Consider the following 51,456-nt stretch of genomic DNA (forward strand, 5'->3'; position numbering starts at 1 on the left):
CAGCCGGGCGTGGTGGCACATGCCTGTAATCCCAGCTAGCGGAAGGCTGAGGCAGGAGAATCACTTGAACCTGGGAGGCAGAGGTTGCAGTGAGCAGAGATCGTGCCACTGCACTCCAGCCTGGGCAACAGAGTGAGACTCTGTCTCAAAACAAAACAAAACAAAAGTGACAGCAACAGGCAGCCTGCAGTCCCAGAGCACCCACACTCTCTGTGACGACTCAGAATTTCTTCCAGACTTCACAGATCACCATTCTGGATAAAACAACAAATCAACTAAACGTGGACACCTTCCCCTCCCTGCTCTGGCTGCCTTGTGGACACACAGGTTCACACCAAGGTCATTACCAAGGTCATTACCAAGGGTTTGCATTCCCCCCCTCAAGCTCTCCCCCCTACCACACCCCTGAGGGTTGGGACATTCTGGAATTGCTTTGTTGATCAGCACTGATGGGGAGGGCTTTGAAGGAGGCGTGTGATCATCTTCAGGTCGAGGCCTGGACGAAGCTGGCCCTGAGGCTGGAAGACATTCCTGGAGAAAACGTAGGGCTCTTGGCCGCTACACGAAGTCCAAATGAAGTGGGCGGTGAAGTGGGCAGTGGGTGTGGGAGTGGGAAGGTGGAGGTGTCACGCCCCTGCCCCTGGTTACGTGACGGAGGTGGAAGGGTGAGTACAAGTCAGAGTACCCAGTGGAGCCCCGCAGGGCTGCTGGCAGGTGCTCCTGGGGCTGCAGAGTGTGTGAAGCCAGGCACTCCCAGGACGTTTTGGCCATGAGCAGGGATCAGGCCCCCATGGGGAAGGGAGAGTGCTGGGGAGGTCTGACCCTGGCAGGGGCAGATCGGGGGAAGCTGACTGTGCAGGGCTGAACAGTGTCCCCAAAATGTTCCACCTGAACCTGTAACCCCAGACTGTTCGTGGAATCAGGTGTCTGGGCGCAGCGGCTCACACCTGTAACCCCAGCACTTTGGGAAATCAAGCTGGGAGGATACTTGGGTCCAGGAGTTCGAGACCAGCCCAGGCAGCATAGAAAGACCCTGGATCTACAAAAAATAAAAACAAGTTAGCTGGTGTCATGCTGCACACTCATCCCAGCTACGCGGGAGGCTGAGGTAGGAGGATTGCTTTGGCCCAGGAGGTCGAGGCTGGAGTGAGCCATGATTATGCCACGGCCCTCCAGCCTGAGCGACAGAGTGAGACCCTATCACAAAAAAAAAACAAATCCAAAGACAAAATAAGGTCCTAGATCCAATGACTGCTGAGAGGAGGAGGGCCGGCCACAGCAGACAAGGCCTCAAGAGGGGGGGACAGTGATGGGAGAGGTACAGCCCCAGCCTCAGAACACCCAGACCTACCGGCACCGCCCGCGGCTGGAAAAGACAGGAAAGAGCCTCCTTCAGCGCCCTTGGAGGAGCGCAACGCTGCAACACCCGGGTCTGGACTCCCAAGTCCAGGCCTCTAGAACTGAGAATGAGCTTCTGATGTCCCCAGTTTGCAGTATTGGGGCATGTCAGGACCTCCCACAGCCGGTGGCCGTTCACAGTGCAGGCCAGACACACTCAGCCTGACCCCACGGTCCACCTTGCTTTCGTCACCCGGAGGTCGGCCCTTCCTATCCAGTTCTTTGAAACTGTTAGGGCTTTTGCTTAACAGAAAGAAGAAAGATGACCCAGTCACGTGCAGTAAAAAAGCTGTCAGCGCAAACTGGTGACTCTGGGTCTTTCAACACCTTCAAAAAAAAAATAAATAAAATAAAAATAAACACCTTCCATGGGGCCACACAGGTGCCCAGTCCCGTGCCGGAACCTTTGGGAATTGCAAACTATGACCAAAATTATGGGGCTCTGGCAAGAGCCTCAGGCCACTCCCTGCCACTTTTTCATCCCCAACCTGGACCTCAAAGGCCCAGCGGAGTGACCATTGTAACTCCAGGACAGAATTGCACAGGGCCCTCCAGGAATGCCGGCCAGCCCCATCCGCCTGGCCGCAGCTGTCTCTGCTGCCAGCGAGCGAGGATGTCCATGGGCTGTGGGCTCACCTGGGGGCTCATCGGTAGCAGGCACACCTGTGGGCTCCCCCGGACAATTTTTTTTTTTTTTTTTTTTTTGAGGCTGAGCCTTGCTCTGTCACCCAGGCTGGAGTATAGTGGCACGATCTCGGCTCACTATAGCCTCCATCTCCCCAGTTCAAGGGATTCTCCTGCCTCAGGCTTCCAAGTAGCTGGGATTACAGGCATGCACCACCACGCCTGGCTAATTTTTGTATTTTTAGTAAAGAGGAGGTTTCACCATGTTAGCCAGGCTGGTCTCGTATTCCTGACCTCAGGTGATCCACCTACCTGTGCCTCCCTCCCAAAGTGCTGGGATTACAGGCGTGAGCCACCGCACCCAGCCTCCCCTGGATACTTGTTCTCATCTTCCTCCAGAGAGAACCCTGGCCGTGCCGCTGCCTCTGAAATGGGGGTCAGGGAAATGGTGGTGTTCAGGAAGCAGCTGAGGTTGTGGTGTCTCTGAGGCTCACTCCAGGGCCATGAAGTGGACCTAACCCACAGGGCTGTGTGTGATGAAAGACCGCACGGGCTCTGCAGAGGGTGGCGGCTGGCACCCACAGAACCTCAAGCAACTCTGACCCACCAGCTGGCACGCCGCAGAGGGAGGTGCACTGGTGTGGGTGGTGTGTGCGCGTCTAACCTCGCCTGCTGTCCCTCCCTCCCTGTCCGTGGGACCCCAAGTGGCCCCTCTCCCCATTCTCCCAGCTCCTTCCCTTCTTCCTCCTCCTTCTCCCCACTGACAGGATTGAGTTGTGGAGCTGGCAGCTTCCCTGGGCCCAGGGAAGGGAGGGAGCAGAGCCGGAGGCCCCGGAACAGAGCAATTGCCCTCACCCTGGTGAATGGGCGGTTCAGAGGCCCACACTCGGGGTTCTCGAGGCTGGACGGCAGTATGGGGCTCCCGCTCAGCTCACGTCCTGCCTCTGCAGCTAGCCGGCGTGAGGGAGCAGAGATATCGGAGGGGGGCCAGGGGACCTGGGCCCACCTCTCCATGACTGTGCCTTGGCCTGGGATTCTGGAAGAGGTGGTCACATCTCCGCCACTCTTTAATGTTTATTGAGACGGTGTCTGCTCTGTAACCTAGGCTGGAGTACAGTGGCATGATCTTGGCTCACTGCAACCTCTGCCTCCTGGGTTCAAGCAATTTTCCTGACTCAGCCTCCTGAATAGCTGGGATTACAGGCGTGTGCCACCACGTCTGGCTAATTTTTTAGTATTTTTAATAGAGAAACGGTTTCACCGTGTTGGCCAGGATGGTCTTGATCTCTTGACCTCGTAATCCGCCTGCTTCGGCCTCCCAAAGTGCTGGGATTACAAGTGTAAGCCACTGTCCTGGCCTATGTATATATTTTTTGAGACAAGGCTTCAGCCTGTTGCCCAGGCAGGAGTGCAGTGGCGTGATCCTCCCAGGCTCAAGCAGTCCTCCCACCTCAGCCTCCTGAGTAGCTGGGACTACAGGCGTCCACCACCACGCTCAGCTAATTTTTGTATTTTTTGTAGAGATGAGGTCTCACCATGTTGCTTGGGCTCCTAACTACTTTTCTGCACACAGGAGAGCTTTATTTCTCATAAGGGATTGCAGCCAGCAAGGCAGCCCTTCTGACAGGCTGGGAAGCGTAGCCTCGGGCCAGAAGCCTGGAACAGACACTTGGAGGGAGGGGCAGAGGGAACAGGAATTTGTGCTGAAGGAGATGGCCAAATACAGATGTTCAACAAGCTTCAGGAGGAGTCATGAATATTCATGAAAGGAGAAGCATGTACACGTGCAGCTGAGTGAATTCTCCATGGACTGCACAGAACCACTCTCTGAGGGGTCTGACCTCTCACCCCGTCATGGCCGAGGACTCGGGTTCAGGGGTTCAGGGTTTCTTGGGAACCCCCTTGGCCAGAAGAAGGTCCATTCATTCAGCGAGGGGGTTCGTCTCAGACAACCTCCCGTCATCATATGGAATGAGACCACCACTTCCCCTGTTGTCCTTCCCAGCTTCTCCCCCACCTCCCCTTTTCCCTAGTTTATAAGACAGGGGAAAAGGGAGAAAGCAAAAAGTTGGAAAGAAACAGAAGGAAGATAAATAGCCAGATGACCTTGGCGTCACCACCTGGCCCCGGTGGTTAAAATAATAATAATAATATTAACCCCTGACCAAAACTACTAGTGTTATCTGTGAATTCCAGACATTATAGGAGAAAGCACTGTAAAACTTCTTGTTCTGTTAGCTGATGGATGTAGCCCCCAGTCACGTTCCTCACGCTTACTTGATCTATTATGACCTTTTCACGTGGACCCCTTAGAGTTGTAAGCCCTTAAAAGGGCTAGGAATTTCTTTCTCGGGGAGCTCGGCTCTTAAGATGCGAGTCTGCCGACACTCCCGGCCGAATAAAAAACCTCTTCCTTCTTTAATCCGGTGTCTGAGGAGTTTTGTCTGTGGCTCGTCCTGCTACAATCACCCCTTGAATGAGACCCAAGCCCTTCACTGCGGCCTTCAAGGTGCCATGGTCCGGTGGGCCCCCTCCTGCTCCTCTGCGTGGCTCTCCCCACCGCCGTGCTCATACTGGCATGCCCAATCTCCTTGAGAAGCCATTTTCTCTACTCTGATGTCTTTTCAGAAGTCACATCCTGTTCAAGGGATGCACCCCTGCTCCTCCAGCCCCACCCGAACTGACTTAATACCCACCACCCTTCCCTGGTCAACCCAAATGCCACATCCCCCAGGAAGCTCTCCCTGATGCTACCCTGGATGGAATGAGTCAGACCTGCTGTTGTTGGGTCCTGGCTGCCCCTAGATAGACTTCTAGAGTCTATACTCGAGTATCCGGATGATCTAGGGTCTATACTCGAGTATCCGGGTGATCACGCTGCTGAGGTTGGCTTCTCCTGATCGGGCATTAACTCTGGGACTGCGTTTTGCCGATTCTGCTCCCTAATGCAGCCACAGGGGCAGCACGCTGCCTGGCACGTCCTGGGGGCTCCTCCATGTTGGGTGCAAACGGCTTCCTGAGAAAGTGCCAAGGAACACAGAGGATGGCGGCGGCATGGAGGGCAGAGGGAAGGCACATGGCGAGGACTGCGTTGGGCCAGCCTGTGGTCTATTTCATGGAAGACAGGGAACAGCAGCGGCCTGCAGTGTGCTCCAGAGGACACTGCGGAAGGGGCCTGGCTGACATCTCGCCACCCGGTCAGCCTGTACCCTTCTTCCTCATTCTTTCTGTGATCATAAAGGATCCCTTGAAACACTTGAGTTTCACACTGTCAACGACCTAGAGCCACCAAACACCTCTCAACAAGCCGCGGTCTCCACCTGACGTCTGGAACAATGCTCCCCGGGTCTGGGAGGACCACACTTCGGAAGGAAAGAGCAGAGGACGCTGGCTCTCATGGCAGGATGGTGTGTGCACAGGAAGCTGTGGGAGAGGAAAACGACCATGCGTGGGTTGGCTGCTCGGAGGAGAAACACGAGCCATGAACACGTCTGCCCCGGCCACCCCCTGGTTCCACGCGTGCTCGTCTTGGGCACCACGAGAACACAGCCATGCAGCCCCCGATCCTGTAGCCACAGCCGTGGCACCGCCTGGTCAGATGCAGCATCTGCTCTGGGCACCTCTTGCTGTCGGTGCAAGGCCTGCCAGGCCAAGCCCCGATTCTCAGGGGTGGCAGGAGGCGGGGCAGGAGGCATATTTGGGCAGATCTTTAAAATGGCACCTTTCGGCCGGGCACGGTGGCTCAAGCCTGTAATCCCAGCACTTTGGGAGGCCAAGATGGGCGGATCACGAGGTCAGGAGATCGAGACCATCCTGACTAACACGGTGAAACCCCGTCTCTACTAAAAAAATACAAAAAACTAGCCGCGTGTGGTGGCAGGTGCCTGTAGTCCCAGCTACTCAGGAGGCTGAGGCAGGAGAATGGCGTGAACCCAGGAGGCGGAGCTTGCAGTGAACTGAGATCCGGCCACTGCACTCCAGCCTGGGCGACACAGCCAGACTCCGTCTCAAAAAAAAAAAAAATGGCACCTTTCACATGGGTCCTTTCGTTTCTCCTTCCCTCAATGAATCAGCTCCCCGTTGGGTGGGACGGGCAGGTGGGGCCAGTAGGGCAAAAGGCTGAGGGCACAGTTTACCGTCTTTCGGGAGGATGACGGCGGCCTTGGAGAGCCCCAGAATGTCACACGCATCCATGAATTCCTTCAGACTCTGGAAGCTCGAAACGTTCTGTCTATCTGAGGTTGAGATCAGGATCACATCAGAGGCTCCAGCTCTGGCCATTTTAGCATCTGCACCCTGGCCCCCATCGCCACCCTGGGAGCTGCTGAAATGTCCTCAGAGCTTAGGTGTGAAGCAGGGATCGGCCACAGGAGGACAGTGGCCTCTGGGTCCCTCCCCACTTACGAGGCAGCTAGGCTTGGGAAGCCAGGGTCACCACGCTGTTGCCTGGGGAGCCCTCTCTGCTTGCAGAATACCCTCCAGCCATCCCCCAGCTGTGCCCCGGCCTGCTGCACCCTGAGCGTGCCCTGCCTCGACTGAGACCCCAGGACCCCACCTCCCCTCGACCCCTTCCAACCGGAGGGCCACTCCTTTCCCTGTACCCCAAGTGGTTGGTGCCTAGAATTGGGTTTGTGGCCCTTAACCCACACCGGGTCACTTCCACACCCCTCCATCCCGGGCAGACTCCTACCTGGGACCCCTCTGGTACCTCCTCATCCCCACTGCATCCCTCACCCAGAACGTCGCACCTGCACCTGCCACCATCCTGGTGGCCTCCACGCCACCTGGGTGGCCCACCCTGCTCTGCAGCCTCTTCCTGACGTCCCCCATCCTTGCTTCAGCGACCTCCAGGACCTGCCTGCTGTGGTCTCGGCTTCCACTGCCCCTGCCCTGACCACCGCCCCAACCCCCACTCTCTCTGCCCACCTCACCCCCGGGTCCTGCCCAGCCCCGTGTGCCCAGCACCCCTCTATGCCTCTCTCTGCACTCCCTCCACCATCCTTTGCCATCCACTGTGCCCGCTCACGGAAAAGCAGCAGGTTCTTGTAGTTTTGGGCTGCGCGCCCCAGGCGGAGGTAGACGAGGCCGTAGCTGTAGTCAGTGGACAGCACGTGGAAGGCCTTCACCCCTTTCACTGAAAGAGATGCCCAGAGATGCCCGCTGGTTCCTGGATGGCGTGGCTGTGCCCACCCAGAGCCCTGACCCCTGGTGTCTGAGGCCTCGGAGCCCCCAGCCGGGTGCAGTGTCCAGAAAGGACTGAGTGCCCTCCTGGGGCCTCCCCTCCCGGGCCAGGCCTGCTCAAGGCACCGAGGGGACAGAGGCGTCCCACGCAGCTCCTCCGGGGCTCAGAGCCCGAGCACACCGCCCTCCCGTCCTTCCCTCAGGCCCACCGCATACGCACAGGTGTTCCTGAACACCGGCTTCTTCCCGTCTTTCCTCAGGATCACCTCCTGGGACTGGCACCCCTTCAACCTGGGGCAAGGCAGGGGCTCAGGCTGCAGACCAGGGAACCCCTCCTCCCCCACTCCGGCCACCGAGTCCCACCGACACATCTCGGTCCCGCCCCTGCTCCCATGGGACCTGGGAAGGTTGGGGCACCAGGTCCCCAGTTTTTTGCTTCACTATCCAACTCTTGTCAATTTGAGGCTCTGTGGTGTGAGGATTTTCCAATTCGGGCCGGGGCCTGTCCCACGGCACGGGAGACACTCCCAACTCCCACCCGTGTGGGGGCCCCAGGGGCTGCAGGCGGCTTCCTTGGAGTTCAGGGGGAGGAAGTTGGGGGACGGTTCTTGTGGAACTTCCAGACAGACAGGCTCCTCCCAGACTCCTTTCCAGCCCCCAGGCAGCTCCCTCCTCCTGGAAGGGGACACCCTTGCCTGGGGGGCGCTGCCCACTCACCGGCTGAAAGCAAGGAGCAGCCGGAGCTGGCCTACTTTGTTCACCTTTATCACGGACGCCCCCAGCTTCCTTTTGTCCCTGGCCGGCAAGAATCCCTGGGCATCAGTGGCCGTGGCCAGAATGTACCAGAACCCTGAAAACTGCGCAGCAGGTGTGTGGGCGGGGACGAGAGCTGCCATCCAGGGGCTGTCCCCACCCCCGAGGTTCCCAGCTAGAGAACCCAGGAGACAAGCGACCCTTCTGTGAACCGGAGTTCCAGCCCCACCTGGGTGCCGCCTCGGTCCCGGCCACTCAAGCCCTGGCCACTGGAGCTGGGCCGCAGAGAACCAGGTGCCCGGAAGGTCAGGGACCCCAGGCAGCACAGGGCTGGGCCGTGGCACCAGCAGGTGGAAGGCCTCCCTACCTCAGAGGCCCCGGCTCCTTTCCACGTGGCCTCCTAGGGGCTGGATACTGCTCGGCCACTTCCCTTCCCTCCGGCCCTCGGCCCCCAACTCTGCCTGCTGCCAACCCCAGTGCCCTGGGCACCACTGTGCCAATGAGTGCTGCTCCCATGGCTCACTCTGCAGGTGCCCGGGCCCTCCCGCTACAGAACATGCCCCACTTGCTCGACACCCACTCTGCCCTCTCGGCGTCTTCCAACCTCCTCGACCACAGCTCTCTGGGCCCCTCCACCCTGACCCTCCTGAACCCCCGACTCCCCTGAACCCCTCGAGGCTCCCTGCCTCTGCCCTGCAGCTTGCGGGGCCCCTGTGCTGGAGGCTGCAGTGGGAGAAGCCAGGTGGGCATCACCTGTGCCTGGAACTCCTGGTAGCCCTGCTCCTGGGCCCCTACCGGGAGACTGTGCAGGAGCCTCCTCCAGCTCCAGGGCCGGTGCCCGGCTCAGGGACCAGCGGCGCATGGCTCACCTTGTTCCAGTTGAGGGTGTGGGACTCCCTGGGGTACCAGTCCTGCACCTGGGACCCTGCAGCCAGCACCAGCACCAGCACCAGCAGCCCCTGCCTCATCCTCCTCCTCCTCCCTCAGCCACCAAGGCCAGTGTTTAAACCTCCCCGGAGCCACCAGCCTGGGTCGGGAGGGGAGGGACGCAGCAGGTGTGGCCTTGGGCTCTGCTACCCTCTCCCCGCCCAGGGACCACCCCCAGACACTCAGACGCAGCCCGCACAGCTCCGCCCCGTGGTCACTGCTGGCCTGGGCCGCCCCGGCAGACAGAGGCCGCTCTGAGGCCCCAGGACCCTCCTGCCCTCAGTGCCCAGCCTGCAGTCACTGTTTGTGCCCCTGAGACTCATTAAGCCCTGGTCCTCATCCCAGGCCTCCCAGGTGACAGGCAAAGGGCTGGTCGTAGCCCTTCTGGGGCATATGTGGACGTGGGGAGCACCATGCGGCAGCCACACACACTGCCCCTGCCACCTTCTTGAGGGCCTGGCACCACAGCACCTGAGCAGGCACCGAAGGGTGGGCCGGGGCTGTGTGCCCGCGCCCGTGAGTGTGTGTGTGTGCATGTGTGGGTATGTGCTCATATGTGCACGTGTGTGCATACCCAGCCTTGCAGGTCAAAGCATCTGTGTGCGCCTCACCTCACCCCAGCATGAGCCTCGAACAGTCCCCAGCCCCGCATCTAGCCCCCAGGCCCCCACGGCCTGTGCTTCTCCCAGCACGGCAGGCAGCCCCCCACACCCCAACAGAACACAGGAGGACCTGCAGGCTCGGGCATCTGGGGTCCCCGTCCCTGCCCAGGCAAGAGCCACAACCCCAGCCCAGAGAAGCCTGAGCCTGGGGGGTCAGGGGCCCCTCTGAGCCCCACCAGCCTCCGCGCTCTTGTCCTAGGCAATCTGTGGAGCCTGTGGCATCCCAGCCGTGGTCCTGGTGGACGTCATTGCTGGCTTCCTCCCAGGCTGTGTCCCCCGACCAGCCCCCACCTCCAAGCCGGGACCTGAATTTGGGTGTCTGAAGACCCAGAGGGACTCTGGCAAGGGACTGGGTTGGGCACACGTCTTCTCTGCAGCTGGCTCTATGGTTCTGTGGCTTGGCCCTTGGTGACGACCCCTGCCATCCTCCCCGCAATCCCCGGCTGGCCCCCAGTCAAGAGCACTCCTGGTTTGCTGTGGAATTGCTTTATTCTGAGCTGGAGCTGAGCCCTGGGAGCCGCTGAGCGAAATGGGCGGACCCTGGCCGGGTCACAGGACCCTGCGGGCGCTGTCCCTGCTGGGGACGCAGCACTCACTGAAAATCAAGACAAGTGTGAGGGGCCCAGCCCACCACGGAGGCGCCCTCCACACCCTCAGCCACCTTAGAGGCAGTGGAGCCATGAACCCGTGGGCTTGGGCAGAGGGTCCTCCCGCCCACTGTGCGTAGGGTGGCCTCCCCCACCCCAACCCCCAGGGGAGCCCAGGGTGAGGCTCAGGACGGCGGCTTACCGAGAGGATCTTGTGAGCACAGGTGACTAGAAGGGGAGGCAAGACTGGCTGTGAAAAAGGACTGAGCCCCCCAGGGCCCCACCCACAGGACTCGTCTGTTGTGGGGGCCAGCCCCCAGGCCTGACTGTGGGCAGGGGCAGGTGAAGACCCTGAGAGTGACTGAGTCAGGCAGAAGCCAGAATCAGCCCCAGGGTCTGTGCCACCCCATCATGCCCTGTGGGCACCAGAACTTGCCCCAAGCCTCCCCTATGGCATCTCCGGTGGGCACTCACGGTCCTTCTGCAGCTGGGCCTGCTGCTGTGACAGGAAGCCCAGGCCCCTGCTCCACTTGGTGAAGAGTCCCATGGCCTCCTGGCTGGCTGCCTCCCTCCGACCTAAGGGCACCAGGGCAGTGCAGGAGGGAGCAACCTCTGAGAGCCGGGGAGGGGCCGGGGAGGAGCCGGGGAGGGGCTGGGGGGAGCTGGGGAGGGGCTGGGGCGGGGCCAAGGAGGAGCCAGGGCAGGGCCAGGGCGGAGCTGGGGAGGGGCCAGGGAGGAGAGGGGGAGTGACCAGGGGGGAGCTGGGGAGGGGCCAGGGAGGAGCTGGGGAGGGGCCAGGGAGGAGCTGGGGCGGGGCCAAGGAGGAGCCAGGGAGGGGCCGGGGAGGGGTCAGGGAGGGACCAGGGAGGGGCTGGGAAGGGTCAGGGAGGAGACCGCCTACCCTGGGATGCTGGCCATGGCCCTTCCAAGGCCACCTCCAGTGCAAGTTCCTCCCCCTCAAGGTGGGGGAACTTGGCCTGCATGAGGCCCCGAGTGGCCCACCCACCACACAGCTCCCCGCGTGGCCCCCGCACGGCGCACTCACTGTACAGCTCCACCGTGTTGAAGGGCTCGTCCCCAAACTCCAGCTGAGTGAAGATGATGGCATAGTCTCTGAAGTTGGTGGCCAGCACCCGGAGCTCCAGCACGCCTATTGCTGGGAAACAAATCCCCCGCCGTGGGGGAGGGCAGCTGCTGTATCCGTCCAGGGGCTACTGAGCTGGTGCTGGCCACAGGGACGGAGGGTCCAATTCAAGTGAGAGCCCCCAACCCCAGGAGACCCCTCGAAGCACACCCAGAGCCCCCAAGCTTTGTCCCCCGACCCCGACCCCACCTGGTGCCAGTATCAAGGGGTTTTCAGAGACTGATGGACAGACAGACAGACAGACAGACGAGCACTGCCCAGCCTGTCCCGGGTGTGAACGAGGAGTGGCTGGGTCACACTGGCCCAGCCCTGTCCCTATGGACAGCCACTGGACAGGCCCCTTGCCCTCTGCACCTATGGGGACCTTGGCTGGACTCCACTGGCATATGAGCCTGCTGGGAGCAAGGTTCCAGTTCTCCGTCCAGGGGCCTCTCTTCACCCTCAGGATGGGCACCAATCCTAAGACCAGAACCTGTAGCCTCCTGGCATTCGGGAGTGGAGTCAGCCCTCCGTCCCTGGCCGCAGGGGGCCTGGGGATGCTGCAGGGAAGAACGGCCTGGGTGAGGCCGTGGTGGTCAGACTCACAGGGATTCTCAAACACCCATCCGGAGTTTCGCTTCAACAGCTCCGTGACACTCTGGCTGCACCCCTGCAGCCTGGAAAAGAAGAGGCCCATCACCCACTCAGGATCAAGACCCCGGGGCCCGGTGAGAGGAGACGGAGCTCAGGAGTCGAGTCCAGGCCAGGCCAGCCGGCAGCGAGGCCAGAGCTTCCATCTTCTGCCAGATGCCCCGATACCCGGAAACCTGCTCTCAGAGAGTGGACGGCGTGGGAGTCCTAAGAGGGGCGGACACTCCCATTCACCTCCTGAGAGATCCTCAGTGCCAGATCTCCACCAGGAACGCTGAATGCTGCTGAGGACGCAACAGGAGACTCAACAGACGGGAGGTTCGCCCGCAACTCAGGGGAAGAGGCCGCTGCTCCCTAAGTGGTCAGTCCCCAGAGTGAGAAAAACCCAGCAAAGGTGCAATGACATTCGCCAACGAAGGAAGCTGAGGCTGAATTCCACGCGGGAGAACAGCAAGAAGAACTAGGAAAGCCGTGTGTGAGGTGCCACCTCAGCCTGGAGGCCCTTGGTCCCAGCTCACCCTGAGGCCAGGCCTGGCCTTGGGGGGGGGTGCAGCAGGGCCCCTGCCCATAGCCTCCAGGCACAGGTGCAGGGGGAGGGCATGCTGGGTAGGAGGGCAGGTTCTCCTCTCTGGGCTCTCTGTCTGGCTCAGTGGTTCAGGCCTGGGCTCTGCCACCAGCTTGCCGGGGGTAGACGCCCACCACGCCACCCAGCAGGCCACTCTTCTGCGAAGGGAGGCAGGCACTGACTCCTGCCCCAGCATGGCTACCCCTACAGCCTGGCTGCCCTATAGGTGTCCTCTACATAGCACGACCTCAGGGGCCGGCCCCTCCTTTAAGGCCACACAGCTTCTGGGTCCCCCAGGGCCAGCCCATACCAGCATGGGCAGTGGGGGATGAGTTGGGCCAGCCCTTGGGGGGGTCCCAAAGGCAGGAGCCTCAGGGCAGGAGGGGTGGAGGCTGGAGGGTTGGAGGCTGGAGGCCTGGAGGGTTGGAGGCTGGAAGGTTGGAGAATTGAAGGCTGGACACCCATCCCTGCACACTGCCACCAGCCGTGCGTGTGGTCAGGTGCACTGGCCTGAGGCCACAAGGCCAGTCTGGCTGACAGCCTGCATGACCATATTGTTTGGGGATTTATATTATAAAAGAACCAGTGGTTCTTAGGCCCAAATGCATTACCCTCCTTTAAACAGATTTCCCAGAAAAGCCTGCCGAGAGGACCGGCTTCCCCAGCTCTGACCCCAGCCTGCAGCCAGATGGCCCAGGACAGGGATGCATCAAGGGGCGTGGTCAGAGCGGTGCCCGGCCGTGGTATTGAAGGTGGGAGTCCCACCCGGAGGCCCCAGGGACACAGATGTGAGTAGCTGGGCAGAGGGCTGGTGGCTCTGCGCAAAGCCCAGCGGGAAAAGTGAGGGGAGTGCAGGGGGGCCGTGGGAACCCCCAGGCCATGGTGCCCGGGAGCAGATGTGCAAAGGACGTGATGTGCCTGAGCCACAGGCCTGCGTGCGGGAAGGCCTGGCAGGACCCACCCCACTCACCCGTGCTGAGAGGACAGCAGCCGCAGGTTATTTTCTGGAGTGAGGGTCACCACCACCCCCGCGACGTTCTTCACGTCCTTCTCCACTGCAAAGCTCTTTTCCCGGGAGGCCACCGCAAGCACGTACCAGGGCCCAAGAAGCTGCATTGAGGCCGCTCCTGTGAGGGCCGCCAGCCCTGCAGCCTCCAGCCTCCACCCTCCAACCCTCCAGCCTTGCAGCCTCTAGCCTCCAGCCCTCCAGCCTTCCACCCCTCTACCCTCCAGCCTCCAGCTCTCCAGCCCTCCAGCCTCCAGCCCTTCAGTCTCCAGCCTCCAGTTCTACAGCCCCCAGCCTTCCACCCTTCTAGCCTCCAGCCTCAGCCTCCAGCCTCCAACCCTCCAGCCTCCAACCTTCCAGCCTTGCAACCTCTAGCCTCCAGCCCTCCAGGCTTCCACTCCTCTAGCCTCCAACCTCTAGCCCTCCAGCCACCAGCTCTCCAGCCCTCCAGCCTCCAGCCCTGCAGCCTCCAGCCTCCACCCTCCAACCATCCAGCCCTCCAGCTTCCAGCCTCCAACCTTCCCACCCTCCAGCTTCCAGCCTTCCAGCCCTGTAGCCTCTAGCCTCCAGCCCTCCAGCCTTCCACCCCTCTAGCCTCCAGCCTCTAGCCCTCCAGCCACCAGCTCTCCAGCCCTGCAACCTCCAGTCTCCAGCTCCAATCCTCCAGCCTCCAACCCTCCAGCATTCACCCCTCCTGCCTTTGGGACCCAAGGGCTGGCCCAACTCATTCCCCACTGCCCATGCTGGTCTGGGCTGGCCCTGGGGGACCCAGAAGCTGTGTGACTTTAAAGGAGGGGCCGGCCCCTGAGGACCAGCTTTCTCCACCCCAGGAGGACTGTACCTGCTTAGGGTCCAGTCTTCCCAACCACACGGCCTGGGCCCTGGGCACCGCGACCAAAGCCAGAAGAGCAGCCAGCAGTAGGCCACCCATCCTCCCAGGTCCACACCACGCCTCAGGCCCAAGATGTGCAGTCCCTCTAGGCCCTGGAGACCCATTTATACAGCTCTGAATTTCTCCGTGTGGGCGGCACTAACTGCCAGGAACCCTCCTGGCCTCCTGCAAAATTATCCAGGGGGGCACTGAGCAGTGGCAGCCTCTGAGCCCAGATCAGACAGCTGCACAGCCGGGAGAGGGTCTGGAGTGTGTGCATCCACCACACTGTACTGATCTCTGCTTCCTTCCACCAGAAGGTTCCAGAATGGGCATCCTAAAGCCAGCTGCATCACCTCCCCGCTTCCTGGGGACCCACGCTCTCCCTCACCCGGTTTGGGAAGCAGGGACCCTGCTGTCCGCTGCCAGGCCCGGCGGGAGGCCAGGGTCAAGCCCTAGGAGAGGTACAAGCAGGGTAAGAACAAGCGGTTCTTAGGAACTGCGGTTTTGGATATCTTTTGTTTCAATCATTAAATATAAAAAGTCCCTGAAAGCCTTTTGATTAAAGCTCCCACCCCCTCCTGGCCCACACACCATTCTGCTTTGTGGCCTGGCCTCCTGTCCCCCACAGCCAGCACCCCCAGACCGGACTGTCCTGTTCCTTTCACCCCTGCACCGCACCGTCCGGCCCTGCTGCCTCCTGCCTCCCCTCCCTGGGACCCTGGCCTGCTTGTGCCTCCCAAGGACCCTTGAGAGCTCTCTGCAGCCCCTGTCCAGGAGCAGAGGACAGAGGTGCTCGTCAGGGTCTATCTGAGCCCCTGAAGCCCACTGGGAGGCAGCCGGGAGGGTCCTCCCCCAGTGCCGTGGCCTGAACCCTCCGGGATTCACTCCCACACACCTTCACTCATTCGTCAACAGAGGTGCAAGGAGCATGTCCATGCAACAAGGCTGCAGTGCCCAGGGCCGCCTGCACTCACAGAGCTTACACTGCAGCCCTGGCCGCCTGCCCTGTACCCACGCAGCAGGGCCTGTGACCACCAGAATGCAAGAAGAAGGCAGAAACCACGCAGCTACTGGGGGCCGAGCCTGTGAAGACTGAACGGGCAGTGGGGCCATGGAAGTGTCAGCCAAAGCCATGGCAAGCAGGATTTGCCCAGGGGCTGAGCCACAGAACAAGGGGGCGGGACACTTAGGCCTGGAGCCTTCAGGAGGGAGCCATGGCCAGGCGTGGTGGCTCACACCTGTAATCCCAGCACTTTGGGAGGCTGACGCGGGAGGATCACTTGAGTCTAGGAGTTCGAGACCAGTCTGGGCAACGTAGCCAGACCTCGTCTCTACAAACAAATTTAAAACTTAGCTGGACATGGTGGCGTGCTCCTTTGGTCCCAGCTACTTGGAGGCTGAGGTGGGAGGATCATTTGAGCCCAGGAGGTTGATGCTGCAGTGAGCTGTGATAGTGCCACTCCACTCCAGCCTGGGCGACACAGCAAGACCCCATCTCTAAAATAAAAATACAAAAAGGAGGAAGTCAAGCAGCTGGACCAGGCCTCTGACAAGGAAACACCTGCTAGCCCCACAGTGTCCTTCAGGGCGGCGGGAGGCTGGTTTTCGAGGTAGCCACAAAACAGCACACAGCATCAGTCGGGCATGGTGGCTCACGCCTGTAATCCCAACACTTTGGGAGGCCGAGGCCGGCAGATCACCTGGGGTCAGGAGTTCGAGACCAGCCTGGCCAACATAGTGAAACCCCGTCTCTACTAAAATTACAAAAATTAGCCAGGCGTGGTGGCACATGCCTGTAATCCCAGCTACTCGGGAGGCTGAGGCAGGAGAATCGCTTGAACCTGGGAGGCGGAGGTTGCAGTGAGCCGAGATTGCGCCACTGCACTCCAGCCTGGGTGACAGAGTGAGTAAGATTCTGTCTCAAAAAACAACAAACAAACAAACAAAAACAAAAAGCATAGGATAAACCTCAGAGTCTAACGAGACTAGTTCCTTGCCAGGGCTGGGAGCTGGAACAGAGTTGGGGGAGGAATTTAGACTTTTTTGAGTAAATCTTTTTGTATAGTTTTGACTTTGGAATCAAAGTAATTTGGTATACTATACCGTTATACTCAAAAGTAAAATAAACAAATTCCAAACATGGGATACAGTTGTATTATAGATAAATGACAGCCACACTAAAGGGGAAAGGACTGCCTCCCGGTAACTTCTGAACAGTAGTTTTTCTCTGTATTCTCGGGCTAATGGCAGAAGGAGCTACAAACACATCCTAAGCTGTCGTCGACAGGCTCATGGTTCACGGTGGTTTGGACGAGCAATTCTGTTTTGTTTTGTTTTGTTTTGAGATGTGGGTCTCACTCCGTCATCTGGGCTGGAGTACAGTGGTGCAATCTCGGCTCACTGCAATCTTCACCTCCCCGGTTCAAGTGATTCTTCTGCTTCAGTCTCCTGAGAGCTGGGATTACAGACACGCGCCATCATGTCCAGCTAATTTTTGTATTTTTAGTAGAGACGGGGTTTCACCATGTTGGTCAGGCTGGTCTCGAACTCCTGACCTCGGGATCTGCCTGCCTCAGCCTCTCCAAATGCTGGGATTACAGGCATGAACCACTGCGCCCGGCCTGGGTGAGCAATTCTGATACACTTTCCATGCACTCTAGAAGGGACCTAATGAGTAAATATATTAAGGATAATGGGTTTATCTGTGTTGGAAAAGAGAATTATAAATGTAGACATATAGAAAGGGGAGAGATCAAAGTGAACCCTGTGGCGTTGGGCTGGAATTGGAAGTATCCATGTGAACTCCGATTTTGGTAGACAGATAAGGAGAGGCAGGGAGGGAAGGAGAGAGGGAGGAGGAAAGGAAGGAAGGAGGGAAGGGAGGGATGGAAAGCCGGCGGGGGGAGGAAGGAGGGAGAAATGGGAGGGGAAGGGAAGAAGGAGAGAGAGAGAGGGAGGCAGGGGACGGGAAGAAGAAGGAGGGAGGAAGGGGATGAAGGAAAGTCCTGGCTCTGTCTGCTGAGAAGGTTTAGATACAATCAGACCCAGTAAAAGTAAAAGCAAGCACGCCAAACACTCAGAGCTTGGTTTCTCAACACCGTTCTATACGAAAAGGTGAATTATTCAAAGCCTGTATACAGAAAACATAAGAGGAACTTGGAATGTTTTTTGTGCCAAAAAGCAAAAATGTGCCCAAGGAATCGGGGAATGTGCCAACAATATTCTGAAGCCACTTCGAAGGCACTCCCATTGGGTAGAAACGATATTCATCAGTTGTAACCTATGGAAGAAAACAGGAACTACTGAGTTCATGCTGACATAATTAAGTAACCAAATGGAGGACAAGGAATGCAGGTTCCAATGGACTCACTTGGTCCCCGTTTGTCACACGGATCTTCTTCCTGCAGACCTGAGTGGCCATCCAGAGTCATTTCCCCTCTGCCTGAGGAATATCCTTGGCATTTATTTATTGTACTGAAGCTGTGTTAGAGATAAATTCCCTCCACTTCCATTTGTCTCAAAGTATGTTTATTTGACCCTCAGTTTTGAAGGATATCTGTCCTAGATATAGAGATCTGCTTTGATTTTTTTTTTCAGCAATGTAACGATTCCCTATCGTCATCTCCTGGTTTCCATTTGCCATGAGAAGACAGCCATTGTGTCCCCCCAGTTATGCCCTGTATTAGTCCATTCTCACATTGCTATAAAGAACTACCTGAGACTGGGTAATTTATGAAAAAAAGAAGTTTAACTGGCTCATGGTTCCACAGGCTGTACAGGAAGCACGGCTGTGGAGGCCTGAGAAAACTTCCTTTGTTTTTTTTTTTTGCCCAAACTGGAGTGCAATGATGCAATCTCGGTTCACTGCAACCTCTGCCTCCTGGGTTCAAGCGATTCTCCTGCCTCAGCCTCCCAAGTACCTGGGATTACAGGTGCACACCACGACACCTGGCTAATTTTTTGTATTTTTAGTAGAAACGGGGTTTCACCATGTTAGCCAGGCTGGTCTCAAACTCCTGACCTCAGGTAATCCTCCTGCCTCAGTCTCCCAAAGTGCTGGGATTACAGGCGTGAGCCACTGCACCCAGCCAGGAAACTTTCAATCATAGTTGAAAGTGAAAGGGAAGCAGGTAAGTCTTTACATGGCCAGCAGGAGAGAGAATGAAAGGGGAAGTGCTACACACTTTTAAACAAGCAGATCTCCTGAGAACTCACTCACGATCACAAGAACAAGGGTAAATCCATCCCCGTGATCCAATCACCTCCAACCAAGCCCTACCTCCAACACTGGGCATTACAATAATGCCACATGAGATCTGGGTGGGGACACAGAGCCAAACTATATCATGCCCTGTCTTTTTCTGTTTCTTTGTTTGTTTTGAGATGGAGTCTCACTGTGTCGCCCAGGCAGGAGTGCAGTGGTGCGATCTCGGCTCACTGCAAGCTCTGCCTCCCGGGTTCATGCCATTCTCCTGCCTCAGCCTCCCCAGCAGCTGGGACTACAGGCGCCCGCCACCACACTCGGCTAATTTTTTAAATTTTAGTAGGGACGAGGTTTCACCGTGCTAGCCAGGATGGTCTCGATCTCCTGACCTCGTGATCCACCCGCCTCGGCCTCCCAAAGTGCTGGGATTACAGGCATGAGCCACCGCACCTGGCTTGTTTGTTTTTATTTTTTTATTTTTATTTATTTATTTATTTTTTTTTTCTTGAGATGGAGTTTCGCTCTTTTTGCCCAGGCTGGAGTGCAGTGGCGCGATCTCAGCTCACCGCAACCTCCACCTCCCGGGTTCAAGTGATTCTCCTGCCTCAGCCTCCCGAGTAGCTGGGATTACAGGCATGTGCCACCATGCCTGGCTAATTTTGTATTTTTAGTAGAGACGGGGTTTCTCCATGTTGGTCAGGCTGGTCTTGAACTGCCGACCTCAGGTGATCCACCCGCCTCGGCCTCCCAAAGTGCTGGGATTACAGGCGTGAGCCACCGCGCCCGGCCTGTTTGTTTGTTTTTTTTTTTGTTTTTTTTGTTTTTTTTTTTTGAGACGGAGTCTCGCTCTGTCGCCCAGGCTGGAGTGCAGTGGCCGGATCTCAGCTCACTGCAAGCTCTGCCTCCCGGGTTCACGCCATTCTCCTGCCTCAGCCTCCCGAGTAGCTGGGACTACAGGCGGCCGCCACCGCGCCCTGCTAGTTTTTTGTATTTTTTAATAGAGACAGGGTTTCACCGTGTTAGCCAGGAAGGTCTCGATCTCCTGACCTTGTGATCCACCCGTCTCGGCCTCCCAAAGTGCTGGGATTACAGGCTTGAGCCACCGCGCCCGGCCTGTTTGTTTGTTTTTAAAGAGAGATGAAGACTCACTATGTTGCCCAGGCTGGTCTCAAACTCCTGACCTCAAGTGATCCTCCCACCTCGGCCTCCCAAAGTGCTGGGATTACTGGTGTGAGCCACCAAGCCTGGCTGTGTCCTGTGTTTTACCCACAGATCCTCTTAAATTTTTATCCAAATCATTGGTTGGCAGTGCTTTGACTATAATGTCCCTAGGTGTGATTTTTGTGAGGCTTTTTTTTCATCCCGCCTGGGTTTCTCTGAGCCTCTGGGCTATCTAAGTTGATGTTTTCATCAAGTTTGGGTTATTCTGGCCACATTTCTTCATATATTCTCACTCTCTTTTCTTTCTCAGGCTAGTTTACATTTTTTATCTTGCCCCACAGATCTTTGAGGTGCTATCAACCATTTTCTTCTCTGTTCCTCAGATTGGATAATTTACATTGATTTGTGCTCAAATTCATGGACCTTATTTTTGCCATGGCCAATCTATTCCTTCCAGTAAATTTTTCACTTACTGCACCTTTCAGTTCCATAATTTTTTCTTTTTTATAATTTCCATTTTGCTGTTGATTTCCTGATCTGATCTCCTACATTCACTCCTTAATTCTTTCTTTATCAATTAGTCCTTTAATACTATCATGTCACTATTTCTTTCCTTAGAGTATATCTTGCTTTTTTTTTTTTTTTTTTTTGAGACGGGAGTCTCGCTCTGTCCCCCCAGGCTGGAGTGCAGTGGCACGATCTTGGCTCACTGCAAGCTCCGCCTCCCGGGTTCCTGCCTCAGCCTCCCAAGTAGCTGGGACTACAGGCGCCCGCCACCGCGCCCGGCTAATTTTTTGTATTTTTAGTAGAGACGGGGTTTCACCATGGTCTCAATCTCCTGACCTTGTGATCCACCCACCTCGGCCTCCCAGAGTGCTGGGATTACAGGCGTGAGCCACCGCGCCCGGCCTATCTTGCTTTTTTAAAACTACTTATAATGGCTGCTTTAGACCTTTATCTTCTGAATACAACTTTGGGTCTACTCAGTGTCAGTTTTTAGTAACTTTCTTTTCTTCTTCTTCTTTTTTTTTTTTTTTTAACATAGGTCATATTTTTCTGTGTCTTTGGACGTCCAGTGACTTTTGGGCAGGACATTGTTGATGATGGCAGCCCTGCATCTACTGTCACCGTCTAAACTGACTGTTGTTCTGGGATGAATTGTGCCTTCCCAAAATTCCTGCGTTGAAGCCCTGGATCCCACGGTCACTGTTTCAGGAGACAGGACTCTTAGGAGGCGATCGAGATTAAGTGAGGTCAAAGGGTGTGGCCCTAAGTTAACAGGGCTGGTGTCCTTATTAGGGGAGAAAGAGGCACCCAGAGAGCACTCCCCCCCAGGGGAGGACGCAGCAAGGGGCTGCCTTCCGCGAGTGGGCAGGAACCCCTCACCAGAAACTGCATTTTCCGGCACCTTAATCTTGGACTTCCACCCTCCAGAACGGTGAGGAAATACTCTTCTGTTGTTTAAGGTGCCGATCTGAGGTGTTTTGTTACAGGAGCCTGAGCAGACAGCGAGAGTGACAGCAGGAAATCCAAGTCCAGGCTAAGCTCGTTGAACCTGTGGGCCTCAGCCCGGCACAGCTGCGCAAAGTCACGGCTGTTTCCCAGGAGCCCCTAACTTGTCAGAATGCAGCCTCTACATGTCCCTCCTGTGGCTCTCAGGGGGCACGATTCTGGATTTGAGGCGCATCTAGGGTGCAGTCCTTGTTCCTAGAAGGGCCTTTCTGGTGTCCCAGTCGAGGCTGGGGGCTGGCGAGGTCCCCCGACTTGGGCGGTTCCCCCCACGGCCCCCAGGACCACTCAACCTCAGGTATCACTTTCCGCCGCTGCCCCGAGGCAGCCACCCTCGTAAGCCCTGGGTTGTCTCACCTGCATATATGGGGGACCGGCTGATCCCCAGGGGCCTGGGCACAGAACCTCTGGTATGACACCTGCCACTTTCCTCGCCCTTCCCGTGTCCCAGTTCAGGTGGGAAGAGAAAGTGATGCCGTCGGCTGGCGGCAGCCCAGGCCACGGGGTGAGAGCCCACCGTGGAACCGGACACTGAGCAGGGCTGGGCAGCTGGGGATCCAGGGAGGCCGGAAGCAAGACCCATCAGGTAGGGCCTTGGGCACGGGCCGTGAGCCTGGAGCCCTGGGCAGTGGGGAGCCATGGAGGATGCAGGCAGGAGGGGTGTGGCCTCCATGCATTTGAGACACCTGCTGAGACTCCACCAGGAGCCCTGTTTCTGTCTCTGGTCTGCACCCTGGGGCAGCCTGACCACGACCCTGGCAGGGCAGGAGGGCAGGGCTGCTGCCTTGTACGTGAGCCATGCTGCCTTGTCCAGTAGCCACAGAAAACACACCTCCTATTGCCAGACCTGGGGCAGGCACGTCCCCCCACACCTGTCACCCATTGGCTCTCCAGAAAGACACACCAGGCAGCGGCTAGACATCACAGTTTATTCAGAGCAGGTGCAGGTGACCCGGTGGGCAGGGTGCCCAGGAGGGGCCGGGGTGGGTGGGGGCTCTGAGCCTCGTGGTCTGAGGCAGAAACTCCATTAAATCAGCTCCTGCGACACAAAAGTGTGGGGGCTCAGGCCCGTATGGTCTCTGGAGGCCCCATGGGGCAGTGATGAGGGCCACATGTCCGGGGCTTCTGTCCTAGCTGCCTGGCTTTGGGCAAAGCACTCAGCTCCCTGAATGCCTTCTCAATCTGCAAAGTGGGGTGACAGTCCCAACCTCTAGGGCCAAGACAAAGCAAGGTGAGGGAGACTCTGGGTTCTTGCAGTGCCCGACAGAGGACCCTGAGGCAGTCCCCGCAGGACCTGTGCCCAGCCCCCGACAGGACCTTCAGGGACAGAAGCAGCCAGCAGTCGTGCACGGAACACCAAAGAAAAGGCGCCATTTCTGCTCACCTGCCCAACCCAGCTCTGCACCCCATGACCCCAGCCTCCCAGCGTCCCTGCCTAGCAGCCTAGGGTCACCACCCTGGAGGCTCCAGCTCTTTCCAAATCAGGAGACAGACTCATCTCTGGGGCTGCCCACCAGTGGTGTTCAGGCTCCTGTTCACAGGAAGGGGTGAACAGGCCCCACCCCAGGGCTGGGAGGTGGAGCCACGGGGGGCTCCTGACAGGGCCAGGGACTGGGCTGGGGGCCCGGGGACTTCAGTACAGGCCAGGGTCGGGGGTCAGGCTCACCTCCTTCAGAAGCTTGGCACACCGCCCTGCGTGATAAGGCCAGCGTGAGGAGCTGCAGAGCCAACCCACAGGGCCCAGCCCAGCCTCCACCCCAAGGACCCTGGGCTCACCAGGCCGGGCCGCCAGGTAGAGACCAGTGTCTGCTGTCAGCTCCCGAAACCTCCAGAACCCCAGCCGGTCCTCATCCTCCAGGCTCCGAGCTGTGGGGCACAGGGGGGCTGGGTGGGCAGTCCCTGGACGGGCGGCAGCTGGGCAGAGCCCCCCAAGGCCAAGCTTACTGAAGTACTTGAGGACGTGAAAGTTCCTGCCCCGCCACATCAGGGACACCCGCAGGATGGCATAGCCCTCGTAGTCGGTGTCCAGCACGTGGATCTCTCTGTGGCCTTCAGGAGCCGGCCATGGCGTTGGGGGAGACCTCTGAGGGGGATGGACCTCGAAGGCCAGGGTCTGCAGGGTCTAACTCCATCCAGCCCCCACCCAGTCCCAGCACTTGAGTCGTTGGGGACACTACAGAAGCTTTTGAAGGATGATCCAGTGTGTTGGTCGGAGAATGGGAAGGTCTGGGGCATGAAATGTGCAGGGAACAGCATGGGGAACAGTGCAGGGAACAGCATGGGGAATAGTACAGGGAAACAGCACAGAGCACAGTGCAGGGAACAGCATGGGGAACAGCACAGCACAGGGAACAGTGCAGGGAACAGCAAGGGGAACAATAAGGCCTAGCTGTGTGCACAGCCAGGCTCCACTTGCCATGACAGGGCAACTGCACTTACCAGGAAAAGCAAATTTTCCCGTAGTGTCTATTTCTGAGCCCACAATCCTCTCTATCTCACAGCTTCCTGAGCTGAAAGGCAGCAAAGTGCCCATCAGGAAAATGCCAGCCTGTGTCCCACCTGCTAGGCTCCTTCCCGGAATGGGGCCTAGTCTTTAGGAAGGGCACAGGCAGCACTGTGAAGCATCCCAGGGCCTGGAGCAGGATGAGGTGGGGAATGTGCCGGGTGGGGGCTGCACCGGCCTTCCTCTGGGGGCTCTGTTCCCTCCAGCCAGCCACCTGCCCCATGCCCCTTTTCCTTCCTTATGAGTTCACGGGACTTCATTAAAACACTATGCTTACCTTTGGGAGAAAATTCAGATCCAGGAGCCTGGGAGTCGAGGGCCCAGGCAGGTGGGCAAAGGGAGGGCTGGCTCACCGGCAGGATGGCACTCAACCCAGACCCCATGCTGCAGTGCGTGCAGCGGCCCACGCCCAGTCTCTGGCCGTGCATGCCTCTTCCTCTCCAGCAGGCCCCAGGCCTCTTACCTGTTATATGCGACCTTCACGGTCAGGTTACTCCCGTTCAAAGTGAGGAACAAGCCCTCCACCCGCTTTGGGGCCATCAGCACCAGACTTTGATAGGAGGCCACACCGACTTCCCGCCAGAATCCTCCAATCTAGAGAGATGCGGAGCCCGGCCATGAGCTGGGCAGTGGGTCTGAGACGCCCAGGGGCATTCCACCAACCCCCGGGCAGGGGCCTGCTGGGCTCTGACAGGTCAGCAGATGGCCGTGAGGCTCGACGGTAAAGCAGCAGGACATCTGTGAGCCCAGCTGTCCCCAGGTGTGTGTCCTTCCAAGCCCAACTGTCCCCAGGTGTGTGTCCTTCCAAGCCCAACTGTCCCCAGGTGTGTGTCCTTCCAAGGGGTCCCTTCAAGCCATCAGACAGCAACACCGAGAGGGCGGCTCCTCCCCACCGGGCCATCTAGAGCTGCTGAACAGGCCCCGGGGCTTCCGGGGCATTTGGGGAGGAACCACAGGCCCTGCCTGATCTCGGGGGCAGGACCCAGGAGCAGGGGCCTGGAAAAGAAAGCCTGCAGGGTGCGGCGGAGTGAGAAACGGCAGGGAACGGGGTGGCTCGGGCAGCGAAGCTCACCAGCCTGCCAACCACGCCAGGGGAGGGGCCTCCTGCCCTCAGCAACCTGCCCACAGCCGGGACTTCCACTGAGACTTTTAAAAACCCGATCATTTGGCCGGGCGCGGTGGCTCACGCCTGTAATCCCAGCACTTTGGGAGGCCGAGGCGGGCGGATCACAAGGTCAGGAGATCGAGACCATCCTGGCCAACATGGTGAAACCCCCTCTCTACTAAAACTACAGAAAAATTAGCCGGGCGTGGTGGCAGAGGCGCCTGTAGTCCCAGCTACTCGGGAGGCTGAGGCAGAAGAATGGCGTGAACCCAGGAGATGGAGCTTGCAGTGAGCTGAGATTGCGCCACTGCACTCCAGCCTGGGCGACAGAGCGAGACTCCGTCTCAAAAAAAAAAAAAAAAAAAAAAACCCGGTCATTTTCGGGAGGAAAGAATCTTTGTCTCCAGCATCTACCTTCTTTGGGCCTGCCAATGTGTGCCTGGCCCAGCAGCCGACACAGACTCAGCAGAAAAGAAAATGCCACTAATAGGAAGTGTCTAGCCGGGCACCAGCGTCCCCACAAGCTCCCCACACCAGGAGAGGCCTCCTTCCCTGAGCCTGTGGGGCTGGGGGTGTAGGAGGAGCCCCACCAACGAAAAAGGAGAAGCCACCTTCTGCTGGTCCAGCTCCACCATGGCTGCTGCCACCTGCGCCCAGAGCACCACGAGGACACCCAGGATGGTGCACGGCAGCCTGGCCTCCATGGCGGGGTCCGGGCTCCCGGCTCCTCTGCTGCACAGCCTGGGCCGACTATATACAGACAGCAGAGGCTCGTGCGCTCACCCAGGAACGTCATCAGGACAGCCTAGCTGCTGGCTGCTCAGATTTGGGTTTCTGCACAAGCGTCATCCGGCCCTAGTGACACCCACGCCCACCGCAGAGGTTAGCCTGGCCTAGACAGCAGCCTGCCCGGCCACCCTCCTGGTGTGTGGACAGCAGTGGATGCTGCTGGGGCCGTCTGGGGGCCTGAGAGTTGGAGGAGCTCCACCCACACCACCTGGGGCTCGGTGACCCCCCCCCCCACCCCACAGGACACTTGTTTGGGCTCGTTCTGGCCTGCCCTGCAAGGGCCGTGGGCACTGATGGGCAATGGACCAGAGCCCCCAGCACCTTCCTGTGCCACCCCACACCCGGCCCTTTGAAATGTGCGCCAGACACAGTGGGTAGTCAGAGCTCCGGAGGCCAGAGGCACAGTGCCAGTGACCAGAGTGGCAGTGGGGAGGGCCTCTGCTGCGCCAGACATCACCCAGGGCCAGTGCGGAGCCTGGCCCTGGAGCCTGCTCACCCAGGCTTGCAGCCAGTCTGGCCTCTTCCGGGCTGTGCAGCCTTGGGTAAGTTACCCAACCCTTCTGTGCCTCGGTTTCTTGATCTTTTTTTTTTTTTTTTGAGACAGAGTCTAGCCCCCAGGCTGGAGTGCAGTGGTGTGATCTCGGCTCACTGCAACCTCTGCCTCCTGGGTTCAAGCAATTCTCCCTGCCTCAGCCTCCTGAGTAGCTGGGATTACAGGCGTGCACCACCACACCCAGCTGTCTTGTATTTTTAGTAGAGACAGGGTTTTGCCATGTTGGCCAGGCTGGTCTGGCACTTCTAACCTCAGGTGATTCGTCCGCCTCAGCCTCCCAGAGTGCTGGGATTATAGGCGTGAGCCACCGCGCTGGGCCAGTTTCTTGATCTTTGAAACAAGGAGCATACAGGGTAGCTACCTATATCTATGAGGTTGGCTGTGGAGCACCCAGGCTGGCTGGCAATCCCCTGGCCACAACTGTGACCCATTTCCAGGGGTATAAACCAGGTGCCCACAATCACATCAGTGCGGGGGGCGGCGCAAAACCCAAATGGGCCTAACTCCCCAGCCTCCTGCAGCTCTCCCATCTCCTGCACCCAGAGCCTGTGTGCCCAGCAGAGCCCCAGCAGCTGGACCTTCTTCACAGGGTGCCCAGGTCCCCACAGCACTGCAGACCCATAGAGACTGGGCCAGGATGCTCCATTCTTCCTGTGGGTTCAGCCCCCCACAGGCCAAGAGTGGCTGCTGCCTCCTGCCCCTCCCCAGGGTCCTCACCCCTGTCCCCTGCCTCTTCACCCAGGGCCCCTCACCCCTGCCCCCTCACACAGGGCCCCTCACCCCTGCCTCCTGCCTCTCCCCAGGGCCCCTCACCCCTGCCCCCTGCCCCTTCACCCCTGCCCCGTGCCCCCTCACCCAGGGCCCTTCACCCCTTCCTCCTGCCCCTCACCCAGGGCCCCTCACCCCTTCCTCCTGCCCCTTACCCAGGGCCCCTCACTCCTGCCCCTGCCCCCTCACCCAGGGCCCCTCACCCCTTCCTCCTGCCCCTCACCCAGGGCCTCTCACTCCTGCCCCCTGCCCCCTCACCCAGGATCCCTCACCCCTGCCCCCTACCCCTCCCTAGGGCCCCTCACCCCTGCCTTCTGCCCCTCCCCAGGACCCCTCACCCCTGCCCCCTGCCCCCTCACCCAGGGCCTCTCACCCCTGTCCCCTGCCCCTCCCCAGGGCCTCTCACCCCTTCCTCCTGCCCTCTCACCCCTGCCTCCTGCTCCCTCGGCCAGGGCCCTCTTACACTTGCCTCCCTGCCTCAGTCTCCCCAGCAGTGCTGGGGTCAGGCAGGGGCCCGCTGTGCCCTCCCCCAGGGCATTTCCAAAGAGGTGAGGGCTGTGAGGCTGCAGCATCTGTTTATTGAATAGAAAGAGGCGTCTCACAAGCCATCCCACAGGCGGGGGTCGGAGGATGGAGAGGCTCCAGGTGGTCCCCGAGGGCTGTGGGTCTCGACTCCAGGGGCGAAGGCGCCTGCTGCCTTGGCTCCACCTGCATGGAAAACGCACAGCGACTCCATCACCCACTTGCGTGACAAACGCCCTTCCTGCTCCCCACAAGCCGGGCATCACTCTTCCAAAGCCACCACCAACAGGCCAGGGAGAGCTCACTCTGCTCCCAAAACTCCTGCAAACCTGGAAACACACACCAGCTACCACCGCTGCCCCACAGGCCCCAGATGAGAGGCCGACCCTGGCTCCAACACTTCCCCACCTTCCCCGGGGATGGGGGACCCAGCTCCATGCCCAGCCCCTGGCTGAGTGGCAGCGAGCCACGGCCTCTGCCTGGTCCTTGGTGAAGGGACCAGCATGGCGAGAAAGCCCCGGAATGTCCATGAAGCCACCACAGAACCCACAGCCTCCATGGTCACCCGTGGTGGCCCGGGGGGGGCACTCTACCCCGGGGGGGGCACTCTTCAAGATCATGGGGGGATGGGACCACATGTTCTGCTCACAGAACCTTCTGGAGGAGGGCGGTTTGGTGTTGACCCCCATGTTTCCCAACCCAGCGGGTGTGTGCAGGGAGACTTTGGTGCAGACTTGTGCTAAGCTGGACAGCCCCAGTGTCCCCAGGCAGGACGGCGAGTCTCCAGGAAGAGGACCCTGGGAGTGGAGGCGAAGCTCATGGAGAGGAGCAGAGACGCAGGAAGTGCAGCGGCAGCACGGTGGAAACGAAGGGGAAACAGCCCCGCCTCAGAGCCCCCCACCTCCTCCCGCCATGCCAGGAAGGGCCAGTGTCCCTCCAGACGCCGGTGACTATCACGTCAGACACGTGATGTGTGGTTGCGCCCAAATTCTTGGTGGTGAACCTGGGCGAGGGACCCAGCGGTCTTCCAGCGTCTGGCTGAGGGGGAGATCTCCCCAAGACCCCACCCGCATGTGGCTCCTGTGATGGGCACTGCGCGTGAAGACTGTGGTCTGCCCTCCTGGGCCCTGGGGGAGAAGACAAGGCCCCCACAATTCCAAAGCAGGACCCTGCCCGGGGCAGGGAGCCAGGGGCTGTGTGGACGCAGCGGGGACACAGAGCCGTGGATTGAATTGTGTCCCCAAAACTTCAGGCCCACCTGGAACCTCCGAACGTGGTCGTATTTGGAAATGGTCTTTGCAGATACCATTAGTTTAGAATCTGGAGATGAGATCATCCTGCATTTACAGCGGGCCCTAAATCCGAGGACAGGTATCCTCATAAGAAGAGGGCCGGCCGGGCGCAGTGGCTCAAGCCTGTAATCCCAGCACTTTGGGAGGCCGAGACGGGCGGATCACGAGGTCAGGAGATCGAGGCCATCCTGGCTGACACAGTGAAACCCCGTCTCTACTAAAAAATACAAAAAACTAGCCGGGCGACGTGGCGGGCACCTGTAGTCCCAGCTACTCGGGAGGCTGAGGCAGGAGAATGGCGTGAACCCAGGAGGCGGAGCTTGCAGTGAGCCAAGATCACGCCACTGCACTCCAGCCTGGGCGGCAGAGCAAGACTCTGTCTCAAAAAAAAAAAAAAAAAAAAGAAGAGGGCCGTGGGGCACTCGCTTCGGCAACACAGATACTAGGAGGGAAGTTTGGACACTGACGCACAGGAGGAAGGTGGCCGTGGGAGGACGGAGGCAGAGACAGGGCTGATGCTTCCGCAGGCCAACAAACGCCCAGGACAGCGCCCAGCCGTGGGAGCTGGGGGGCGGTGAGTGAGGGAGTCTCCCTCAGAGCCTCCAGAGGAACCAACCCTGTGGACACCTTGATTTTGGACTTCTGGCCTCCAGAACTGGGAGAGAGAAACTTCTGCTGTTTTTTTGTTTGTTTGTTTTGTTTTGTTTTGTTTTTTTGAGACGGAGTTTCTCTCTTGTCACCCAGGCTGGACTGCAATGGCGCGATCTTGGCTTACCGCAACCTCCGCCTCCCAGGTTCAAGCGATTCTCTTGCCTCAGCTTCACAAGTAGCTGGGATTACAGGCATGTGCACCACCGCGCCCAGCTAAGTTCTGTATTTTTAGTAGAGACAGGGTTTCTTCATGTTGGTCAGGCTGGTCTCGAACTCCCAACCTCAGGTGATCCGCCTGCCTCGGCCTCCCAAAGTGCTGGGATGACAGGTGTGAGCCACCGCACCCAGCCAAACTTCTGCTGTTTCACGTCGCCCCATTTGTGGTACTCTGTGATGGGTACCTTAGGAAGTCAAGGGCGGCTTCCTGGGACAGGTGATGTCTAAGGGGAGGCCTGAAGCATGGGGTCGCCAGGCAAAACAGCGGGGCGGGCACGGGGCAGACACAAGCAGATGTCAAGCTGCGACAGGGAGGGGAGAGGCAACCAGGGCAGCCCCTGCAGCACCTGGAGAACCCAGCTGGGAAGGGCCGGGCGGGGCTCCAGAGGTGTCAGGGTGCCTCCTTGCTCTCAGGGCTGCAGGCGTCTGTGGGGAGGAAGACATCCGTGAGATGCTGATGGCCAGGACTGCCCTCGCTTCCTGCAGCCCCCAACCCCTGGGTGCCAAGCGCCACTGGACAGCTCCACCACCCCCAGAGAGTGGGGCCCAGAGCCTCCCTCCCAGGGCTGCCCAAAACCTCTCCGGTAGTCGTGCTGGGGGAGGTGGGGGAGTGGCTGCAGGGGCTGCCAGCCCACCCCTAGAAGAGAAGAGCCCCTGCTGCCCGCACACTGCCTGTGCTGTGAGGGGAAGGAAAGGTGGGCTCATGGGAGGGGAGGGCCAGACGGGGTGGCATGGGAGGGGCAGGGCTTGCCAGGGCACCTGACTTGGGCAGCATGACCATCATGTCATCGGAGAGCCCCAGGGTCGGGTAGAAGTCCTGGAAGGCCTTCAGAGCCTGGGGACTCACGTCCTGGGTCCGGCCTGGGGGGAGCAGAGGTCACTGTGAACCCAGCAGCTTACAGGAGTGCAGCAGGGCATCTCCTGGCCTTACTCCACTTCCCTGAGGGCTGACAGCAAGGCCGCCACCCTGGGTTGGGCAGGTTGTGCGCTGCATAAAGCCCCTGCCGGGCCGAAGGAAACCTGGGGCCTCCTTCCCCAGTCCACACCAAGGTGTCCGGGAGGTCGGGGTGGTCTGGCTGTCCTCATGGGCCCCACTCCCCCTTGAGCATCTTTCCCTGCAGCCCGGAGGCCTCCACCTCCAGCCTAACCCCGTCCGCTCTACCCTGGGAGTCTGCAGGAGTTAAAGAACCTCAGCCCCAGCCCCGGAACTCAGGCAGCGAGGCCAGGCAGGGAAGGGCTGGGCACCGCTCTCAGGAGGCCAGAGAGGAGCACGCACCGCGGGACGCCCCGCAGCCAACCTCCTCCACATCCAAAGCACTGCACGCGTCCAGCTCCCACCCCACCTGGTCCTGGCAAGGCCAGGAGTGTGTGAGGTCACAGCAGGAGAGGGCATGGGGCAGCACCAGAAGGGGAGGGCCCGGGGATGAGGAGGCGGGGCCTAAAAGGGGGGGACCCCCGGAGGAGGTGAGGGTGGGGCCTGTGAGAAGGGGCGGGGCCGGCAGGCGGCAGGGGGTGGGGCAGAACGGATGGGGGCGGGGCTTGTGAGGAGTCGGGGAGGGGCCAGTGGGGGGAGGTGGACAGGCACTCACTGTAGAGCTGCACCATGGTGCTGAGGGCCCCCTCCAGCTCCTTGTAGATGTAAAGGACTGCGAAGGAGCTGTAGTCTGTGTCCACGATGCGCACGTCCAGGTAGCCCAAGGCTGCGGAGAGGCAGGCGGCCGATCAGGCTGGAGAAGTGGATGGGCCCGGGCACCGACCCTACCCATGCCTGCCCCTGCTGCTAGGCTGTGAGAGTGTTCCCCCAGGACAGAGGAGGAGCGGGGAGGGGCGGGCAGGGGTTGGTGACTGGGATGGACAGCTGGAGCCCTGGTGGAAAGTCAGCCCCACGTCACCCCCAGAGAAGCGGCATCCAGCACCCCTGAAGGCAGATGAGGCAGGACCTACCTGGGACTCTGAAGTGTCCCTTGGAGCCCACCTTCAGGTACTCGGCATCCACCTGGTTACAGCCGTCTGCCCTGGGGGTGCACAGCTGGCTCACTCATGGCACCCAGCTACCTCGGCCCCCCAGCCCAGCCCAGGCAGCCCAGCCCAAGTAACTCACCCCGGGAACTCCATGTGGACGTGGAGGCCGCCCTCCTCTGTGGGCCTGATGGCCCTGGTGGACATAGACAGGTGGTCCTTCTTGCCCAGGAAGACCTTGCAGTCAGATGCCATGGAGACCACGTACCAGAGGCCTGAGAACTGCCGGGGACTTAGTCACCGCAGGCCAGGACAGCCAGCAGCAGGGCCCTCCTTGCCCAGGGACCCAGGGTCCCAGGGGACAACCCAGAAGTCACACGGCAAGGGGCCTCGGAGTGGCCATCTCTCGGGTGTGAGCTGAGCCCAGGTGGATGGGAATTCATCTCGGGCAGGTCACAGTGCAGCTGTGAGCCTCAGTTCCCCAGCTGTGAAGTGGGTGCAGTAATGATCCATTCACGGGTTGGTTTAGGATTAAGTGCAGAGCGGGTCTACAGCACGTGCCTGGCCGGGCACAGAGCAAGCGCCCCAGGAAAGGCAGTTGTCACAATTATCACGTTGTCTCTGGCGGGGGCTCAGCTCCCACCCACCGCAGGACAGCAGAGGCCCCTGGTACCTTTTCAGCATTGAAGTCAGGCTGCAGCAGAACCTCAGCCTGTGCCGTGGGCACCCAGAGCAGGGCCAGGATTGCGCCGAGCAGGAACAACGTCATCGCCTCACCTGCCCTCCAGCCCCTGGTGCTGAGTCCCCAAGCCCCAGGGGGCCAGCTTTATAGCCCAGGCCACCCCCTGGGTGCACCTGCTCCTGGGCGGAGCAGATGGAAGTGGAAGGCACTTCGGCTCTGAGACTCCAGCCCTCTTGTCCATTGTTTGGTACAATCACTCGGGTGTCCCCCAGCCCCGGGGGACATTTCCTAGAGGGCTCCAGACAGCCAGGCTCTGGCCTGACGCACCAGGGCTGAGGATTTGTCCCCTAGGCCTGCCAGACATGTCACCAATCACGGAGTCACTGCCAAGCCACAGCAGAGACTTGTCCTGGCTTGCCTGGACTCATGCCCAAGCCCCTCTGTCCACACCCTGCCTGGCTGGGCTGAGCCAGGGCCCTTGGGGTGCAGCTGCAGGCAGCTGGGCTGGGGTTGCTCTGGCTAGGCCCCTCTCCTGGGGTCTGGCCACCCAGAAAGCCCCCTTCTCTCACCACCAACATGTGGGTAGGGTCACACTGGCAGAGTGTCCAGGGCAGAGCTTGTGCCCCCACACTGTGAGAGAGGCCTGGCCACCCCTCACCCCAGACCCCCACCACCCCCGATGCAGCCCCCAGCTGGGCTTCCAGCAAGCAGGCCAGGGACCAGACGGGACCAGATGGGGCTGGGCCGGCCCTGGGGAGGATTATGGCATTGGATACTACCTTATCACTGGTTGTGTAAGCATGCGGGGGGCAATGACGCCAGGAAGGCGCCGCGGGCTGGCAGAGGCCGGAACCTCCCAAGTGACCTCTCTGTGTTCCCACAGAGCACCCAGGGACACTGGGCAAGGAGCAGCAGGTGGCCTCAGAGCATACCACCCAGAAACCTCTGGTCAGGGTTGGGGGTCCTGCCAGGGAGGCCAGCACTGCCAGTCCTCTGGAGTGAGTGAGAGTGAGGCAGGAGAAGAGGACCTGGAGACAGCAGGGAGCCTAAGGATATCCTGGAGCCAAATCAAATGGAAACACCAATGATGATGGAAACGTGAATGGCTTTGTACCTTCACTCCATCCTCTCCATTCGCATAGGGTTTACATAGGGTTTAGATAGGACTCATACCAAGTACATGACTTTGGGTTTTTTTGTTTTGTTTTTTTTTTTTTTCGAGACAGAGTTTCATTATTGTTGCCCAGGCTGGAGTGCAGTGGCACGATCTTGGCTCTCTGCAGCCTCTGCCTCCCAGGTTTAAGCGATTTGCCTGCCTCAGCCTCCTGACTATCTGGGATCACAGGCACCCACCACCACACCTAGCTAATTTTGTATTTTTAGTAGAGACGGGGTTTCTCCATGTTAGCCAGGCTGGTCCTGAACTCCCGATCTCAGGTGATCCACCCGCCTCAGCCTCCCAAAGTGCTGGGATTATAGGCGTGAGACACCGTGTTCAGCCAAGAAATTTACTTTGACTTCATCCTCTTCATTTACACAGGGCATACACCAAGTAACCAACGGTAAACCTGTAGAGGATATTAAAACCCCAGAACATTCTGTAACTGGGGCCCTTGAGCTGCTTGCTCCGCCTGCTCCCATCCTATAGAGAGTGCTTTCATTTTCAATAAATCTCTGCTTTTGTTGCTTCATTCTTTCCTTGCTTTGTGTGTTTTGTCCAATTCTTTGTTCAAAATGCCAAGAACCTGGACACCCTCCACTGGTGACATAAGGGGGGACAGGGTCAGAGAAAGACCCTCGGCCCCCAGCATCGGGGAAGGGAAGGAGCCTAGGGCTTCTGCTTGCGGCCTCTGCTGGGCTTCAGGGGGTTCCAGTTCCCAGCCACGCCCCTGCCAAGTTCACCTGCATCAGTAGTTAGAATGCAGCAGGAAAACATTTACAAAATGCACCTGATATGAGATTGAAATCCAGCATCCATGAGGAACTCCCAAGACCCAGTAAAAAGAAAACAAGCCACTCCATTAAAAATAAAAGAGGCCAGGAGCAGTGGCTCATGCCTGTAATCCCTGCACTTTGGGAGGCCGAGGCGGGCGGATCATGAGGTCAGGAGATCGAGACCATCCTGGCTAACACGGTGAAACCCCGTCTCTACTAAAATACAAAAAAATTAGCCGGGCACGGTGGCGGGTGCCTGTAGTCCCAGCTACTCGGGAGGCTGAGGCAGGAGAATGGCGTAAACCCGGGAGGCGGAGCTTGCAGTGAGCCGAGATCGCGCCACTGCACTCCAGCCTGGGCAACAGAGTGAAGACTCCACCTCAAAAGAAAAAAAAAAAAAAGGGAGGCCGGGAGCGGTGGCTCATGCCTGTAATCCTCACAATTTGGGAGGCCGAGGCAGGTGGATCACCTGAGGTCAGGAGTTCGAGACCAGCCTGGCCAACATGGTGAAACCCTGTCTCCTCTAAAAATACAAGAATTAGCTGGCTGTGGTGGCGGGTGCCTGTAGTCCCAGCTACTCGGGAGGCTGAGGCAGGAGACTTGCTTGAACCTGAAGCGAGGTGGGTGCAGGGAGGTTGCAGTGAGCCGAGATGGCACCATTGCACTCCAACCTGGGCGAAAGAGCAAAACTCCGTCTCAAAAAATAAATAAAAAGACAGGCAAGAGATCTGAAAAGATACTTCACCAAAGAAAACATCCGGACGGGAGATGAGAACACACTGAGCATCAGTCGGTGGGAAGCCGCAACCTGGAAACTTTTGGAAACCGCTGTGCACACCCGGAGACCGTGGAAGGCGTTCCACAGAAACACGCGCAATCCCTAGAGCCTGTGAGGGCCAGGAGTCAGTGGAACTCTCATCCTCTGTGGGACGAACAAGACAGGACCACACTGGAAAACTTCCTGGCAGAGTCTCACACAGCGAAACATTTCATGACCCTACCTACTTATGGAGTTCTCTACCCAGGAGAAATGAAAACTGTGTTTACAGCGAACTTGAACATGTCTGTTTATAGGGACTTCATTCACCGTCACTGAGAACTCAGAACAAGGAAACGCCTTTCCGTGGGGGCACGCCCTTCCAGGCAGCCGGGCAGCACGTGATGGACACTCAGGGGTAAAAGGAACGAAGGTGGCTGAATCCCAGGTGCACCCTGCAGAGGGACAGAAGCCAGGCAGAAAAGGATGCAATCTACGACTCCTTTTATAAGATGTTCTAGGACAGGCGAGCCCACAGGGCAAGGGGCTTCCCAGTGGCTCCCGGGGCTGAGGTGCGGGCAGTGATTGGCCACAAGGGACCTCGAGGAAGCTTTTTGGGCACCGGAGCTGCTCCGTTGTGCCTGCAGTGGTTCCATGACCATTTGCATTTGTCTAAACTCACACAACTGTGTGCCCCTATTTATTTGTTTTGTTTTGTTTTTTTGAAACAGGGTCTCGCTCTGTCACTCAGGCTGGAGTACAGTGGTGCAGTCTCAGCTCACTGCAACCTCCGCCTCCCGGGTTCAAGCGATTCTCCTGCCTAAGCCTCAGGAGTATCTGAGATAACAGTAGCCCCGACGCCCATCTAAGTGTTTTTTTTTTTTTTTTTTTTGCATTTTTATTTTTATTCTTATTTATTTTATTTATTTATTTATTTTTTGAGACAGAGTCTCGCTCTGTCGACCGGGCTGGGGTGCAGTGGCCGGATCTCAGCTAGCTGCAAGCTCCGCCTCCCAGGTTTATGCCATTCTCCTGCCTCAGCCTCCGGAGTAGCTGGGACTACAGGCGCCCGCCACCTCGCCCGGCTAGTTTTTTGTATTTTTTAGTGGAGACGGGGTTTCACCGTGTTAGCCAGGATGGTCTCGATCTCCTGACCTCGTGATCCGCCCGTCTCGGCCTCCCAAAGTGCTGGGATTACAGGCGTGAGCCACCGCGCCCGGCCTTTTTTTGCATTTTTAGTAAAGACAGGATTTCCCCATGTTGGTCAGGCTGGTCTCAAACTCCTGACTTCAGGTGATCTGCCCGCCTTGACCTCCCAAAGTGCTGGGATTACAGGCGTGAACCACCGCTCCCTGCCTTGTTTTCCTTTTTGACATAGTGAACTGGGGTCCTTCACAGAGCTCAGTCCTCTCCCACCCCAGCCCCCACGCACTGCCCCCCGCCACCCAAGGTTCAGACCTCTTCCCCTTGAGTTCTTTTTTTTTTTTTTTTTTTTTGAGACGGAGTCTCGCTCTGTCGCCCAGGCTGGAGTGCAGTGACCGGATCTCAGCTCACTGCAAGCTCCGCCTCCCGGGTCTACGCCATTCTCCTGCCTCAGCCTCCCGAGTAGCTGGGACTAAAGGTGCCGCCACCTCGCCTGGCTAATTTTTGTATTTTTAGTAGAGACGGGGTTTCACCGTGTTCGCCAGGCTGGTCTCGATCTCCTGACCTCATGATCCGCCCGTCTCGGCCTCCCAAAGTGCTGGGATTACAGGCCTGAGCCACCGCGCCCGGACCCCCCCTTGAGCTCTTGCTGGTCTCCTGGCTCCTGCCCTGAGAGCCGCTCCAGTCCCCACCTACTTGTTTCTCCAGCCTCCGCTAATCCTCTGAGCTCAGATATTCTTCCAATAAATTCCCAATGGCTTCGGTAGCCAGGGCTGCCGTCCATCTGTCTCCCCCAGGCCAGGCCTGGTCCCCACGCCCCAGGCCCCTGCCACTGCACCCTGTCCCTGCACCCGGCCCCTAAGAGCACTTCCTAACCCAACACCTCTGCCCTCAGAGGAGGAGGAAAAACCTCCTCTCTCTCTTTGCCCTGCTGAGGGGGCCTGACCTGCAGGACACCACCAGGGCCCCGCACCCCATCCCCTTCTCTGCGCAGCCTCATCTCTCAGGCGGCCTCATTGGCCTGGCTCCCCTCCGCATGCTGGTGGCGTTCCTCCATCCTTCCACCAGGGGGCAGTCTGCCCTGCTCTCTGCGCCCGGGCTCCCCGCACCCCGCCCGCCTCTGGGTACCTCGTTTCTTCGGGAAGGAGCTGGTCCCTTCTGAAAGTGTGTCAGCGCTGAGCCAGGATTGGAAAAAGAGATCGTCAACGTTTTATTCTGGTGATAATCCTTAAAATAAAATCATTAGGAAGTCACGAATTCTGAATCATCATCTATAAATTTTTTTATCTTTATTTATTTATTTTGTGTTTTTTTTTTTTTGAGACGGGGTCTCGCTGTGTTGCCCAGGCTGGAGTGCAGTGGCGCGATCTTGCCTCACTGCAAGCTCCGCCTCCCGGGTTCAGGCCATTCTCCTGCCTCAGCCTCCTGAGTAGCTGGGACCACAGGCGTCTGCCACCACGCCCGGGTAATTTTTTGTATTTTTTAGTAGAGACGGGGTTTCACCATGTTAGCAGGATGGTCTCAACCTCTTGACCTCGTGATCCGCCCGTCTCGGCCTCCCAAAGTGCTGGGATTACAGGCGTGAGCCACCGCGCCTGGCTATTTATTTTTTTAATTTTTTTTGGAGACTGAATCTCACTCTGTCGCCCAGGCTGGAGTGCAGTGGTTTGATCTCGGCTCACTGTAACCTCCGCCTCCTCGGTTCAAGGGATTCTCCTGCTTCTGCCTCCTGAGTAGCTGGGATTACAGGCGCCTGCCACCCTGCTAATTTTTGATTTTTTAGTAGAGACAGGGTTTCACCATGTTGCCCAGGCTGGTCTCGAACTCCTGACCTTAAGTGATCTGCCTGCCTCGGCCTCCCAAAGTGCTGAGACTACAGGCATGAGCCACCGCACCGAGCGTATTTCTTTACTTTCTTAATAAACTTGCTTTCACTTTATAGACTTGCCCCAACTTCTTTCTTGCACAAGGTCCAAGAACCCTCTCCTAGCGTCTGGATCAGGACCCCAAGAATGACAGAATGGGCATGCGCAGGGCATCCGCCAGGACTGTCCGGGAGCGTGTTTGCCTGTCTCCAGGTGGGCCCCATCGGAAGCTGAGTCAAAATGAAAGGCAGCTGCTAGTTACTACCCACGCCCTGGCCACGGGGGCGATTGCTCCAGGCTTGCTGTGGGCTTCCCACTGGCTGCTGGAATGAGAGCTCTGTCCTGATAGGGTCTGCTCACTGCCCATTTGCATATTCCCATCTCTTACCATCTAGAAAACAATGTAACAGGAAGGGCACAGTGGCTCAGGCCTGTAATCCCAGCGCTTTGGGAGACCAAGGTGGGCAGATCACCGGAGGTCAGAAGTTCGAGACCAGCCTGACCAACATGGAGAAATCCTGTCTCTACTAAAAAGATACAAAAAAAATTAACCAGGTGTGGTGGCTCATGCCTGTAATCCCAGCACTTTGGGATCAGGAGTTTGAGACCAGCCTGACCAACATGGTGAAACCCCATCTCTACTAAAAACACACAAAAGCATTAGCCGGGCATAGTAGTGGGCGCCTGTAATCCCAACTACTCGGGAGGCTGAGGCACGAGAATCACTTGAACGCGGGCGGCAGAGGTTGCAGTGAGCCAAGATAGTGTCACTGCACTCCAGTCTGGGTGACAGAGCGAGACTCCGTCTCCAAAAAAAAAGAAAAAGAAAAAAAACAGTGTAGCAGGCAAAGGGTTGATTTCCACACCGAAGCCTAACTCTGAGAATGTGGTTTTTGTCCAGATTCTCTCTAAATACTAATTTCAGGGAAGACAGACCCATTCCCATGTTCCTGGAAATTTTTCTCAACACAGATCTTGAGTGTGTGGTCCCTCCCAGGGTCCTCCCCACCAGCCCTCTGCTGTAGGTCTCGGGCTGCTCTGCCACCTCCCCTCCCCATCTGCCTGCTCAGGGACTGGCCCGTTTGTTGTCTCGGATGGAAGGGGCAGTCCTGAGCTCTCTTCTTCAATGTGACAGTTTAATTCTCCACCCCTTAAATCTTGGTGTGAGGGACACCTTGTGACTGCTTTTGTAACCGAACACACGTTCAGCTGCTCGAAAGCCAAAACTCAAGAGACAGGAGTTGGTGGGAAGAAAGCAATTTACTCAGACAGCCAGCAAACCAAGAAGATGGTAGACTGGAGTCCTAATGTGCCATCTCAAGTGGGTACAAATTTCAGGCTCTTTTTATGTTAAGGGCAGAGGAAGAGAAGGTGGTTGGAATCAAGAAGTGATCTATGGTTGGGCGTGGCGGCTCACGCCTGTAATCCCAGCACTCCCGCTTTGGGAAGCCGAGGCGGGCGGATCACCTGAGGTCGGGAGTTCGAGACCAGCCTGACCAACATGGAGAAACCCCGTCTCTACTAAAAATATAAAATTAGCCAGGCATAGTGGCGTATGCCTGTATTCCCAGCTACTCTGGAGGCTGAGGTAGGAGTATCGCTTGAACCCAGGAGGCAGAGGTTACAGTGAGCTGAGATGGTGCCATTGCACTCCAGCCTGGGCGATAGAGTGAGACTGTCTCAAAAAAAAAAAAAAAAAAAAAAAAAGGAGGGGAGTGACCTACGTCTGAGTGTGGTGGCTCAAACGTGTAATCCCAGCACTATGGGAGGCCACGGCAGGCGGACCACTTGAACTCATGAGTTCGAGACCAGCCTGGGCAACATGGTGAAACCCTGTCTCTACAAAAAATACAAAAATTAGCCTAGCATGGTCGTGGGTACCTGTAGTCCCAGCTAGTCAGAAGACTGAGGTGGGAGGATGAATTGAGGCCAGGAGGTGGAGGCTGCAGTGAGCCGAGATGGCACCACTGCACTTCAGCCTGGGTGATAGACCTTGTCAAAAAAAAAAGGCCACAGACATCTGGGCACCAGCAAGAGTCTGAGGAGGTTGGGAACTTCTTTGTCCTTGGTCAGGTTGCAATGCTCCTATGCATATTTAATAAGATATTGTTAATTGTTTTTAAAACTACATGATTACTGTTTTTGCATATTGTCCCAGTGCTCCGAAATTATCCTAGCCTGCTTGCAGGATGGGTAAAGGCCTCTTGAACACAAATAGAGTGAGTTATGTTAGTTCTTCTCTGTTTCACTGTTATACTTTGGCCAATTGAATGCAGTGGAAGGGATGCTGTGCCAGTTCAGGGAGTGGCCTGGAAACTGCTGGAAACTGCTACTTCCTATGTCTTCGAAGTCCACTGGCACATAAGAAGTACAACTGCTCAGAGGCAGCCATGTTGAAAGGAAGCCCAAGCAGCTACGTGGACACCCTGGTTTACAGGCCAGCAGATCCCCCAGCAACAGCCATCATTAGCTGCCAGCTACTTCCTGCAACAATGTGATCCTAGATTCAGCAAAACAAAACAAATCCTGTTGCTGGTTTCTCCTGCTCAGGCCTGGAGTCATCCAGACCTCACCAGAACAGACACACAATATAGTGGAACTGATGTGTAGACCCAGTCAACACACAAGAACAACCATCACCCAGGGAGGCAACCCTGACCCCAGGGCTGGGGAGACCAGCAACTCTCTCCCATGTCCTCTCTCCCCTTGGCCTCAGGAGTGACCCATGTGGGCACTGGCATTCAGGATGAAGACTACACTTCCCAGCATCCCTTGCAGCAATCAGTGGCCGTGTGACCAGGCTGTGGCCAATGGGGAGGTGAGGCCCGTGCACAGCAGCTGCCTTTAGAGGAAAGAAGGTTTGTGCCCTCTTGTCCCCTTCTCCTCTCCCTGTCGGCTGACAGGAGACAGTATGGACTCTCGGGGCGGAGGGGAAGCTACACCCTAAGGAAGTCAGAGCAGCAAGATGGAAGGAGGCTAAGAACCTGAAAACTGCAGAGAAGAATCACCTGACTGGCTTGGACTTTCATGTGAAAGGAATGAACCTGTCTTAGTTAAGCCACTGTGATTCAGGGTCCTTAACCGAGACTGTAACCTAATTGGTAGAAAGAACAGGAGCGGGGGTGGGGAGATGGAGTTGGAGAGGCAGGCAGAGGTCAGATCACATCGGGTCTGCAGGTCAAGATGGAGGAAGAAACAGGCGACATAGGACTCATGGACCATACCTGCTCCCAGGCGAAGGGAGTTTGCCGTGGGTGCCCCTCCCTGTCTGCTAAGAAAGCTGATTTGACCCACTTCTCTTTAGGACTTTGCAAGAGGCACATCACAGTCACAGGTACTTGTCTCCTAAGAGTCCTTTCAGGGGAGCTGCTCCTCCCACAATTAATCCAGCCTCAGGTATCCCTTTATTAATAGCAACGCAGATGGACTGACACATATCTTTAGTGTCAAGAGACTGTGACAAGAGCAGGAAAGAACCCTTGTGTGCATCTCTCCGAGCGCTGGGAGCTGTTGTTGTATTGGCTGCTGTTACTCATCCTGACTGATACACAGACACCACCAGTAGCCCTCTCTCCTGGAGACGTCATGTAAGTTAGGTGAGGCATGACCCAGGAACGCTCTCAAGCTGATTTCCCTCCTACCCCCAGGGCCGCTGAGCAGGGCCCTCATTATCTAAGATCAGTTGGACACCTGTACACCGGCCATGGCCTGGAGCAGGTGCCAGGCACTGTGGATGATGAATGTGAGAACAGCATCATCCCAGCCCTCCTGCAGGTGACTGTCTGGGCAGACCGTGGGATTCCTCCACAACCACCTCCTCACACACGGCTGACTCATGCCAAGCAGCAGGTGGAGCTTGGGATCGCCTGACCCGCTCCCCTCACCTGGGAGCAGCTTATATAGAAGCGCCTGTAGTTCACACAGGGCTGGTGGTTCCAGCTTGCAAGATGCCCCGAGGCCTCCTTGGCTGCTTGGTGATCAGACCAGGTATGTGCAAAGAGGCATGACTCTTTATTTTCACTTAATTGAAAAAAACCACATCAGCAAAGAGAGCATCCAAGCTCAGTGGCCCTTTCTCCCCACAACAGTGACCATGAACCTTTCAAAAGATGCCTTACAGGTCATTTGCCAAACCTCCTGCTTCATGCCGAGGTGTGATGAGTCTCACAAATAGGCCAGACCTGGGAGGGGACACATTCAAGAAACAGCACCAATGAGAGGCCGGGGAGAGCAGGTCTCGGGACTGCCCAGCCGTGTGTGCACCAAACGTGGATGTGTCAGTGGCCACGCCAGGAGTTAAGCCCTCACCAGGGGCCTCTGGGTGGCCAAGGCCAAGTCTTCTTCAAGAGGTGAGTTCAAATGAGCCAACCATGGCAGAAATACGTGAGGGAGATCCCATGGCTCCCCTGGTTAGAATCCCCTGCTAATCCCGCCTGGCTCAGAGGAGAAGTTCTCACAGCAGCCTGCAGTCCCCCCCCGGTTCAGCCTCCTCTTGGCTCGGATTCTCCATGCCCCTCTACCCCTCTCTGTCTCCTCTCCCACCACAGAGAGGGGATCCTGCAGGTTCATCCTGGTGGATTCAAACCCATCTTTGCCACACAGATAGTCATCAGAATGAATGGGCATAATCTATAAAGAGTCCTCTTGAAAAAGAAAAAGGCAGGCCAGGTGCGGTGGCACACGTCTGTAATCCCAGCACTTTGGGAAGCCGAGGCAGGCAGGTCACCTGAGGTCAGGAGTTCGAGACCAGCCTGGCCAACATGGTGAAACCCTGTCTCTACTAAAAATACAAAAACTAGCTGGGCATGGTGGCTCACGCCTGTAATCCCAGCTACTCTGGAGGCTGAGACAGGAGAATCACTTGAACCTGGAAGGCGGAGGCCGCAGTGAGCGGAGATCACGCCGCTGCACTCCAGCCTGGGTGACAGAATGAGACTCTGTCTCAAATAATAATAATAATAAAAGAAAAAAAGAAAAATTCAGACAACTAAATGGAAACTGGACAAAAGAGTTGAACCAGCCCCAGCCGGGCATGGTGACTCGTGCGTGTAATCCCAGCACTTTGGGAGGTCGAGGCGGGTGGATCACGAGGTTAAGAGTTTGAGACCAGCCTGGCCAACATGGTGAAACCCTGTCTCTACTAAAAATACAAAAAATTAGCCGGATGTGGTGGTGCGTGCCCGTAGTCCTAGCTACTCAGGAGGCTGAGGCAGAAGAATTGCTTGAACCCCGGAGGCGGAGGTTGCAGTGAGCCGAGATTGTGCCACTATACTCCAGTCTTGGTGACAGAGTGAGACTCCATCTCAAAAAAAAAAAAAAAGTGGGGGAGTTGAGCCAGCCCTTCACAGAAAAGGAAATGTGAAGGAAAGGGTAATGGAACCGTGAATAGGGTCTCAGCTAACAGGATGAGGTATCACGTGTCGCCCACCAGACAGGCAAAAATCCCACAACCCAATCAATGCAAGGGTTGGGAAGAATGGAGAGCAACAAGCACACTCAGCCACTGCTAAGAATGATCGTGAAATTTTCTTGGTATCCTTGTATATGAAAGGGTGTGTTTTGTGGGTTATGGGGAAAATCACATTTCTTACCTGGGATGAAATTGTAAAAACTGAAAGCTACTCACTGGCCAGAAGAAACGTGCACTTGTGTACAAAAGATATGCCTGAGAATGTTCCTAGCAATGGAACTAGGACCCCAGCCTGGCCAAACCCTCATCCACAGGAAGGTGAAGACATTTCCCATGCTCCCCTCAGAGGACAGGAGATCACACAGCAAGGAAACTGAATCATGTCAACGTGGGTGGGTCTCAGGAAGAGAATGGAGATGGGAGATCACGCAGCAATGAAAATGAACCATGTCAGTGTGGGTGGATCTCGGGGGAGAATGGAGGACAAAAATAGACCTCGAGCAGATGCTCAGAGCCATGCAACGTAGGAGCAACCGCACAGGAGAATTTCCTCACATCAAAGTTCAAAACTACAGTTGAGGCAACAGAGCAAGACCCTGTCTCCAAAAGACAACAGAAAGTTCCAAAACTAAACGGCATATTGTTTAGGGATGCACACATACGCGGTGAAAGAAACGTACTGTGAAGAAAAGTACGGGAATAATAAAAGACAGAAAGCAGGAAGTGAGTCCCTCTGTAGGAGAAGGGAAGGGACTGGGACTCAGGCAGGGCCTCCAGGGAGCATCCAAAGTTCTGTCTCTTCAGATTCTATTCCCTAAACTTGGTGGAGGTCCTGGTGTCCAATGTGTCGATGTTCTTTATCCCTTACCCATGTTGTACAAATGCTTTTTTCTATTCAGTATTTAGAAGACAGTTATAGGCCGGGCACGGTGGCTCAAGCCTGTAATCCCAGCACTTTGGGAGGCCGAGACAGGTGGATCACGAGGTCAGGAGATCGAGACTATCCTGGCTAACACGGTGAAACCCCGTCTCTACTAAAAAATACAAAAAACTAGCCGGGCGAGGTGGCGGCGCCTGTAGTCCCAGCTACTTGGGAGGCTGAGGCAGGAGAATGGCGTGAACCCGGGAGGCGGAGCTTGCAGTGAGCTGAGATCCGGCCACTGCACTCCAGCCTGGGCGACAGAGCGAGACTCCGTCTTAAAAAAAAAAAAAAAAAACATAGAAGACAGTTATAAACAAGATGCATTAAATAGCAAGATGGCCGATGAACATCAGAAAGGAACATCAGAACATCCGTGAGATTCCATCCACGGAGTCCTCACCATGGAAACCCTTGTGCTCATGGGCCTGGTCTCCTCTCAAGACACAGTCAGTTGCTGGGGGTCAGAGGCCACACTCATCATAGCAGAGACGCAGGACCAGCTTGGAGAGGACCCTTCCATGACACCTACGGCATCACCGGGCTGTGTGGAGGGGCTCAGCCGCCAGAACTCACGGGATATAATTCTGCACCGAAACCCCACAGGAAAAATGGTAAGTTCTCAGTTTCTCCATTAATGGCACCTCTCAGGTTAATCTCTGTCCTCCACCAATTATCCATGAAACAACTTTTTGTAGCTTGGCTGAAGTCTATTTTTTTCAATTTATTTTTTATTTTACTAGCTGATTGAAAAGATATATATTGTGTGTGTGTGTTTTGTCTCTGTCAGTCAGGATACTTGTGCTTTCAGTCCCATTATTATGATTACCAACATCATTTCGTTTTTTTAAGCTTTTCAATTCCTAAGGGTATTAATCAGGGTCTTTCTGTCTCATGAGACAGAAAGCAAATCCAAACTGAGTAAGAGGGAAAAGGATGCATTAATCACTAGACGTGAGAAGTTCCCAAGCTTAGCTTGCTTGGGGTACAGCTACATCTACAGTTTCCAGTGGCATCCTGTGACTCTCTCTCTACTTCTTCTCTCTACTACTACTTCTCTCTACTACTTCTCCAACTTTGGCTCCATGTTTAGCCAGACTTAAACAGCAGCACCGGCTCCTCCCAATATCTCCAACTTCCCAGCTCCCTGACCCTCAAGCTTCAACTGCAGCACGAGCTCCTCCCCGGTCTCCAGCTCCACGATCCTCAAACTACAACAGCAGCACCAGCTCCCCACTGGATCTCCAGCTCAATGACTCTCGGACTTGACAGGCAGCACCGGCTCCCCGCAAAGACTCTAAGCTCCACTATCCTCAACCTAGAACAGCAGCACCAGCTCCTCCCCGGTCTTCAGCTCCACGATCCTCAACCTAGAACAGCAGCACCAGCTCCTCCCTGGATCTCCAGCTCAATGACTCTCTGACTTGAAAGGCAGCACCAGCTCGTCACAAAGCCTCCAGCTCCAAGACCCTCAAACTAGAACAAGTCTGAGGGTCGTGGAGCTGCAGACCCAGGGAGGAGTCAGTGCTGCTTTTCTAGTCTGAGGGTCCTGGATCTAGAGACCCAGGGTGGAGCTGGTGCTGCTGTTCTGGTTTGAAGGTCGTGGAGCTGGAGACCCAGGGAGGAACCATTTGAACAGCAGCACTGGCTCCTCCCCGGGTCTCAGGCTCCACAATCCTCAAACTACAACAGCAGCACCGGCTCCCCACTGGTTCTCCAGCTCAATGACTCAGACTTGACAGGCAGCACCGGCTCCCCTCAAAGGCTCTAAGCTCCACGATCCTCAACCTAGAACAGCAGCACTGGCTCCTCCCCGATCTTCAGCTCCACGATCCTCAGACTTTAGAAGCTGTAATACCAGCTTCTCCCTGGGTTTCCAGCTATGTAACCCTCAGACATGAACCGCAGCAGCACCGGCTCCTCCCCATCTCCAGTTCCACGAGCCTCAAAATAGAACACCATCACCAGCTCCTCCCTGGATCTCCAGCTTCCAAACCCTCAAACTTCAAATGAAGCACCGGATCCTCCCCACGGTTGAACAGCAGCACGGGCTCCTCCCCCAAAGCTCCAGGTCCACAGCCCTCTGACTTAAATGGGAGTAGCACCGGCTCCTCCCTAGGTCTCCAGCTCCACAACCCTCACACTAGAACACCAGAACTCGCCCCTCCCCGCTCTCCAGCTCCACGACCCTCACACTAGAACACCAGAACTTGCCCCTCCCCACTCTCCAGCTCCACAACCCTCAGACTTGAACAGCAGCAGTGGCTCCTCGCTAGGTCTCCAGCTCCATGACTCCCAACATGAAACAGCAGCACCAGCTCCTCTGCACAACCCGAACCCCACGACCCTCAGACTCGGACCACAGCAGCACCAGCTCCCCAGCAAGTCTCCAGCTCCACAACCCTCAGCCTTAAACAACAGCATCACCAGCTCCTCCCTGGGTCTTGAGCTCCACAACACTCAAGCTAGAACAACGCTTTTCCCTGGGTCTTCAGCTCCATGATCCTCACAGTTGAACAAAAGAACCGGCTCCTCCCCGAGACTTCAGCTCCACAGGCCTCAAACTAAAACAGCAGCACCAGCTCCTCCCTGGGTCTCCAGCTCCACTGCCTCACACTAGGACAGCAGCACTGCCTCGTCCCTGGTTCTCCAGTTCCATAACCCTCAAATTTAAACAGTAGCAACACTGACTCCTCCTAAGTCTCCAGCTCCATGACCCTCAAACTAAAACAATAACGGTCCTGCCTGGGTCTCCACTCCACGAACCTCACACTGGAACAGCAGCAAAAACTCATCCCTGAGTCTCCAGCTCCACAACCCTGAAACTAGAACACCACCGGCTCCTCCATGGGTCTCCAGCTCAATGACTCTCAAACTACAACACCGGCTCCTCCCTGGGTCTCCAGCTCCATGACCCTCAAACTAGAAAAGCACCTGCTCCTGCTCGGATCTCCAGCTCCACGACCCTCAAACTGCGTCAACACTGGCTCCTCCTCGGGTCTCCAGCTCCACGACCCTCAGGTGAGGGATGACTTTCCCTCAGCTCCTCTCCTAACATCCATCTCCTGGTGACCTGGAAAGGCTCATACCTGGCAGTGACCACAGCTGTCCAGTCTTGGGCCTCTCTGCAGAGCTGACACAGGGCTGGCAATCTCACTCCCTGACGTCTGGGGCCTGGGGCTCTGGGGGCATCCACAGCCTTGGGAGGGTCACAAAGTCCTTCCCTCTGCCTTTCCCTCAGCTCAGTTGGGAGGGACATCCCGGGTGGCAGGCGACAGCTTGGACAATGCGTCTTTCAGGGTCGAGGAGTCAGCAGACTGCACAGGGAAAGTTACGATTTTTTTCTTTCTTTTTCTTTTTTTTTTTTGAGACAGAGTCTCGCTCTGTCGCCCAGGCTGGAGTGCAGTGGCACAATCTCGGCTCACTGCAAGCTCCGCCTCCTGGGTTCACGCCATTCTCCTGCCTCAGCCTCCTGAGTAGCTGGGACTACAGGCGCCCGCCACCTCGCCCGGCTAGTTTTTTGTATTTTTTAGTAGAGACGGGGTTTCACCGTGTTAGCCAGGATGGTCTCCATCTCCTGACCTCGTGATCCACCCGCCTAGGCCTCCCAAAGTGCTGGGATTAGAGGTGTGAGCCACCATGCCTGGATGGAAAAATTAAGATTTAATGTTGGCTGGGCGTGGTGGCTCACACCTGTAATTCCAGCACTTTGGGAGGCCGAGGCAGGTGGATCACTGGAGCCCAGGAGTTCAAGACCATCCTGGGCAACGTGGTGAGACCCAATCTCTACAAAATATTAAAAAATAAGCCAAATGTGGTGGTGCACACTTATAGTCCCAGCTACTCGAGAGGCTGAGGTGGGAGGATCACTTGAGCTTGGGAAGTTGAGGTTGCAGTGAGCTGAGATCGTGCCACTGCACTCCAGATACGTTGGACAGTGGCTCATGCTTGTAATTCCAACACTTTGGGAGGGCAGACTTTTTTTTTTTTTTTTTTTTTTTTTTTTGAGACGGAGTCTCGCTCTGCTGCCCAGGCTGGAGTGCAATGGCCGGATCTCAGCTCACTGCAAGCTCCGCCTCCCGGGTTCACGCCATTCTCCTGCCTCAGCCTCCCGAGTAGCTGGGACTACAGGCGCCCGCCACCTCGCCCGGCTAATTTTTTGTATTTTTAGTAGAGACGGGGTTTCACCGTGTTAGCCAGGATGGTCTCGATCTCCTGACCTCGTGATCCGCCCGTCTCGGCCTCCCAAAGTGCTGGGATTACAGGCTTGAGCCACCGCGCCCGGCCGGGAGGGCAGACTTTTTGAGCCCAGGAGTTAGAGACCAGCCTGGGCAATATGGTGAAATCCCATCTTTTCAGAAAATACAAAAAATAGCTGGGTGTGGTGATGCATGCCTGTAGTCCCAGCCACTTAGGAAACTAAGGCAGGAGGATTGCTTAAACCCAGGAGGTCCAGGCTGCAGTGAGCCATGATTGTGCCTCTGCACTCCAGTGTATGAAACAGAGAGAGACCCTGTCTCAAAAAACAAAAACAAACAAACAAACAAAACGCCGGGCACGGTGACTCACGCCTGTAATCCCAGCACTTTGGGAGGCCGAGGTGGGCAAATCACAAGGTTAGGAGATCGAGACCATCCTAACTCAATGAAACCCCGTCTCTACTAAAAATACAAAAAATTAGCCGGGCTTGTTGGTGGGCGCCTGTACGCCCAGCTACTCGGGAGGCGCTACTCGGGAGGCTGAGGCAGGAGAATGGTGTGAATCTGGGAGGTGGAGCTTGCAGTGAGCCGAGATTGTGCCACTGCACTCCAGCCTGGGCGACAGAGCAAGACTCCGTCTCAAAAAAAAAAAAAAAAGTAGTAAATGGGGATTAAATGGGGTAAAGAAGATAGTAAAAAATAGAGAAACAGGGCTGGACACGGGGGCTCACACCTGTAATCCCAGCATTTTGGGAGGCCGAGGTGGGTGGATCACCTGAGGTCAGGAGTTCGAGACCAGCCTGACCAACATGGAGAAACCCCATCTGCATTAAAAATACAAAATTAGCCAGGCGTGGTGGCGGGTGCCTGTAATCCCAGCTACTCAGGAGGCTGAGGCAGGAGAATCACTTGAACTTGGAGGCAGAGGTTGCGGTGAGCCGAGATTGCACCACTGCACTCCATCCTGGCAACTGAGCGAGACTCCGTCTCAAACCAAACGGTGGGTGTGGGGAGCAGCTGCTGCCTCTAGGGCTGAGAGAAAACACCCAAGGAAAGAACAGACTGGGGAGGGCTCTGCCCAAGGTGGGGCCCAGGTCTTGCTGGAGAGGATGTGGCTGCGGACCCCGGAACGGCAGGGAAGCTTGCTGGGCACCCCAGTGATGGCAGCGAGGGTCATCTACTGCGGCCCCTGCAGGGAGGGTGCAGGGAGGAGATGGACAGCCACCAGCCGCCATGGGGGCCACTGCGATGGGGCCGGGCAGGGTCGCCCGCAGGAGAGGGAGCAGCACTGTCGGGCAGAAAGGGGTCCTGATGCAGAGCTGGGGCCGCGCTTCAGGGCCCAAGGTGGGAAGTGGGAGTGGTGCCTGCTTCAGGTACCCGGCTGGTGGCACAGTCACTACGCCCACCTCGCCGAGCGTACCAGGTTCCTGGGCCTCAGGAGGAGGCTCTGCTTGGGCTGCCCGAGGACTCATCCCCAGGGTCCGCCTGGCATTGAGGTGACCGTAGAGCCTGTCACTCCCAACAGCCAGGCCCAGGGCTGTGATTAGCTCTGCCCCAGGCCACTCCTGAGCGCCAGGGCAATGGGGGCAGCTTGTGGCGACGTTGCCTCTGCCCCAGATCCTAGCTGGGGCCCAGTGAGGATCAGGAGCCCCCACCCCAGGCTGGGAAGGGGTGTAGCCAGGGCTGCGTGTTCCATGGAGCTGGTGGGAGCCAGGAACAGGCAGGAGCCCCCATCAGGCACAGCTGCAGCCGCCCAAGTAGGGGCTGTAGACCCCGGCTTCCCTGTACTCTTGGGGGCCTAGGAAGGACCCCCTCCTTGCCTTTGCAGGCTTGGAGGTGCCTCATCCCACTGCCTGGCCTTTCCCCACTCCTGGTACACCCTCTGATCTCGGAGTGGGGTTGGAGCCAAGCCCGGCACTGTGACTGCCCGACTGAGTACCTGCATACTCAGGCCCTGCCACCTCAGCCCCCTCCGGACTTCGGGTGCAGATATGGGGGCTGCTGAGCGCAGCTCAGCACTGGGCTGCAGGTGTCCCTTGGCAAGAACGGCCTGGATGTCATGGACAGCAGTGGGAGGCAGACAGGCTCCTAGGTGGAAAAGGGCAGGTCCTCAGTACGGCCCCACCTTCCGGCCAGGGAGGGCAGTTCCTCCCCTCTGAGGTCCATAAAAACCTGCGGGATCAGCCAGAGCAGGGGAGAGAACAGAGAGACGGGAGGACCAGCTGCAGAGAGGAGCTACCCTGTCTGCTGAGAGCTGAACACTCCGTGGGGATAACCTGCCTACAGAGAGGAGCTGCCCCCAACGGTCTCCTCTGAGCTGTTCTAACACTCAATAAAGCTCCTCTTCGTCTTGCTCAGCCTCCACTTGTCTGTGTACCTCATTCTTCCTAAACACAGGACAAGAACTCAGGCAACGGTGCCAGCAGCCACAGAGGTTGCCAGCCAGAAAAGCAACACCCCAAGCATCTCGTAATGCCAGGAGTGGCTGGGGTGCCAGCCGGACATGTTCAGGACCCACTCATGGGTGCCACCCAGTGCCACCCACTGGAGTGCAGGAGAAACTCGCTGGAGGGTGTGCACCAAGGGTCACCTGCACACCAAGGGTGAAGGATGGACCCAGAGCTGGAAGGAAAACCCTAGATAGAACGTTGTCCGCTTCCTCCTCAGTGCGCTCTGCTGACAAGGCCTAACATTGATCTCCTTGCAGAAAAGAAATGTGCACAGGGCACAGCCCCAGGCACAGGCAGGGAGCTCGGCCTCCTCCCACAGCCCTCCTCCCTCCTCCTTTCTCTGTGTCACCCCTCGCCCTCCTATTCCTCTTACCTTCTCATTCTCTCTGCCTTACAACACTGTTCATCATTTCTCATGGATAAGTAAATAGCAGGGTATTTTGGCCATTTCACAATTGTGGCACTTACTAGCATGGTGGGAATTCTCTGACACATCTCCTTCCAGAGGTGAGG

The 51,456-nt window shown here is 57.2% G+C and overlaps 4 protein-coding genes across 6 annotated transcripts; all 4 read right to left on the reverse strand.

Annotated features, from left to right (window-relative positions):
• Positions 1-5,416: 5,416 nt before the first annotated feature.
• LOC105471944 (lipocalin 10) lies at positions 5,417-8,924 on the reverse strand. Its single transcript, XM_071077426.1, has 6 exons — positions 8,826-8,924; positions 7,921-8,060; positions 7,424-7,494; positions 7,049-7,156; positions 6,159-6,257; positions 5,417-5,445 (listed from the first exon to the last, which is right to left on the reverse strand). The coding sequence occupies exons 1-6, from the start codon at positions 8,922-8,924 to the stop codon at positions 5,417-5,419; spliced, it is 546 nt and encodes a 181-aa protein (XP_070933527.1).
• A 1,213-nt stretch (positions 8,925-10,137) lies between these two features.
• Positions 10,138-14,408, reverse strand: LOC105472049 (lipocalin 6). The gene is made up of 7 exons (XM_071077427.1): positions 14,319-14,408; positions 13,442-13,581; positions 11,862-11,932; positions 11,178-11,288; positions 10,607-10,708; positions 10,335-10,360; positions 10,138-10,206 (listed from the first exon to the last, which is right to left on the reverse strand). The coding sequence occupies exons 1-7, from the start codon at positions 14,406-14,408 to the stop codon at positions 10,138-10,140; spliced, it is 609 nt and encodes a 202-aa protein (XP_070933528.1).
• A 7,734-nt stretch (positions 14,409-22,142) lies between these two features.
• LOC105471945 (lipocalin 8) lies at positions 22,143-26,076 on the reverse strand. Of its 2 annotated transcripts, none has more exons than XM_071078889.1 (7): positions 25,990-26,076; positions 24,192-24,322; positions 23,665-23,735; positions 23,170-23,274; positions 23,002-23,091; positions 22,892-22,917; positions 22,143-22,264 (listed from the first exon to the last, which is right to left on the reverse strand). In XM_071078889.1, exons 1-7 carry the CDS (start codon positions 26,074-26,076, stop codon positions 22,253-22,255), a joined length of 522 nt encoding a protein of 173 aa, XP_070934990.1. In that variant the 3' UTR covers positions 22,143-22,252. The 2 variants fall into 2 exon arrangements, with proteins under 2 accessions (XP_070934990.1, XP_011723105.2); XM_011724803.2 differs by lacking the exon at positions 25,990-26,076 and adding an exon at positions 25,445-25,895.
• Positions 26,077-27,516: 1,440 nt separating this feature from the next.
• Positions 27,517-37,286, reverse strand: LOC105471946 (lipocalin 15). 2 transcript variants are annotated; one of them, XM_071078642.1, is made up of 7 exons: positions 37,229-37,286; positions 31,726-31,865; positions 31,569-31,639; positions 31,214-31,324; positions 30,384-30,485; positions 29,972-30,050; positions 27,517-27,651 (listed from the first exon to the last, which is right to left on the reverse strand). In XM_071078642.1, the coding sequence occupies exons 2-6, from the start codon at positions 31,836-31,838 to the stop codon at positions 30,016-30,018; spliced, it is 432 nt and encodes a 143-aa protein (XP_070934743.1). In that variant the 5' UTR covers positions 31,839-31,865; positions 37,229-37,286; the 3' UTR covers positions 27,517-27,651; positions 29,972-30,015. The 2 variants fall into 2 exon arrangements, with proteins under 2 accessions (XP_070934743.1, XP_011723106.2); XM_011724804.3 differs by lacking the exon at positions 37,229-37,286 and adding an exon at positions 32,257-35,750.
• Between the last annotated feature and the right edge of the window lie 14,170 nt (positions 37,287-51,456).

This window comes from Macaca nemestrina, chromosome 14 (genome assembly GCF_043159975.1).
Source record: "Macaca nemestrina isolate mMacNem1 chromosome 14, mMacNem.hap1, whole genome shotgun sequence".
In the NCBI taxonomy this organism is placed as follows: domain Eukaryota; kingdom Metazoa; phylum Chordata; class Mammalia; order Primates; family Cercopithecidae; genus Macaca; species Macaca nemestrina.

Excerpts from the sequence above, each read along its gene's own strand:
- LOC105471945 (XM_011724803.2), bottom strand. The coding sequence starts at position 25,537 with ATGGAGGCCAGGCTGCCGTGCACCATCCTGGGTGTCCTCGTGGTGCTC. Across the intron at positions 23,736-24,191 it reads GTGAAGGTCGCATATAACAG|CTCAGGAAGCTGTGAGATAG; the intron begins GTAAGAGGCCTG and ends GCTGCCTTTCAG. Across the intron at positions 23,275-23,664 it reads GGGAAAATTTGCTTTTCCTG|GCCACAGAGAGATCCACGTG; the intron begins GTAAGTGCAGTT and ends CGGCTCCTGAAG.
- LOC105471944 (XM_071077426.1), bottom strand. The coding sequence starts at position 8,924 with ATGAGGCAGGGGCTGCTGGTGCTGGTGCTGGTGCTGGCTGCAGGGTCC. Across the intron at positions 7,495-7,920 it reads CTGCTCCTTGCTTTCAGCCG|GTTGAAGGGGTGCCAGTCCC; the intron begins GTGAGTGGGCAG and ends GCCTTGCCCCAG. Across the intron at positions 5,446-6,158 it reads CGTCATCCTCCCGAAAGACG|CTTCCTGTGCACACACCATC; the intron begins GTAAACTGTGCC and ends CCTCTCCCACAG.
- LOC105472049 (XM_071077427.1), bottom strand. The coding sequence starts at position 14,408 with ATGGGTGGCCTACTGCTGGCTGCTCTTCTGGCTTTGGTCGCGGTGCCC. Across the intron at positions 11,289-11,861 it reads ATGGGTGTTTGAGAATCCCT|CAATAGGCGTGCTGGAGCTC; the intron begins GTGAGTCTGACC and ends TTTGTTTCCCAG. Across the intron at positions 10,207-10,334 it reads GTGCTCACAAGATCCTCTCG|GTGGCTGAGGGTGTGGAGGG; the intron begins GTAAGCCGCCGT and ends ACTGCCTCTAAG.
- LOC105471946 (XM_011724804.3), bottom strand. The coding sequence starts at position 32,352 with ATGACGTTGTTCCTGCTCGGCGCAATCCTGGCCCTGCTCTGGGTGCCC. Across the intron at positions 31,325-31,568 it reads GGGACACTTCAGAGTCCCAG|CCTTGGGCTACCTGGACGTG; the intron begins GTAGGTCCTGCC and ends GCCTCTCCGCAG. Across the intron at positions 30,051-30,383 it reads GGTCATGCTGCCCAAGTCAG|ACGCCTGCAGCCCTGAGAGC; the intron begins GTGCCCTGGCAA and ends TCCTCCCCACAG.